General features: G+C 42.1%; 2 protein-coding genes across 2 annotated transcripts; both read left to right on the top strand.

Moving 5' to 3' along the window:
* Positions 1-20,813: 20,813 nt before the first annotated feature.
* LOC127333138 (uncharacterized) lies at positions 20,814-26,364 on the top strand. The gene is made up of 9 exons (XM_071825386.1): positions 20,814-20,820; positions 20,976-21,099; positions 22,089-22,532; positions 22,618-22,732; positions 22,852-22,990; positions 23,100-23,167; positions 23,289-23,339; positions 23,488-23,610; positions 23,725-26,364. The coding sequence occupies exons 1-5, from the start codon at positions 20,814-20,816 to the stop codon at positions 22,957-22,959; spliced, it is 798 nt and encodes a 265-aa protein (XP_071681487.1). The 3' UTR covers positions 22,960-22,990; positions 23,100-23,167; positions 23,289-23,339; positions 23,488-23,610; positions 23,725-26,364.
* Positions 26,365-27,089: 725 nt separating this feature from the next.
* On the top strand, positions 27,090-28,119 carry LOC127333135 (uncharacterized). Its single transcript, XM_051359444.2, has one exon. The coding sequence runs from the start codon at positions 27,214-27,216 to the stop codon at positions 27,880-27,882; it is 669 nt and encodes a 222-aa protein (XP_051215404.1). The 5' UTR covers positions 27,090-27,213; the 3' UTR covers positions 27,883-28,119.
* The last annotated feature ends 22,596 nt before the right edge of the window (positions 28,120-50,715 follow it).

Genomic DNA, 50,715 nt, shown 5'->3' with positions numbered 1-50,715 from the left:
TGTTGAAACTTCTGAAAAGCTTTCAGTTAGAGTCGCTTCACAGAGCGAATGATCAAGTTTGGGACTGGTTTGACGCTTGCTTTACATCTTGGTTCATAACCATCACACCTATTGGCGAATTACAGAATCTACACAAGCTTATTCTTTTCCAGCCGAGCTTAAGCCCTTTCTATTAGTTGCTCAATGGAAATAGTACAAAGTTTGCTACCAAAGCAGTCGAAGAAAGCGAGTTAATTCAGTAATAGGAAACTCGCTGTGAATGGTCCTTCTCAATCTCCCACTACGGGCAAAAACCTAGTAGCACTGGTCTACTAGATTACTGAGCCATATCAAGCTCAATCTGGAGGTGGAGAATGAAATAGACACGTCTTTACCTGAGACAATATAGCATACGCACATTCAGCGAGTCTAGCTCGTTGACGCGAGCTTTCCACTTATGCAATCATGCGAGCTACTGTATACGTGAGCTATTCGTAGTCGAGGTATGAACTAATAATTCCTGCTAATGCGAGTTACAAGCTCCCAGTTGATACGTCGTCGGCTTGGTCTTCCCGTCAATGTCATCTTGCGGTTCGGTGATTTTTCCCAAATCTGAAAAGCTGTGGAATCTGGATCCGGTAGCGCGGAGTCCTCCTCTATCGCAAAGCTACTTTGGTGAATTGCCCGGTAAATAAGCTAGAGAAGCAGGAGTCAAAAGCTAAAGACTAAGCAAAGAAACCACAAAAGAAGCATCAAACTAAAACACCTGATTCAGTATTCGTAGGCTTGACTGCCGCAGTTCCTCCGTTGCATTTCCATTACCAGCACGAGGAAAACAAGAGGACGGAAACACTGTTGTCGTTGGAACCCCGACAAAGCAGCCATATATATGTGTCCGTTCTTCCGGGGACCAGGAGGATCGACACTGATTTGTTGCTTCTCGCGACGTACGCGTTGCCGGCCGCGTACTTGGCTGCTAGTAGTAGCTCTCGTGCGGCACGCGCCAAGGAGGAAAAGAGGCTGCAATTATGCGAACCATCGTCCGTAATTTGGATTGGTACTTCGTGGGGAGTTAGTTCTGAGTTGCCTACCGTGTAGCTGTTCTTAATTGGGATTTATGCTTTTGGTGCGATCTTCCCCGATTTGGCTTTGATATACTTTGAGTAGCTATCGGTTGTCTATTGTTGCGCAAGGCCTTGTTTTGTAGCAGGTTGATGCTAACTCTCCTGTTTTCGTGTCAGCCCCCGCCGTTTCGAAGTAGAAAAGGTTTCAGATTTGGACGCTGCTTGTTTTTGGTCAACCTAGAAGTTACTTAATTCTCGATTAGAACTAATTTAATTCTTAGCCGACCTAGTACTAGCAAAAGAGTTTATATATTATTTTAACATGGACTATATACGTATCGAAATGAGCGAACAAACGCACCATAAAATATGTCTAGATACATTCGAATTTAGGAAAAGGTAGAACATCTTATAATTCGGAGCGAACTAATTGACGGCCGCAAACTAAGTCTAACTTGTTCCTTCTGCACCGTGTTGCCTCATTCTGTCTTTTCTTCTCAAAATTATCGCAAAATTACAGCATCAAGGAAATATTTCATGTACAATATACTTTTAGGCACTGTTCAAAAAATCGGCCGAGATACCAATTTATCGTGAATCGGGTGGTAACCGATAATATTTTGGGATATCGGCTAATTTATCGCTCCACCGATATTTTGGTCGGTTTTCTACCTGAAAGCCGATATTTTTTCACTCTCATGGCCGATATTTCGGCCGATTGTCAGTTAAGTTTCGATGAAATTTGGTATGGCAGCCGATATTTTTGTCTTATGGTTTTGTAGAACTATCCATTAGCTCAAATTTTTCATTTTTATTAATTCAAATGCAAGGAATCAAGGTAATACTTATATTCAATGTTCCAATAATATTTTTGTATAGCATATTATAGAAAAATTAAAGTAAAAAAAATTATGATTTGCAAATAAATAAGCCGATAAATGGCCAACCGATAAAATCGATTAATCGGACGATAAGTGATTAATCTCCATTTCAAGGCTATCCGATAAGTTAAGATTAACAATTTCTTGAACATTGCTTTTAGGTAAATCAGATTTCAGAAAACCACAATTTTTTAACAACTACATATGCTAGCAAGCTTGAAACAACACGGCGAAGAGTATTCTCGAGAATGGCCACAAATCAAGGAAATGGCTCCTTTGATAGGGAGGAATTCATATATTTTTTCGAGAATTCGAATATTTATGAATTTTTCCTGCATTGGTCATTTAATGCAGTGCCAGATAGAACCCTTAGATTTTGTTTCCTAATTATTAATGCGCACCCTATTTTGGACAATAAATTAAATACACCCACCCAAGACCTATTTGATTTGTATATAACATACTGTCCTAGTAGACGAACCAGAGCTGGAGAAAAATGATTACCTATTTAGAGCCTGTACCAAAGCAGCATGGCCACTCCGCTGATGGACACGTACCATGGCGAAAAGACTCCACTAGCCCCGCGTGCCGCCACTCCCAGAACCCCATCAGCTAAGTATTATTAACAAAAATCTTTGTGACTTTTGCTAGCTTTCCTATCTAACCAAAGGTACGCATGTGGCGATTGAATAACACAAGGGTAGTTATCCCTTTCTACAAAGTGATCGACTTTAGAAGAAGCCTTGAAAAGGCCATTAGAAACTTAGGGCGGGGGGAATCAATAATTGTATCCCTCCACGACAATTTTCTGGGTAGCTAGATACAAGAAGTTAAGTGAACGATACATGAAAATTGATGAAATGGCTTATCTGCCATTTCCTTTGAGTAAGTGCGGTCAACAAACAACTTACCTGCTATAACCGGTAAGCATAGAATTACAATTAGAGGTGAAATACTGAAAACAAATATTTGTCTTAAAAAAACGAGCTTCACTATTGTAATGATATTTGTTTCCCTCATAGCCTTATACTTATTTCAGGTCTTGCCACTTGTGATGCCCATAAGAAGACGAGGAAGACATACTACAAGCCGTTTATAAAATAAACATCACCACAATGTCAGGGCTCGGGATTTTGGGGCTCTAGATGATGATCATGGGTTGGGAAAGGTTGTTACGTGTGCCTTTCGTGCTTAGAGGGATGAGGAAGCAAAGCGGTTATACTGTGTGATACTGCTAGTAAGACACAATGTTACGTGGAAGATTGTCAATCAAAATCTAATAGACATCAAGTTTGTAGGAGATGGTGATAGAAGTGGTTAGAAGACATGCAAGAATCAGGAATAGCGATGATACACGGGCTAGGGTGGTGGCGACATCAGAAGAGCACACTGTTTGGGGAATTGGACCATGATCGATTCGACACATGTAGACGTTCGAGAGATGGGATAAGGAAACGGTTGACAATGATACATAAGAAGTTGGAGGTGAAGTGGTTAGCACGCAATAAGAGTGAAAATGGGGGAAGACGGGGACTTACATGCATGAAGTGGTGTGTCACCATCATGAAGGAACTTTAGGTCTAAATATAATTATTTGGAATTGAATTTTAGATGCAAAAAAGGAAACAATTCGTACCATACAATGCAGATACATTCGCGGATCACAAAGAACTGAAATGGTCTGCGTTCATTGATCACAAAAATATGATAACAATTAGCTAGTTCCCCTTTCCTTGTGCACAAAAAACTTATATGTACAGACTACATGTAGGACCTTAGTGGAATAACTGATTTAATTAACTAATCAAGGGTATTTGCAAGGAGCGAACAAGCTAGATGTGAATATTGAATTTCCGAAGGATGGTTGATGTCAACCGCCAGATCTCACGTTGTGATGGGACAACTTATAATTGGATCACTCCAAAAAAAAGTTTGCCCAAAATAGTTTTTTTAATAAAATAGGTAACTACACTGTGCTAGACGCATAACCGAAAAAATGATCAAGAGGAGATGGTGCAGAGAAGTGGTTAGAAGACACGCAAGAATTAGTGGCGACAACACCGCATTGGCATACAGACGGTGGCGACATCGGAAGAAGAGAATCGGGATACGTGAGAAGATTATGACTTGTGCGTTTGGATCATCATTGCGGTAATGTAGTCGCTAAAGGCATATGAGAAAAGGGTCGACAGTGAGATAGTATATGAGGTGCAGGAGAAAGAAGTGGCTAGTATGTACACACAAAGAGGGAGAGGGGAAGACGAAGACAGTTTTGTAAAGGCATGAAGTGGTGTGTCTCTTCGAATTGGTGAAGATACGGTAATCAAATCCGTTCGCCTCTTTGCGAAGACAATGATTTGTAACTTCAGAGAAAAGTATCTCCGAGCTCCGACCGAGGAGGACACCATGGCTTATGGCTGTGAATGTGGCAAGTAGCTGGTCAGGGATGCTTGGAAGTATCGACTGTATGCACTGGACGTGGAAGTATTATCCGGTGGCATGGTACAGTCAGTATGTCCATCATTGTGATCCAACCATTGTGCTTTGAAGCAGTGGCATCGAAGGATCTCTGGATTTGGCGTGCCTTTTTTGGTTTATCATGTTCTGCAAAGATCCCATCATTTGTGTAATGTAGTCACTGATGATATATGAGAAAAAGTCCGAAAATGATATATATGAGGTGGAGGCAAAAGAAGTGGCTAGTATACATGGACATGGAGAGGCGAAAAGACGGATATGTAAAGGCATAAAGTGGCGTGTCTCTGGCTCAGAGGACCTTAATGAAGGTATATTACCCGACATGATGGTACAATCAGTATATTATCCATCATTGTGATCCAACCATTGTGCTTTGAAGCAGTGGCATCGAAAGATATCTGGATTTGGCATGCCTTTTTTGGCCAGGATCTTTGAACAACATCAATGTTCTGCAAAGATCCCATCATTTGTGTAATGTAGTCACCGATCATATATGAGGAAAAGTCCGAAAATGATATATATGAGGTGGAGGCAAAAGAAGTGGCTAGTATACATGGACAGAGGCGTCGCGTCTTGGAGACCATCCTGGGTTGTGGCCCAGTCTTGCCATCTCAGTCATATTGGCCCGTGCTATTTCTTGTGCTGATGATTTTGGCTCTATCTAGTTTGGCGCTCACGCTCCACCACTGTACATGGACATGGAGAGGCGAAAAGGAGGATATGTAAAGGTATGAAGTGGCGTGTCTCTAGCTCAGAGGACCTTAATGAAGGTATGCATATAGTTGTTGGAGAAAGGAAAACATTTCAGCCGTATAACACATGAGGGTCCTGGTAATAGAAGGAATCATCAAATTAGTTAGCTGTTTTTGCTTGTTAATGTTGAATGTAGATGGGCTGCAGCCCAATAAGGCAGCCCATGTGGTCTACAATTCCTGAAATCTCAAGGCCCATCACGTTGGCAGCTTGGGACAGCCTTGGGGGACAAAGTTTAGTCCCACATTGCTAGTTGGGAGAGAGTTGGAGTGGTATATAAGGGCTGCTGTTCTAGTCATTCCAAGTGAGTGAGAATAGAAAGAGCCCTCGCGCACTCCTCCTCCTCCGCCCGTCTCGGCACGGCATGTCACGACACGTCACGCACGCACATCGCGTTTCGTGACTCGAGTTCGAGTTCGAGTTCGAGACACACTCAAGGAAGCCTAAATTTTTGCTTGGTGCACCAACTGTGTTGGGTACGTGTCGGCCTGCATGTGCATGCTCGCCGCGTGTCCCTGGCTTCCTACGCGTGTCAACGCGGGCGGGTCGGCTTCCTTCCAGGCTATACAAGGAGACCGATCAGATCTGGAAACAGTGCTCTTAGATCTCTCTCTCGTGAAGTTCCTTTTGTTGTGCTACTCTCTAGTCTTCCCCATCCCGGTGACTGCGTGCACAGCCGTCCGGGAGAGCAGACCTCCGAAACTCCGTCCGTTGAGATCCTGCACCGGGAGACGGGCGATAAGGTTTTTGGGGAGCGTCCCGGCGCGACTGCTCGCTGCTGTTCGTGTTCATCTTTGCCGGTCCGTCTGCTTCATCAACTACTACGACTACACCATAGGCAACATCAACAACTCCCATGGTGGTGGTGGTGCTACTGTTGGTGCGACCTTCCCGGTCACGATGTACGTGATTTCCCTCTCCTACCTTGCAATGCTACTTATTCCATGTTTAGATCTGATGCATGTGCTTAGTCTAATGTGTATGGTTAAGTATGCTTGTGCATCTGTAATGTTGCTTTCGGTAATTAAACTCACACGGAAATTGCCTAATAATCCAACAATCCAAAAACCTTATTTGCTTAGGCAATTTTCACCGTCTGGTTTTGTCTTTGCGCTCAAACCGAGCCCGTTTACGGGTTCTCATTTCAAGAGATGGCAGAGTAAGACCCTCTTGTGGCTCACTTCTATGGGCGTGCACCGGGTTGCGGAAGGTACTCCCAGAGGTCCGCTTACTCTTGAAGAGGATAAAGCGTTCGGGGATGCCACCGTAATCTTTGTGGGTGCCGTTCTAAGTGTGCTTGGAGACAAGTTGGTTGATGCTTATCTGCACATACGAGATGGGAAGGAACTGTGGGATGCACTGGACGCTAAGTTTGGTGCTGCCGATGCCGGAGGTGAACTGTATGCTATGGAGCAGTTCAATGACTACAGAATGGTTGAGAACCGATCTGTAGTAGAACATGCTCATGAGATACAGATCATGGCAAAGGAACTCGAGCTCCTCAAGTGCGTGCTACCGGACAAGTTTGTCGCGGGATGCATTGTCGCTAAGCTTCCTCCTTCATGGAGGAACTTTGCCGCTTCTCTCAAACATCAGAGGCATGAGTTTTCTGTTGAGAATATCATGGGCTCTCTGGATGTTGAGGAGAAGGCGAGGGCAAAAGACAAACACACTGGAGGAACCGAGGGACGTTCTGCTGCCAATATGGTGCAGAAAAATGCCCATAAGTCCAAAGGAAAGAATAAGGGAGTCTCCGAGACTACCAACTTCAAGAAGAAGGGGAAAATGGAGAAGAAAGATCCTTGCTGGGTGTGTGGCGAGACAGGCCATTGGGCTAATCGCTGTCCACAACGCAAAGGAAAGAAATGTCAGGCTGGACAGAACTCAAATTCTGTCAGTATGGTCATTGGCAACACAGAGGAAGGAACTACAGGGTATGGTAATATGTTACCTACTGTTCTTTCGGTGTTTCAGCCCACGGAATAGTGGGTTGATACAGGTGCCAATGTTCATGTGTGTGCTGACATCTCCATGTTTACCTCTTATCAGGCCCGAGGTTCCTCAGTAATGATGGGGAATGGGTTACATGCTACTGTTCGTGGTGTTGGCACGGTAGATCTGAAGTTTACTTCGGGAAAGATCGTGCAACTGAGGAACGTGCTGCATGTCCCTTCTATCAAGAAGAATCTCGTTAGCGGCTCCCGTCTTATGAAAGATGGGTTTAAGTTGGTGTTTGAGTCCAATAAAGTTGTACTGTCCAAGTATGGAACTTTTGTTCGAAAGGGATATGAATGTGAGGGAATGTTTCGCTTCTCTCTAGAAGACTTCTGTGATAATATTGTGAACCATGTAAGCACTAGTGTTAATGAAACTAATGTTTGGCATTCACGACTTTGTCATGTTAATTTCGGTTGTATGACGCGACTTGCTGATATGAGTTTAATTCCAAAATTCACCTTTGTCAAAAGCTCTAAGTGCCATACTTGTGTGCAAGCAAAGCAGCCTCGCAAGCCTCACAAGCCTGCGAAGGAAAGAAACTTGGCACCACTAGAGCTCGTGCATTCAGATCTATGTGAGATGAATGGTGAGTTGACAAAAGGTGGAAAGAAATATTTCATGACTTTGATTGATGATTCCACTAGATACTGTTATGTGTATCTACTGAAAACTAAAGATGAGGCTCTTGATTTCTTTAAAATCTATAAGGCTGAAGTTGAGAATCAACTTGAAAGAAAGATAAAAAGGGTTCGGTCCGATCGTGGTGGAGAGTACTTTTCTAATGAGTTCAATTTATTCTGTGCGGAACATGGTATAATCCATGAGAGGATGCCTCCCAATTCCCCACAATCCAATGGGATTGCGGAAAGGAAAAACCGTACTCTAACAGATTTGGTTAACGCCATGTTAGATGTTTCGGGTTTATCCAAGGAATGGTAGGGGGAGGCTATATTGACTTCGTGTCATGTCCTAAACCGTGTTCCAACCAAGAATAAAGAGATTACCCCTTATGAGGACTGGGAAAAGAAAAGACCAACACTCTCCTACCTACGAACTTGGGGCTGTTTGGCAAAAGTGAATTTGCCAATCACCAAAAAGCGAAAGCTTGGACCAAAAACCGTGGATTGTGTCTTTCTTGGCTATGCTGCCCATAGCATTGCTTATAGATTTCTTGTGGTGAAATCTGGAGTGGACGACATGAATGTTGGCACCATCTTTGAATCAAGAGATGCTACATTCTTTGAGGATATATTCCCTATGAGAGATATGCATGGCATGTCTAGTTGGGAATCTGATCCAATACATGAAACTCCTATGGAGTCTGATGAGGAATCTGATGATGAGAGTTCAGATTGTGACGAAGATGACAATGAAGCTCCCACAAGGAGTAAGAGACAAAGGACTGCAAAGTCTTTTGGTAATGATTTCATTGTATATCTTGTGGATGATACTCCCACTACCATTTCAAAAGCTCTCGCATCTCCTGATGCAGACTACTGGAAGGAAGCGGTTCAAAGCGAGATGGATTCCATCTTGGCTAATGGAACATGGGAGTTATCTGAGCGTCCTTATGGGTGCAAACCTGTAGGATGTAAATGGGTATTTAAGAAGAAGCTTAGAGCTGATGGTACTATTGAGAAGTACAAAGCTCGGCTTGTAGCCAAAGGCTATACCCAAAAGGAAGGCGAAGATTTCTTCGATACTTACTCACCTGTGGCGAGATTAACCACCATTCAGGTACTACTGTCATTGGCTGCCTCACACGGTCTTCTCGTTCATCAAATGGACGTTAAGACGGCTTTCCTAAATGGAGAGTTGGATGAGGAAATTTACATGGAACAGCCTGATGGTTTTATACTACAAGGTCAAGAAAGAAAGGTGTGTAAATTAAAGAAATCTCTGTATGGTCTTAAACAAGCACCCAAACAATGGCATGAGAAGTTTGAAAGAACTTTGACATCTGTGGGCTTTGTTGTTAATGAAGCCGACAAATGTGTGTACTACCGCCATGGTGGGGGTGAGGGAGTTGTCCTATGCTTGTATGTGGATGACATACTAATTTTTGGGACAAGTCTCAAAGTGATTGAGGAGGTAAAAACCTTCTTATCTCAATGTTTCGAGATGAAAGATCTTGGAGAAGCTGATGTTATACTGAACATCAAGCTTTTGAGAGATGAGAATAATGGGATTACACTTGTGCAATCTCATTATGTTGAGAAGGTGTTGAGCAGATTTGGCTATGCTGATTGCAAATCTTCTCTCACACCTTATGATCCTAGTGCCTTGCTTCGAAAGAATGAAAAGGCAACTAGAGATCAATTGAGATACTCTCAAATCATTGGTTCACTCATGTATTTAGCTTGCGCTACGAGGCCTGATATCTCGTTTGCTGTGTGCAAACTTAGCCGGTTTGTGGCCAACCCGGGAGATGATCATTGGCATGGTCTTGAGAGAGTGATGCGCTATCTAAAGGGAACCATGAGTTATGGAATTCATTATACCGGGTATCCAAGAGGACTTGAAGGGTATAGTGATTCCAATTGGATTTCTGATACTAAAATCAAAGCCACAAGTGGATATGTTTTCACTCTTGGTGGTGGCGCTGTTTCCTGGAAGTCTTGCAAGCAGACCATCTTAACAAGGTCAACTATGGAAGCAGAACTCACAACATTAGATACAGCTACTATCGAAGCGGAATGGCTTCGTGAGCTCTTGATGGACTTGCCTATGGTTGAAAAACCAATACCGGCCATCCTCATGAACTGTGATAATCAAACTGTGATTGTCAAAGTGAAAAGTTCTAAGGATAATATGAAAAGTTCCAAACATATCAAGAGGAGACTGAAGTCTGTCAGAAAACTGAGAAACTCCGGAGTGATAGCATTGGATTATGTCCAAAGTGCTAAAAATCTGGCAGATCCTTTCACAAAAGGACTATCAAGAAATATGATAGACCTTGCATCGAGGGAGATGGGTTTGAGACCCACCTGAGTTGCCGAGGGGGTAACCCAACCTATGTAATCGGAAATTCCGTGAAGTAGGACCTGGGAAAACAAACCGGAGCAACTGAGTTGAGAGAAAATTTAATACTCCCACTCCGCTGCAGATGCAATTCTCTCATAGCTACTGTAAGGCAGGTTGAGAATGTCTTAATGTGTTCTGAGCGGCTCTTGATGAGCGAAGACGCCGTCCTACAGGGCGATCTTTTGAAGAACACACCTATATGAGTGACACTACTGGTCATAGTGTGGGAGATTTGGGTGAATCTCTAGTAAGCTCATGAAAGGCCAAGGAGTATGACTTATAAGCTCCACCCGAGGGGAAGGCTAAGGTAGCCTAGTACCGTGCCAGCATTGAGCGAAACTTGCTGCACAAAGACTGACAATTCAAGGCATAGTCCATTGTTCAGTTGTAGTCAAGCGTAGCACCTTGCCTAAGTGGAAGTTCAACTTAACAGTCTCCACCGAAGTGCAGGTATATTAAACAGTGAATGGAACTAATGTGTCATCTGATGTGCATGTGAGATCTGGTGGGGGATTGTTGAATGTAGATGGGCTGCAGCCCAATAAGGCAACCCATGTGGTCTACAATTCCTGAAATCTCAAGGCCCATCGCGTTGGCAGCTTGGGACAGCCTTGGGGGACAAAGTTTAGTCCCACATTACTAGTTGGGAGAGAGTTGGAGTGGTATATAAGGGCTGCTGTTCTAGTCATTCCAAGTGAGTGAGAATAGAAAGAGCCCTCGCGCACTCCTCCTCCTCCGCCCGCCCGTCTCGGCTCGGCACGGCACGTCACGACACGTCACGCACGCACGTCGCGTTTCGTGACTCGAGTTCGAGTTCGAGACACACTCAAGGAAGCCTAAATTTTTGCTTGGTGCACCAACTGTGTTGGGTACGTGTCGGCCTGCATGTGCATGCTCGCCGCGTGTCCCTGGCTTCCTACGCGTGTCAACGCGGGCGGGTCGGCTTCCTTCCAGGCTATACAAGGAGACCGATCAGATCTGGAAACAATGCTCTTAGATCTCTCTCTCTCTCGTGAAGTTCCTTTTGCTGTGCTACTCTCTAGTCTTCCCCATCCCGGCGACTGCGTGCACAGCCGTCCGGGAGAGCAGGCCTCCGAAACTCCGTCCGTTGAGATCCTGCACCGGGAGACGGGCGATAAGGTTTTTGGGGAGCGTCTCGGCGCGACTGCTCGCTGCTGTTCGTGTTCATCTTTGCCGGTCCGTCTGCTTCATCAACGACTACGACTACACCATGGGCGACATTGATACGTCCAAAACGTATCTACTTTCCCGAACACTTTTGCTATTGTTTTGCCTCTAATTTGTGTATTTTGGATACAACTAACACGGACTAACGCTGTTTTCAGCAGAACTGCTCTGGTGTCTCGTTTTTGTGCAGAAATCCAACTTTCGGGAAAATCCTCGGAATTTATGCAGAAGGCCCTATTTTCCCAGAATAATGACGGAGCCAGAAGGACAATTAAGGTGGAGGCCCGAGGGCCCCACACCATAGGGCGGCGCGGCCCAGGGGGGGCCCGCGCGGCCCTGTGGTGTGGCCCCCTCGGCCGGCCTCCGACGCCCTCCTTCGGACTATTTATCGGCCTCGACCTAAAAACGCACGGGGAGAAGTCGAAGTCGCCAGAAACCCTCCAGAACGCCGCCACATCGCGAAACTCCGTCGCGGGAGCCGAAGTCTCCGTTTCGGCACTCCGCCGGACGGGGAATTGGAGGAGATCATCGCCATCATCACCGCCAACGCCTCTCCATCAACCAGCCATGTTTCCCCCATCCATGTGTGAGTAATTCCCCCGCTGTAGGCCGAAGGGGATGGTAGGGATTGGATGAGATTGGTCATGTAATAGCATAAGATTGTTAGGGCACAGTGCCTAGTGTCCGTAATTGGTACTTTGATGATATTGTTGCAACTTGTTATGCTTAATGCTTGTCACTAGGGCCCGAGTGCCATGATCTCAGATCTGAACATGTTATTGCTTCATCAAGATATTCATTGTTTATGGTCTTACCTATAAGTTGTATACACATGTCATTGTCCAGGAACCGATGGCCCCGAAGTGACAGTAAATCGGGACAACCGGAGGGAATGGTAGTGATGTGAGGATCACATGTGTTCACGGAGTGTTAATGCTTTGCTCCGGTACTTTATTAAAAGGAGTACCTTAATATCCAGTAGTTTCCCTTGAGGCCCGGCTGCCACCGGCTGGTAGGACAAAAGATGTTGTGCAAGTTTCTCATTGCGAGCACGCACGACTATATATGGAACACATGCCTATTGATTGCTTTGTACTTGGACACCGTTTTATTATTATCTGCAAATGCCCTGCTATGATTGTTACATGAGTTTCTCTCATCCATGCAACGCCCGTTATCCGTCCCCGTGCCTACAGTATTTTAATCCTGCCGTTTACTAAAATCACTACCGCTGTCTTTGTTACTCATGCTGTTATTTCACTATCGCTACTGCTATAAAACTATTACTATCGATAAACTCTTGCGAGCAAGTCTGTTTCCAGTGTGCAGCTGAATTGACAACTCCGCTGTTAAGGCTTCCAAGTGTTCTTTGTCTCCCCTTGTGTCGAATCAATAAATTGGGTTTTACTTCCCTCGAAGACTTGTTGCGATCCCCTATACTTGTGGGTCATCAAGATTATTTTCTGCGCCGTTGCCGGGGAGCATAGCTTTATTTGGAAGTTCACTTGGATTAATATTGTTCGCTGCAAATTCTCCATCATGGGTAAACCTCGCGATACTAAGATCGCCATATTACCATCCACTACAAGAAAAGGTACAATTCTGAATACCTCTGCTGCTCTTGATTCACCATCTGTGATTGATAAACTTGTTTCACCGCCGCATGCTTCACATGCGGGTACTTCTGCTGAATCTGAAAACTCTCATAATATTGATAATATTTCTGCTGTGCTTGATGATAGTGGTTCATTGGGATCTTTTCTAGATGCTACAATTGCTAGGTCTAGACAAATTGAAAATACTGAAACTCCTAATGCTACTACACCTGTTAGTTCACCTGAACTTGATTATTTTAGTGATGATCCTGATGAAGATTATGTGGAGCTTAATGATGATTTTATTGAAAAATGCAATGCTACTACTGATGCAAGAAAAATTAAAAAGTTGCTTGCAGAACATGCTGTTAGATATAAACTGTCTCCCGATCCTAAGTTTGCCACATCTCCTATAAACATTAGGGATAAAGATTATGATTTTTCTCTTGATTTATCTCATATAGCTATTGTTGAGAAAACACCCTTTTGTGGTACTGAAAAAGAAAGTGCTGTTGAACACATGACTGAGTTATCTACTCTTAGTAGCTTGTTTTCTGATGATGTCAAGATGCGTACTTACTTTGTTGCTAAAATCTTTCCATTCTCATTAAAGGATGACGCTAAAACTTGGTATAATAATTTGCCACCTAATTCTATTAAAAGTCCAAGAGAATTGCTTGATGTCTTCTTCCGCAAATACTTTCCTGCTAGTGCTCAACATATTGCTTTGCAGAGAATTTATAATTTTGACCAGGGAGATGAAGACAAATTGCCTGAGGCTTGGGCGAGATTCTGCTCTCTTATTAGAGCTCGGCCTGAGCATGATTTGGAAAAGCATGATTTGCTTGATATATTTTATAGTGGACTAACCATTGAGTCTAGGACATACCTGGATAGTTGTGCTGGTTGTGTTTTCAGAAAAGAACTCTGCGACGCTGAAGAATTATTGGCTAAAATAAGCCGAAATCATGATGATTGGACTACGCCTGAACCAACTCCAACGCCAATATTGAAGAAGAGGGGTATGATTAAATTGAATGATGAAGATATGAGGGAAGCCAAGAAGTCTCTCAAGGAGAAAGGTATTAAATCTGAAGATGTGAAGAATCTACCTCCTATAGAAGATATATGTGAGATAATTCCCCCTTCATCCATGATTGAGGTAAACTCCCTTCAACGCTTTACTAGGGAAGATATTCCGTATTTGAAACCTCCTGCACAATGCTTAGATGAGTTTGATAATTATATTGTTAAGCAAGAAAATTTTAATATGAGAGTAGAGAATCATTTAATGGAAAATTCTCGAGCTATTAGTGAATTGCATGATATTGTGGAGAGAACCTCCAATGATGTTAAGATGCTTGTTAAACATTTTCATATGATTCAAACTCAAATTGATCAACTCACTAAAGTGCAAAATGACTTGTTAGGGAATAATTCTAAAGAGAAACATGCTTATGAAGTAACAACTAGAGGTGGTGTCTCTACCCAGGATCCTCTATATCCTGAAGGGCATCCCAAAAGAATTGAACAAGATTCTCAACGCATTGAACCTAGTGCTCATTCTAGGAAGAAAAAGAAGAAGAAACATAAAAATGTTGTGGAATCCTCTGAACCTGTTAATGATCCTAATAGTATTTCTATTTCTGATGCTGAAACTGAAAGTGGTAATGAACATGATAATGATAAAGATAATGATAAGAATGATACTCCTGATAAAGAAGAGGTTGAAGAAGAACCTGAGAAGCATGCTAAAAATAAAAAGTATACTAAAGAAGACTTTATTGCTGAGAAACATGGTAATGAAAGAGAACCTTGGGTGCAAAAGCAAATGCCTTTTCCTGCTAAGAAACTAAAATCAAAGGAAGAAGAACACTATAATAAATTCTGTGATTGGATGAAACCTTTATTCTTGCAAATCCCTTTGACTGATGCTATTAAATTGCCTCCTTATTCAAAGTATATGAAAGATATTGTTACTAACAAAAGGAAAATCCCCAATGAGGAAATTTCCACTATGCTTGCCAATTACTCTTTCAATGGCAAAATTCCAAAGAAGTTGGGCGACCCAGGTATACCTACTATTCCTTGTTCTATTAAGAATAACTATGTTAAAACTGCTCTATGTGACTTGGGAGCCGGTGTTAGTGTTATGCCTTTTTCTCTTTACAAGAGACTTTACTTAGATAAGTTGATACCTACTGATATATCTTTGCAAATGGCTGATAAATCTACTGCTATTCCTATTGGTATATGTGAGAATGTTCCAGTTCAAGTTACTACTAACTGCTTGATATTAACTGATTTTGTTGTGTTGGAAATGCCGGAAGATGATAATATGTCTATTATTCTTGGGAGACCTTTTCTTAACACCGCAGGGGCTGTTATTGATTGCAATAAAGGAAAGGTTACTTTCAATATTGATGATAGGGAGCATACCGTTTATTTTCCCAAGAGGATTGAGAAAGCGTGTGGAGTTAATACTATTTCTAATGTGAGAACTATCAAAGTGGGAACTATTGATTGTCCTATATATGAGCCTAAAGAAGAATATCAAACTCTCGTGATTGGATCCATATCAATACAATTCAAGGTAACATGATTGATTTGAGGTTTATTTCTTCTTATGCTATGAAAATTTATTTGGTGCCAAGACTTGATCAACCTTGTTAACGAATACTTTTTATATGCATAGAGAGGGTAAACAACATATCTTTCTTCCTCCACTTGCTCTAGTTGCTGTAGCATTTTTAATTTGCAAAGTTCCCTAGTTATTTGAAGATTTCAAAATTTTTCCTGGCCAGTAATAAAAAAACTAAATACCCAGAAATGTGCATTTTTCAAAGTTTTCCAAAATTCACAAAAATTATACCGTTGGTCCTATTTTTCGACGAGGCACCTGGGAGCACCAGAGGATGACCTGTGGGGCACCAGAGGGCGCCAAACCACAGGCCGGCGCGGCCAAGGAGGTGGCCGCGCCACCATGTGGTGTGGGCCCCCCTTTGCCCCACTTTGTCATCTCTTTCTCCCAGCACCTTCTCTCTCCCGAAAAAACTCGTACCAAGTTCCTCTCACTCGCGTTTTTGCTCCAGAGCTCCAGATTTCTTGATCTCTTTGCTCAGCCTAGATTTCTGTCTGAAATTTGGCACATTTGCTCTTCGGTATGTGACTTCTCCACCCATCCAAGTATAATTTTGTTTGGTTGAGTATATCTTGAATATTTTGCTGCTGTAGGTAACATGTTTAGTGAGCTTGCATGCTTGTTCTAAGTGGTAGAAACTAGTTTTGATGCATGATTAGTACTCTAGCAAGTTCCTATGGTAGTTTCCCTCAATTATATGTCACCAAATCAAATTTTTATATCATTTGTTGAAAATTTCAGAGAAGCTATGAAGAAGTTCAGCTTTGGAGAGTTGTTCAAGAAAGGGACAACCAGCACCGGGAGGCCTTCTAGGGCCGCCACCCGGATTAGGCGATCATACAATGAAGACATCATCGCGCCTAGCTTCGCGCCCGAAGAGGACAACGGGCCTCCTAATGCTTCTACTTTTCCATGCTATGATTTTCTAAGGAATGCAGGGATATTGGAGGATTTCTTAACCCTTGTCAACAGGGCAGGGTTAACCACCTATATGGGAGATGAAAGGGAGCAATACTACTTGCTCACCAAAATCTTCGTCGAGAGTTTTCAGTTCAACAACAAACAATATGAGCCAACGGTTGCATTCAGGATCTATGGTAATCCTGTTACTATGCCATTGAAGGATTTTTGTCGTGCCTTGGATATTGCCCCTGTAGGTACAGCAAGTAGGATTGATGACAACCCCCGGGACTTGTTGGAGCTCTATCGAGGGATTACCGATGATGATTGTCGCACCATTCAGCGTGGCAAGATAAGGAATATTCAACTCCCCGCCATTAAGTATTTTGCATACTACATTGCTACTAGCATTCTTGGTAGGGAGAACACTAGCAACATTTCTAGTTACCATCTTGCTTTCTTGAATATTGCACTTACTGGTCAGACATCCTATCACCTTGGTGCTCTTATTGCTCGCCGCCTGACTACCAGGGGGCCTATTTTTGGAGGAACTATTGCACTGCGTGTTTTAACATATCTAAATCTTCCTATTGATCCTAATGATGTGCCATTGGCCCCTAGGAAACTTGATATTGTTGCTATGAAGAGTCATCATTTTGTTACTACTGATTCTACTTTAGATAATATGGTGTATAGAATGTTGTTTTCTGACGGGGATGAGAAAGAAATTCATCTTCCCCAACTAGGTTTGTTAAGTATTGACAGGCAATCATGGTCGTGCACTAAGGAGGAAGTGGATGAGCATTTGAAGATAAAAGACTTCCACCAGCAACATGACTCTGAGGACGCCGGGGCCTCCTACGACCATACCGTCACATATCCGGGTGCTTCCTCTAGTACATACCCGGAATACGATCCATCTTCGTCATACTACGGAGACACTACTTCATGGGATCGATGGGATTGAACTCCACTTAGGCCAAAAGCCTAAGCTTGGGGGGAGGTATACCGGCATCACTCATTCTTTGCATATTATGGTTGCCGGATACTTGTACATACTTGTTTTGTTCGTTTGAGTGGTTTTCTAATGAGAAGAAGATAATATTTGGGGAAGTGCTGCCTGAAAACAGATTCTGGAACGTTACTGTAAAAATTCTCAAAAATAGCCAGAGCGTCATTTTGAGCTGCCAATTTTTGTGCAGGTTCCCCAGGTTGTTATCTAACTTTCATTAGTTGAACACTTTTCGATCTGAGCAACGTAAGATTTTTGTAAAAATCGATTTCTGTACTGCTGTCAGGTTTTGGCAGATTTCTGCCATCTCGCTTTTCTGTGTTTCTTTTAGTTTGCTATTTCTTGTTTTTGTTTTGTTTCCTTCCCAAAACACAAAAAGACCAAAAATATTTCTGTTATTTCTCTTCACCATTTGTTTGCTTTAGTTTCTTGCATTTGTTTCATTTTATTTGCTATTGCTAGTTTGCTATAAGAAAACCCAAAAAGATTTTGCTTTGTTTGTTTGTTTCCTCTTGTTCTTGTTTCTAATTCGAAAACACCAAAAACATTTGCTGTTCTTCCTTGGTTTGTAAAGTTCTTTATGAGTTCAATGGTCTTTGGTGGCTGGAGCGTGGTTTTCATTTCATATTATCCAAGCTGCACAAGTGAAAAGGCAATAATGACGATCTACGACAATCTGATTGTGGTGAGAGGCTGGTATGAACTCTATTTGTTTTCATTTTTGTACATATACTCATCCATGTGAGCATGCTTAGTTGGTTCATGTGAGGTATATGTTATTTGAGAAAGTCTAGTAGTTCATGATCTCTCATGTTTAGCTCCAATTTATTAATATGAGTAGCATGTCATGGATGTTTGCTTGCATTGTTTTATTCATAAGTAAGTATGGCATTGTGGTATCCTCCTCTGAATAATTCATTTATATCGACTTGGCACATGCTCACGCATGCATATGACTGAACAAAAAGTCAATTAAGCCTCGATGATCTATATTGTTTCAGAGTTCTTGTATCACTTTTATGCCTCCGTTAATTTATTTTGCCGCAAGCATGATTATGACAGTTACTGCTCTCTTGATTTGTCGCTCCCTAGTCTATTGCTAGCCTTCACTTGTACTGAGCGGGAACGCTGCTCGTGCTTCCAAACACCTGAAAACCAAGTTATTCCAGAGTGTCCACCATAAATACCTATGCATGGCATTTCAAACCATTCCAAGTAAATTCTCGTGCGCTACCTTTAAAACCTTCAAAATGCTTCTCAATTTGTGTTTATGTTTCATAGCTCATGAGGAAGTATGTGGTGTTTAGCTTTCAACCTTGTCATTTACTTTTGACGGACTCTCATATGGACTAGTGGCACATCCGCTTATCCAATAATTTTGCAAAAAGAGCTGGCAATGGGATTCCCAGTCCCGAATTAATTAACTTAAATAGACACTCCTCCATGGTTTGTGATTGTTGGACGGCACCCGAAGGATTCGGTTAGCCATGGCTTGTGTAAGCAAAGGTTGGGGGGAGTGTCATCATCATAATAAAACTAAAATAAAAAGGCACTCCTTCATGGTATGAGATTGTTGGCAGGCACCCGAGGATTCGGTTAGCCATGGTTTGTGTAAGAAAGGTTGGAAGGAGTGCCAAATAAATATGCAATAATTCATGGGAGCCGCTCTTGGAAGTCCGGTTGGCGAGGTAGTTAGTGTACCCATTACCATTCGTTGACAACAACAAACACCTCTCAAAATAATTTTACTCCTGATTTCAAAAATGAAAAGCTCTAGCGCATGTTAATCCCTGCTTCCCTCTGCGAAGGGTCAATCTTTTACTTTTATGTTGTGTCTCCATTATTTCTTTGAGCACTATCTTGAGAGCACAACTGTCATTCTTAGTATAATATGCTTGTCTCAAAATATGATTGATTGTGGTATAACTTTGATGCATTTATCTTTTGACAATCACTACTTCTAGTTTTTCTATGAACTCCAGAGGTGCCCGGGCATTTATGTTTTGCCAATCAAATACAGGCAAGCGAGATACCACTTTATCATACTCTCTTATGAACATTGCAATCTTGCTTATATACATGATTCATGATGCTTCTTATTAATTGTTGGTACCTCTCCATGATTGACATAGCTGTTAGATGATCTTATTTGCATGTATCTCATTATGAACTGCTTGAGTATTAGCCATTGCATGAGAATATATACATCATATGAGCAAATGTGTTCGTGAAAGTTCTTTTATCGCTCAGTTGTTAACTGAATTGCTTGAGGACAAGCAATAAGCTAAGCTTGGGGGGAGTTGATACGTCCAAAACGTATCTACTTTCCCGAACACTTTTGCTATTGTTTTGCCTCTAATTTGTGTATTTTGGATACAACTAACACGGACTAACGCTGTTTTCAGCAGAATCGCTCAGTGTCTCGTTTTTGTGCGTAAATCCAACTTTCGGGAAAATCCTCGGAATTTATGCAGAAGGCCCTATTTTCCCAGAATAATGACGGAGCCAGAAGGACAATTAAGGTGGAGGCCCGAGGGCCCCACACCATAGGGCGGCGCGGCCCAGGGGGGGCCCGCGCGGCCCTGTGGTGTGGCCCCCTCGGCCGGCCTCCGACGCCCTCCTTCGGACTATTTATCGGCCTTGACCTAAAAACGCACGGGGAGAAGTCGAAGTCGCCAGAAACCCTCCAGAACGCCGCCACATCGCGAAACTCCGTCGCGGGAGCCAGAAGTCTCCGTTCTGGCACTCCGCCGGGACGGGGAATTGGAGGAGATCATCGCCATCATCACCGCCAACGCCTCTCCATCAACCAGCCATGTTTCCCCCATCCATGTGTGAGTAATTCCCCCGCTGTAGGCCGAAGGGGATGGTAGGGATTGGATGAGATTGGTCATGTAATAGCATAAGATTGTTAGGGCACAGTGCCTAGTGTCCGTAATTGGTACTTTGATGATATTGTTGCAACTTGTTATGCTTAATGCTTGTCACTAGGGCCCGAGTGCCATGATCTCAGATCTGAACATGTTATTGCTTCATCAAGATATTCATTGTTTATGGTCTTACCTATAAGTTGTATACACATGTCGCTGTCCGGAACCGATGGCCCCGAAGTGACAGAAATCGGGACAACCGGAGGGAATGGTAGTGATGTGAGGATCACATGTGTTCACGGAGTGTTAATGCTTTGCTCCGGTACTCTATTAAAAGGAGTACCTTAATATCCAGTAGTTTCCCTTGAGGCCCGGCTGCCACCGGCTGGTAGGGACACGGATCCGGTGCCCCCATGAAGGCAGGGCACGGATGAACAGTACCGTGCCCTGCAGTTTCGGCCGTTGGATCAAAAATAGAGAGCCAAGATTAATCACTGTAGCTTGGTACTGTACACTACCCTGTAGCAGATGCACTGTAGATAAATACTGTAGCGAATGTCCTGTAGCTAGCGCACTGTTTGTTGTCCTGTAGCAGATGCACTGTTCATAGTCATCTGTCCATTCATTTTTGATCCGACGGCTAAAAAAGGGGGGAGGGCACCGTACTGTTCATCGGTGCCCTGCCTTAGTCAGGGCACCGGATCTCAGCTCGGCTGGTAGGACAAAAGATGTTGTGCAAGTTTCTCATTGCGAGCACGCACGACTATATATGGAACACATGCCTATTGATTGCTTTGTACTTGGACACCGTTTTATTATTATCTGCAAATGCCCTGCTATGATTGTTACATGAGTTTCTCTCATCCATGCAACGCCCGTTATCCGTCTCCGTGCCTACAGTATTTTAATCCTGCTGTTTACTAAAATCACTACTGCTGTCTTTGTTACTCTGCTGCTGTTATTTCACTACTGCTACTGCTATAAAACTGTTACTACTGATAAACTCTTGCGAGCAAGTCTGTTTCCAGGTGCAGCTGAATTGACAACTCCGCTGTTAAGGCTTCCAAGTGTTCTTTGTCTCCCCTTGTGTCGAATCAATAAATTGGGTTTTACTTCCCTCGAAGACTGTTGCGATCCCCTATACTTGTGGGTCATCAGACATCAACAACTCCCATGGTGGTGGTGCTACTGCTGGTGCGACCTTCCCGGTTGTGATGTACGTGATTTCCCTCTCCTACCTTGCACTGCTACTTATTCCATGTTCAGATCTGATGCATGTGCTTAGTCTGATGTGTATGGTTAAGTATGCTTGTGCATCTGTAATGTTACTTTCGGTAATTAAACTCACACGAAAATTGCCTAATAATCCAACAGTTAAAGTATAATGGACATTTAGTTGGTTCAATTTAAATCAATACAGTAGTACAATAGTTTGCCGAACATAATCCAAACATCACCCTGTTCCGACCTTCACAAACTAATTCACGCACACTGCACGTTACACATAGGTGACAGAACCAAGTATAATAAACTAATCATTTCTTGAGGGTAACAAATAAACTACTCTAATTGAGAACAAGCAAGTGCGTGCCCCTTTGCCCTATCTGAGAGCTCTCCACGATAGCCACCAGGTACTCACGGGCTGGGCGCTAGCCCCCCGTCATCTTCAGCGATAGGAAAACGTGGCATAACGTGACTGGCTAAGCTACGAGAGGAAAAAAAAGAGGATCAGAACGAGGTGGAAAAAGGTCCCGACCCAGCGAAACCCTATCCACATTGCTTCTTGCGTAGGACAGCTGCCGCCGCCGGCCCTGGCTTTCCCTCAACTCTGTGCCGACGGACTCCTCGGTCGTACACCTACTCACATCCCCGCCGCCACCACGCGCGCTTCTCCTCCCCAACGCGGCTGCCGGTTTCTGCTCCGTCTCCTCCTCTGCGCCGGTGGCGGGCGTTATTTTCTTCCCCGTCGTGGCCGCCTCAGCCGCAGCCATGGCCGCAGCTGCTTCTGCAGGAGATCGGTGCGGGGCGACGGCGGATGGACGAGCAGGGCCGCGCCTAGAGGTATACGATTCGCCGGCGCCGACATCGCTGGTGCGGCAGAGATCTTGCTGCCGATCCAGGATGTGCCACGCACTTCCACCACCTCCCAGTGAGTTTCTCCTCCCCAACCTGCCTATTCTTTTGCACTATACTGCTGGCGGAAGCTCATGCGTGTTCGTTATCCGTTCTCAAAGGTACGCGCTGGATGTGAATGTGGAGAGGGTGGAGGACATGGTGACGCACCAGCGGCTGCTCGAGGAGGCCCGATACCTGCAGCACCGGCTTTCCTTGGAGGTGGGCGTCGTTCAGGTAATGTGGTTTTCCATAGAGCACATCTCGGCAAGTTGCACTCAACATGTTCCCCTACTTTGCATAGTAAGCAGCTGGATAAATTGAGCATAATGTTACTGCCCTACTTCTTTTTATAGATTGCAGAGATACTATCCAAGCTACAAATAAAGGAGGGGGCCAAGAGAGATTGTGATGTAGGATGGTTGCAAAATAAGAAGGTTTACAATGTGTTGCAGCAACAATAGGTGGAACTATTTAGCTGCTGCCATTAGTGAGGTAATCATCATTATGCTCTTATCTCCCCCCAACCCTACGGATGAATACTGGATAGAATTTACTTTGTCTTATGTTGTAACACAAGTTTGTTAAAGAGGTCCTCTTCCAGCTCTAGACAAATATCTTTGGCATGATGCAAGGATGGCCTCTACGCCTCACGACCTATCGCTTTCTTGGGTGAGTTCTTCCTTTTTTTGTCTGTTTGGTAAATTAGATTTCATACATATATGTGATGTCATGGCCATTGTTGACGTCCCTATTTCTCTCATGTTGTTCTCTCTTCTGCTTATGAATGAAGGGAAAATGGACTGAGCTTGAGAAAGGAAACTAAGAACTCGTCTCAAGAAAGGTATGGATTTGGGTGTAGTTTATGGACGCTTTAGAAATTTGTAGGCTGCTAGCCATTTGACTGGTGTTTGGTTGATAAATTGTTAACTAATTGTATAGATACGCACTATTTTAGTTTGGTGAAATTGATTTATATTTAATTTTTACAGGGTTCTCTCTCATATTCTTAATTAATCTGGTGGTGGATAATGGCCTACTGGTATTTTGGTTTTATGCCTGTGGGATATGGCAAGAGATGATGGTCTCATGGAGCATTGATTTTACTTGATGAGGTATTCCTTGCCTGCATGCATTTGTAGCGAAGAAACATTTTTTCTGGTTATGATAATTATACATACCATGCATTCAGTTTTACTCCATGTTATCGTTCAATTTTGATTCTGCAGAAGATTTCAGTAGAACATTGCTCTGCCATGCCTGCAACATCCTAATGGACATGTGGCTAGAACAGGGCAGCGCATATCGTCTCCCGGATTAGAACAGGCATGTGAGAATTCTGGTGCCTCTATTGTTTATTTCTCAATGTTGTTGTCATACTATGACAGCCATGCAGTTTACTGATACCTTTGAAGAATTATTGAGGTCTTATTGCTATGTACGAGTAGTGAAAGATAATGATCCATTATTTCTCTCATTTTGTGCCCCCCCGCGCTCTTGGAAGGGGTTCACAAGTATGGCGGGATGTGCTTGGGGCAGCGGAGGGAGGCGGGCCACTAAGGGGGCTGACAGCGGCAGCCATGCCGGAGTGGCAATGGCAGAGTAGCCAAGATGCAGCAGTCGAGGTAATAAATTTCAGGCTTCTGTATCATCCTCCCTGGCTTCCTCCTGAATAACCACCCGACCGATTTGGTTGTTCATTTCCATGACTGCACACCCTGTTTGCGATCCACATTGGCATCTGTCAAAAAGTTTAAGCTCTTGAGCAATGTATGTGGTTTTGAATATACACTTGGTAGTCCACACATATTTAAATCATCTGGGAATGATGGGTTATACTTCCTCATTAAGCTTGCATAATGTTAGGATAGGCATCCACAAGAAAGCACCATGAGCTCTAACTAAAATCAACACTAAAATAGGTAGGTATTCCGAGAACTGATTTACATTACTTATTTTTCCCTTTGTTGGAGATCTGCTCTTATTATTTTATGTATATTCTATTGATAATTCTGTCTACTAAAAAGGTGGGTACTCGTTAAGCATGTCGTGGCGGAGTGTGTTCGTCCTAAATTATGAATAACCATATAAAATGTGTGACCCCGTCAGTTATCATCATGACACATGCCTTGATCCTTCAAGATTTCCCATTTCTCTTTCCATGAGAATGCATTATAGAAATGGCACATTGATTGATTCATTTTCTAATGCAGTACCACATTTATACACAAGGAGAAGTCCTTAATTTGACACACAAGAAGGTTAAGAAGACCTGCAAATTACGATTGCAGTACAGTTTTATATCCCAGTTAGTTGACCATGCTCTTTTCTGTTTTATTTGCTGATGTTTAGTCAAGATATCTATGATCTCCTAGATTGCCGATGTGAGTTTGCTATTCAGAAATTTATATTTTTTGATACTAACAAAGAATCCAGTTGATGTGTCCATAGTTTTGTTTCTCTTAGCTAGGATCTAGATAATGTAAAAATACAAATCATTTACTTTTGAGCTTCCAGGTTCATAGACTATCTTTTCTACTGAGCATCTTGCTACATTTTTTGTATTCAAGGCTTCGGTTATTCAAGGCTTCGGTTATACCTGGTTTCTTTCTGCACTAACATCACATAGAAATTTATTTACTAGCACATTCAGTGTACCTATCTGGGTTGGTTAACTGTTCCACATGCACAGTTTTTTCTTTTTCACTTGACAGCTTTGTGATTCGGTACCGATGTTCTGCTTACTGTCCGTTTATGTTTCACTTATAGAGAAACACACTGCTAGCATTTCCAGATGTGTACTGATCTGTTTTGCTTAGCTTTTGTAAACTGGGTTGCTTTGCCTCGTGATATTCTGTGATGTGTTAATCATCATTTACCTTTTTGTTGCCCATTAGTGAAAATGATTGCTAGCATCTTTAGAAGATACAATATGTTCAGGTTAGATTAGCTATGTTAGGTTAAGAAATCTCTCCATTATGCCGGCTTATCTCCCTGCAACCTTAACACTTCATATCCTTTTTATTTTTTTCACTTTAGCCAGTGATTCATGGATCATAAACATTCAGATTCAGGTACGGTTTCTTCTTTCCAGTTGTTCTGTTTCACATTGTATCTTTCATGTACAATAGTTGGGCAGATTTTTTTTTTTGGATCAAGGGTGGTGGTTTAGTATGACAAAAAAAGATGATCTATGGCATTCTAGACTAGGATACATAGATTTCCAGTTAGCATTGCCACTCAACTGCGCTTATATTGACAAAATTATGTGGCCCATTCTTTCATGGTAAACATAAAAAGAAAAGAGCTATCTTCACCTGTCAAATATGAAAGCTTGCACTGTTACTTCATCAGATGTTATTTCATCAGATGGTCAGTGCAGCAACTCTGAAGTATTCATGATTGGTTGGGTTGTTCAGTTTCTCAAAGGATTTTAAAATTATCACAAAACCTTCAGATTTCCTATAAAATCTAGCTAGCTACCCAATCATTTTGAGGTACAACCTTAAAAGGAGACATCAACGATTGATCAAGTTGTCCACTTCATTATTTGACAGTGATCATGCTCTCCCTTCTATCACTCTTTTCTCAGTTGCAAGGTGCAAGTAATCCATTTTAACGCAGGCATTACATCCTTGGATGCCGAGGGAGCAGATGACCACCAGAGGAAGTAAAAAGGAAAAATGGGAGTGTAGCTGGCAAGTTACATCCTTGCTTTTTTTTTGTATGTATCGATGATGTATTGTGTCAAGTCTTAACGTGTCTGATACCAAGTTTTTTATTATACAATATATTGGTCACAACTTGTCAACTTGCACATGAGCAGTGTGTATTTTTTTATTACATTTTATACATTTTTACTCTGAATTATCTGTCATCTACCTCACATCTGGCTAGCCTCCTGTGGTACCAAAATAATGAGGTTTGTTCCTACATACGACGTACTCCTGCCATCCCAAATTAATTGACTCAACTTTATCTAAGATATAACGGAGTCAATTAATTTGGGACAAAGGGAACATGTCTTTCTGATGCTCCTAGATACTGGATATGGATAAGAAAATGCATTGGCCTGATATATTTTAGCATGAAACTAGATTTGATGGACATCAACTGTCAGGCTCAGGATTTCAAACTTGCAACTGGATGGTATAAAATCTGCTAGGAGCGAGATTAGTCCATGATTGGAGTGCCACTGTACGGTGAGGAGGCGCCCCATGGGGCGCCCCAGCCTCTAGTAACTTAAACGCTAAACGAGTAACGACCAGCGGCGACGGGAGTGCGCACATAGGCCGAACGTGTAGGGCCCGACGGAGAGTCGGAGACCATCCACAAAAGCTCGACCGAAACCGAGTCGGGCTCGCAAACGCGGCCAACTCGTAAACAAACCGAGCCGGGCCCGCAACAAAGTTCCAAACCGAACCGCCTCGCGCACGCACGCACGCTTCTCGCGCCTCGCCTTCCTTCGTCTCCCTCGTGTTGTTTATTATACTCCGAGTCTCCCACTACAACAACCCCTGGCCCACCCTCACACTCACGCGCGTATAAGTAGCCCTACCGCAGGCACGGGCACACTTCAACTTCGAGACGAACACGGCAGCCTAGCGCCGGAACCGACTCCAGTTGAGACACCTGCGAAGAAGATAATAAATAGACACGCGAAAAGCCTCAGCGGCTTTCCAGATCAAGACGTACACGATCCACACGCATCAGCAGCCATGAAGTTCGCGTGCTTCGGAGGGGCAGCGGCCGTGGCCGACGAGACGGTGGCAGCTGCTGCCCATCACCGACGCACGGGGAAGAAGTTCCTCTTCGGCAGCAAGGGCGACAAGCACTCACCGTCCAAGGCTTCTTCACCCGACTCCAAGACTAAGAGGAGGATCACGTCGCGGGGCCGCCGCCGGGAGATGACGGACTTCGACATCTACATGGCCGCCGCGAGAAAGCTTTCCTCCTCCGCGCCGTCCACATCGTCGGCGCTCAGCACTGCGGCGTCGCTGGACTCCGCCTGCTCGTCCTCCTCATCATCCTCGTCCTGCTCCCGCTCATCGTCCTCGTCCTCGCTGTCGTCGCTGGTGGACGCGACGCCTCCTCAGCAGGCCAGGAGGCGGCCGCAGCAGCAGGGCGAGCGGAAGCGGTCGCCCGCGCTGGGCCCGGCGGCGGTGCTCGTGTGCCTCGTCATGATGGTCTTCGGCGGCCGGCTCGTGGCCACGCTGCTCACCGCGGCGGTGCTCGCCTTCTTCCCGCGCCAGTGCCCTGCCCACATGCTGCACACGGCGTCGTCGCTGGAGCCTGCCGCGGCGTCGAGGAGAGAGGCGATGTCGATCGACGCGAGGGCGGTTACGGGTCGGCTCCGGCTCACGAACCGAAATGATACTACTCCGTAGTAATATGTTCGTTTATAATTACCCCTTGTAAAGAAACCAAGACTTCTTTTTGTCCGAAAGTTTGTAAAGAAACCAAGACTTCTTTTTGTCCGTAGATTAGAACTTGAACCAAAAATATGTTTGCAGGATCACCTACATACTTCAAAATGCACTCAATTTGTAGTTGATGTTGCAGATGGTAGAGTGTGAGAGGGACGCGTAAGAGCATCTCCAACACACGCCTGAAACAGCGGCCACGTTTAAACGAGTTTACCACATATGTTTTGCTAGTTTTACGTGTCTATATAACGAAATATTTATTTAGTGGGAGGCGACGTTTCCGTCGAAAGCAAGACGTTTATGGTGACTTCGTCAATTTTAAGATCCAGTCCGCTGGCTCAGTCTTCCGGAGGTGCTTATAGGGGTAAGGTGTGCGTGTGTGTTCATAGGGGTGAGTGTATGCACGTGTATGTGAGCGTCTGCGTTTGTACTGCGTTTCTCAATAAAAAAAGAATCATTTTAACATCACCTCAATAAACACCAAATAACAACAAATATAGAACAATGAAGATCAAGCAGAACCAAAAAAGACATCAATAATATAGTTCAATTATTATTACAATACAAACAAATAATTTATTATCAATACATCATATAGTTCGTCAACAATAGAACAAATAGATTACGAACAGTTTAACAGGTAGTTTTTAAACAGTACAACAAACATTCATATGAGATAAAACATACTATTATTGGCCATTCCACGTCCACCACTACTCGATGAGATCTTTTTGAAGCTGATCATGCATAGCGTTCTCTCGAATAGCTTTGTATGAGGCAATGAAGCGGGCTACCCTCTCTTCTCCTCTACGCATTTGCACGGGGTGTCCCATCAACTCATAGTGTGAGTAGTCATTATCTTGCCCTCGCTCATTCTCAATGATTATGTTACGCATGATGACACAAACGTCCATAATGTACCAAAGAATCCAAAATCTAGCCAGTACTCTCACGGTAGCAAATTGGGCTAGCAAAATCCTAAATATTCTCTCCATTTATTCTCTAGCCGCTGCTTGTGCATTTTGAAACTGAAGTTTTTTCTTACCGGGTGGTTTGTAAACTGGCTTCACAAATATCTGCCACATTGGGTAGATGCCGCCGGCTAGAAAATAGTCGTAGTTGTAGGTGCATCCATATGCTTCAAACTCCACATGTGGTGTTTCACCAAATGTAATTTTGTTCATTAGTGGTGACCGTTGAAGAACGTTGATGTCATTGAATGAACCGGGCATTTCGAAGGATGCATGCCAAATTCAAGTCTCGTAACAAGCCACAACTTCAAGGATTATAGTTGAATCCTTTTCCATGGCCTTTAAACTGTACATGCCATGTTGTACGGAAGTTCTTTCAACTCCAATGCATGCAATCAATTGAACCAAGCATCCCTGAAAATCCTCAATTTTTGTTGAACTCCAGAAGCATGGATGTGTCTTGAACATTGGGAGCTCTCAAGTATACCTCGCCAAACACTTATACAATTCCTCTACAGCAAATCATTTGACACACTTGGTAGCTTGAATCTCACCAATTGCCAAATGGTTATCAATTTGATACGCTGGAATCCTATATGCCAACATACGCAAAGCGGTGGTGACCTTTTGGTAGGTGATATGCCCAAGTTCTCCAGCGGCATTTCTCCTTTGGTAAAAAAACTTGTCATAATTCGCCAGATCCTCCACGGTATGCTTGGACAAGTTGATGATTATTCGAAAACAGCGACGAAAATAGCTTTCCGGAAATGTTGGATTCTCCACAGAATTGGGCGTAGGCACGACGTCAGCGGCGGCGATTCGACGTCAACACAGCATGGGCGGCAGTATTCGCGCGGTGGGTCGCCGAAGGGGAGGGGGCAGATGAATCAGCGCCGACGGGAGCGCCCGGGCATAAGGGCTCTGCTAGCTCTATTGATCGGCGTGACCTCGAGACAACCGGGAAAGAACAGCCCTCAGCGCAGGCCGCGCTTGTTTGTTGAAGCTAGCGGGCGATGCTGAGTTTACCTACGGAGGGAGTTGAGTGGAGAGTGCAAGATTTTGCGGGACCGTCGAATGTGAGCGCCGGCGGTGGCTTTGGAGTAAGCGGCGGTTCGACCCTATGTTCGTAAGGGTATGCCCCTATTCAACCTTATTTTTTGTGGGCCAAACCTATAACCTAATGGTAGCAAGACATAGGTGCGGGACGAAGGGCAAACGGGCCAACCCGGACCATTTGCAACTTGAATTTTTCCCAAATCTGAAAAGCTGTTGAATCCTGTAATATCCCAGGTTTAGAGGCAATAAAATGAGAGAACACCAAAGTGTGCATTGCATTCATGCATAGAAAATCCGGGGGATTTTCGCGCTTTCAAATAAAACTTACCACAGTAATTAAAGTTTCACTTGATTTGCTGGAATTGAAGTAGATCATCAAGTCAAGCGCTATAAACTTCACTGTTATCTTTGTTAAAACCTTGTTTTGGGAAGAGATGATTTGATCTATGGATTAGATCAAATGGAATTAGTTTTACAACAACACATTCTTTAAGAATCAAACCCTAACTTATTAAACACTTAAAAGTTAGCAACTACCTTTCTGTGTAAATTAATTCACTTCTAAACTTATTACCAAATAAGGTAAACCACAGGGTCTAAAGTGCATAAAAGCCACACATTCTTATTTAAATCATAACTTATTAAGTATATGGAATATCATAAAACTAAATCCATTTACATTATGATTTATAGTTCAAACTATTTGAATCAAACTGACTATGAGTATTTTGAAACTCATATGATCATGCCTTGGTGAAATCAAACACCAACTATCCAAATTTGAGGAATAACCTTCAACCTTGATCTTTTGATCAATATTATAATATAAATCCAATCCAATATGATATAGTGACTCATCCACAATAATAAAACCATCCACAAGATATTTAGTAACAAATGCCACTTGGCTATCCAAAAATAAATCATATGAGAGGATAATGATCTTGCCACATAGGATGAAAATATCTACATGACTTGCTTTCCAAGCTATGCCACCTCATGCTCAAAGGATTGCTATGGATGAGGGCATGACAACCAAGCACCTTACTCATCTAACCAACACAAGAGTCACCACCTATGTGTCATGATACTAGAGCTTGCCCAAGCCTATAAATAGAGCCACACCCTTCATCCATTTGCTCATCAAGTACCATGATACATGGGAACAAACACATAGAGCCACTCCATGTGAATTAGCTAGGGTCAAGATGAAGAAGCTAGGAGGTGGAGGCATACCACAAGATGCAGGTTTATCAGATTTCCTGAAGAACAAGCTACAGAATATTGCAAGGTAGAATCCCTAGGCAAACCATATATTTAGAGGATCATATCATAATATCTTGAGTAGGACCTTAGGCTATTACAAGACATTTAGAAGTGAGAGAGTTTATAGATGCTAACCATAGTCATGTCTATCCTAGAGAATTTTAGAGTAGTATTACATCTTACTTGTTTAAACCAACCTTTAATCTTGTAGATGAGAGCCATGTTCCCTTAGTGAAACATAACCAAAGCTTATGCTCATATTCTAATCCTAGTTGTGTATCACATTGGCGATCACTACTTAAACCTTAAACTACATTTGAATACCAACCCATGGATTAACTTGGATTATAATTAGAACCCTGCCATACCTCATGCCTATTTATACTTAAATTTAGTGAAGAGTATGCAAAACCTACACCTTTTCATGTAGGATCCACCCCACATAAAATATTATGTCCCCACTTGTGTATCATGGATCACAAATATAAACCAAGCCATCTATACTTAGGACTAAATGCCTTTGGTGAGTAGAATGAAACCAATACCCTATTTTACTTTGCTATCCAAATACCTTGTTGAGTGAACCAAATAAAATAGTATTCAGATAAGTAGTTGAGTTAACCATGATGAGCATAGGATCTATCTCAGATAATTTAAGCTAGAAGTTGCTAAGCAAGATTGGTAATTATAGAGTTTGTTCAACCATTTTCTTAAACCCTAGAAATAATAACTCACATTAAATTATGAACCAACCCATTCACATTACCCTTCATTTTAAACTCTAACCTTAATTAAAATATATGTGAACCTCACTATTGTTAAGTAATAACAAAACTTAAGGACCTGTTTACTATGCACTGGTTATAAACTTCAAATCATTCAAAATAGGTTTGATTCCCAAATTTAAAGAGTTAAGATAAATACCTAAACCATTTCTATTTAATTCAAGTCTCACAAGATCTCAATTAAATCCTAACCAAACTATTTGTTTAAAATAATAAAACCATGCAGTAAGCATGATTATCAAGTTATCTTGATACTCAAGTATTTTAGAACCTGTAAAACAAAACAGAATTCAAATGTGAATTCAAATACCAAATTCAAACCAGAAAATAAAAGCAGAAAATTTAAAAAGGAAAAGAGAGGGAAGCCTTACCTGGTGGACCTCAGCACCGCAGCAGCCCATCACCACCACGTCAACCAAGCCTAGCATCAGCCCAGCCCAAAGCCACTTACCGTTTTGATTGCTTTAAAAATCGTGCGAGAGGAAAAATGAGACCGTCGTCTTCTCCACGCTCGACAGCAAGCCGGCGAGCTCCTGCCACCTCCCCGCTGTGGATAGGGATGGCTCTGGGCCTTGCAGAGGATTCCAGAATGTTCCCCTATATCCCTCGCGTCTGTCCTATCCATTAGCGCCAAGATTCGCGCCCCAGAGACCTCCATCGTCGGTGAGGCATCCCGGCCATTGCCGCCGGTGAAATGCCGATACGGACCTCGCCCAGAGCTATAAATAGGAGCTAAAGAACCGCCGTGATCTCCTTGTTCTTCGCCGCCCATCAATTCTCTATCTAGCTCTCTCTATATCTCACTGGAACCCCCGCCATGGCCGGCCAGTTCTCCGGTTAGCCGTCGATAGAAACCACCCTGGAACTCAAGAGGTGGTCGAGGAGGTGCACCTCAACGTCGTCGTTCTACAGGCCAAGCCGAGCATCCAGGGGAAGTTCAGGTGCGGCCAATTTCAAGATCTTCCTCCGCAGTACATCGCCGGAATCGGCGAAGTGAGCTCGATTCCTTCTCCAATCGACATCGGTGACTATCTGGGAGGCACCAGGGTGAGCTTGCGCATCTCTGGACTCCTCTATTGCTTCCTGGCATCAACCGTAGCCGTAGTTCGTGTGCTCGCCGGAGTAAACCGCCGCGGGACATGGTCGCCGGCATAGCTCCGGTGATCCCCTCGCCAAGCCACCACCACCATCGTGTTCCTTGTCTTCTTCTCGTTCGTTTAGTACCAACCACGCATCCAGGGAGGCCTTGTAGCGGCGGCGCCACCGTGCTCTGGCCGCCGGCGTTTAAACGTCGGCAAGGTCAAAGCTCACGGTCAATCTTGACCAGTCCTTGCTCACGTGGCATCCAACGTGGCAGTAGCCCCACCAGTCAGTGTCTCGGGTTAGACAGTGAACCGGTACATCTAGTTTTTAGGTTTATTTCAAAATCCAGTAAATAATTGAAACTTTGTAAAATCATACAAAATTCATTTCAACTCAGAAAAATATAAATAATATATCAAAATGCTCACAAAAATAAACTCTATTCAAATAAAATATAAAACAAAAATGTGTGTCAAAATAAAAATTCACTTATTTTTAATTTTGTTAATTAGGCCTTTTCAATTATTTAAAATACAAATTGAATTCAATAATTAGTGAAGTTTAAAAATTAAATTTTAACTATTTAGTAACTAAGTAAAATGTTAAGATTAATTTTATTTATCATATTTGCATTAACTTAATTATTAGTGGTAATTCATAAACTCTAATTTGCAAATTACCATTTACCATTTTCTTTAAATAGTAATAACTCAACAAAATATTAAAAGCCAATATTATTTTGGTAGCCCAACAATTGTTTACTTAAACATTTTAAGTCAACAAGTTAAATACTTTAAACCTAATAAGAATTATTAAACCCTGATTCTTAATTAAACTTAAATAAGAATTACTCTAATTATTAAATTTTGTAAAAATTAATAAAATGTTAAACCATTACTAATTGTGATTCAAAGTAATTAGTAACCACAACTCTATTACCACTCATCATTTTAGGAGTTGTACCATAATTTAGAACCCTAGTTTTAATTTAAGTAAGACATTGATCTCATTATTTCATGTGTTCATCCATAGTAGTTGCAAACCTAAAACCCTAGGGATTTAATCCATGTGATCATTACACTTTAGAAGCAACTCTAAAACCCTAATTTTGTGTCACATGTGATCATGTGAAATTCACTTAACATATAGAACCCTAATAAGCAACAATTGAATGCATGCTTATGATCCACTAGCATAAAAACCAAGTCACCTGAGATTATCATTCCATGTCCCTATTCTTAATTAAAACCTATATGATCCACTAGTGCCACATAGATATAAACCCTAGCTTGATACCACATGTTAGCACCATTGATCACCACTCCTATATACCACACCATTAAGATCAACTTCAATCATCAAACCCTAGTAGAACCATAATGATAAACCCTAGTACCAATCTTGTGTAGTAATACACATCACATGCTCCTATTCCCCTGAACCCTATTCAGGAAGTGATAAACCATCTAGTTTAGAAGCCATTAATCATTACTTAGTAAAGCAAATGTGAAACCATAGTAAGCCCTAATAGCTAATTTATAGAACCATCTTGATAACCATCCTTTGATATGATGCTTAGAATAAACCATAGCAATAAACCTACCAATACTTGCTATATAGAAACCCCAATCCAAATTAAGAACCAACTAGTTCCTATTAGTGAAACTAAAGGAATCCAATAGTAAACCCTAGAAAGCCATAGCATCCATATATAGTAGTTCATATTCTTATTTTAACCTGTTCTTCAAAAGTTATTCTTTTGAAGTACAAATGTCAATCAAACCTTAGGAACCCTAACCCTTCTTTGAAATACTCAATATTTCTTAAACAACATGTTCTTCAAAAGTTATTATTTTGAAGTATAGTATAAGTAATTGATACGTCTCCAACGTATCGATAATTTCTTATGTTCCATGCCACATTATTGATGATATCTACATGTTTTATGCATACTTTATGTCATAATTATGCATTTTCTGGAACTAACCTATTAACAAGATGCCGAAGAGCGATTCTTGTTTTCTCATTGTTTTGGTTTCAGAAATCCTAGTAAGGAAATATTCTCGGAATTGGACGAAATCAACGCCCAGGGGCCTATTTTGCCACGAAGCTTCCAGAAGACCGGAGAGTCCACGAAGTGGGGCCACGAGGTGGCCAGGGGGTAGGGCGGCGCGGCCCCACCCTTGGCCGCGCCGACCTGTCTCTTGGGCCCCTCGCGACGCCCCCTGACCTACCCTTCCGCCTACAAATAGCCTTCGTCGCGAAACCCCCAGTACCGAGAGCCACGATACGGAAAACCTTCCAGAGACGCCGCCGCCGCCAATCCCATCTCGGGGGATTCAGGAGATCGCCTCCGGCACCCTGCCGGAGAGGGGATTCATCTCCCGGAGGACTCTACACCGCCATGGTCGCCTCCGGAGTGATGAGTGAGTAGTCTACCCCTGGACTATGGGTCCATAGCAGTAGCTAGATGGTTGTCTTCTCCTCATTGTGCTTAATTGTCGGGTCTTGTGAGCTGCCGAACATGATCAAGATCATCTATCTATAATTCTATATGTTGTGTTTGTTGGGATCCGATGAATAGAGAATACCATGTTATGTTGATTATCAATTTATATCTATGTGTTGTTTATGATCTTGCATGCTCTCCGTTACTAGTAGATGCTCTGGCCAAGTTGATGCTTGTAACTCCAAGAGGGGGTATTTATGCTCGATAGTGGGTTCATGTCTCCGTGAATCTGGAGGAGTGACAAGAACCTCTAAGGTTATGGATGTGCTGTTGCTACTAGGGATAAAACATTGATGCTATGTCCGAGGATGTAGTTATTGATTACATTACGTGCAATACTTAATGCAATTGTCTGTTGTTAGCAACTTAATACTGGAAGGGGTTCGGATGATAACCTGAAGGTGGACTTTTTAGGCATAGATGCATGCTGGATAGCGGTCTATGTACTTTGTCGTAATGCCCAATTGAATCTCACTATACTCATCATAATATTTATGTGCATGGTCATGCCCTCTCTATTTGTCAATTGCCCAACTGTAATTTGTTCACCCAACATGCTGTTTATCTTATGGGAGAGACACCTCTAGTGAACTGTGGACCCCGGTCCAATTCTCTATACTGAAATACAATCTACTGCAATACTGTTCTATTGTTTTCTGCAAACAATCATCTTCCACACTATACATCTAATCCTTTGTTACAGCAAGCCGGTGAGATTGACAACCTCGCTGTTTCGTTGGGGCAAAGTACTTGGTTTGTGTTGTGCAGGTTCCACGTTGGCGTCGGAATCCCTGGTGTTGCGCCGCACTACATCTCGCCGCCATCAACCTTCAACGTGCTTCTTGACTCCTACTGGTTCGATAAACCTTGGTTTCTTACTGAGGGAAACTTGCCGCTGTGCGCATCACACCTTCCTCTTGGGGTTCCCAACGGACGCGTGTAGAACGGAAAGACAATACGTCAACCACGCGCATCAAGCTCTTTTTCTGGCGCCGTTGCCGGGGACCTGAAGAAAAGTTACACCACAGAGATCTCTAACTCCCACGTCAACTTTGCGCCAGCAGCTCTTTTTCTGGCGCCGTTGCCGGGGAGATCATGACACGCTGCAAGGGGAGTCTCCACATCGCAATCTCTTTACTTTGTTTTTGTCTTGCTTTATTTTATTTACTACTTTGTTTGCTGCATTATATCAAAACACAAAAAAATTAGTTGCTAGCTTTACTTTATTTACTGTCTTGTTTGCAATCTCCATATTAAAAACACAAAAAATTTAGTTACTTGTTTTACTTTACTTAATTCCATGCATGTTTTTATTTCACTAGTTAGGCTTAATAGAAAATAACAAAAATATTAGAGATCTTTATAGTATTTATCTTGAGTTAGGACATGAGGTGTTTGAAGAGAAAATTAAAAAACCCATGGAACTTTGTTTGCAAAATAGTTGTAGCAATGTTAGTAGCATGAACTCTTTGAACTATTATTGCTAATGCTATGGAAGAATTTAAGCTTGGGGAAGCTGGTTTTGATGAGCATGATATTTTTAGTCCCCCAAGCATGGAGGAGAAAAATTACTTTGACGATACTTTGCCTCCCATTTATGATGATAGTAGTATTCTGGTGCCACCTACTATGGAGGATAAAGTTTATTATGATTATACTATGCCTCCTATATTTGATGATAGCTACTTTGTTGAATTTGCTCCCACTACAATTAATAAGAATGACTATGCTTATGTTGGGAGTAATAATAATTTATGCATGAGACTCATGATAAGAATGCTTTATGTGATAATTATATTGTTGAGTTTTTTCATGATGCTACTGGAAATTATTATGAGAGAGGAAAATATGGTTGTAGAAATTTGTAAGGTACTAAAACACCTCTCTATATGCTTAAAATTTTGAAGTTACTCGTGTTTTATCTTCCTATGCTTGTCACTTTGTTCTTCATGAATTTATTTGTGTACAAGATTCCTATGTATAGGAAGTGGGTTAGATTTAAATGTGTTTTGAATTTGCCTCTTGATGCTCTCTTTTGTTTAAATACTATTTCTTGCACGTGCATCATTGAAATTGCTGAGCCCATCTTAATGGCTATAAAGAAAGAACTTCTTGGGAGATAACCCATGTGTTTTTACTACAGTACCTTTGTTTTTATTTTGTGTCTTGGAAGTTGTTTACTACTGTAGCAACCTCTCCTTATATTAGTTTAGTGTTTTGTTGTGCCAAGTAAAGTCGTTGATAGTAAGGTTCATACTAGATTTGGATTACTGCGCAGAAACAGATTTCTTTGCTGTCACGAATCTGGGCCAAATTCTCTGTAGATAATTCAGAAAATTATGCCAATTTACGTGAGTGATCCTCAGATATGTACGCAACTTTCATTCAATTTGAGAATTTTCATTTGAGCAAGTCTGGTGCCTCAATAAAATTCATCTTTACGAACTGTTCTGTTTTTACAGATTCTGCCTTTTATTTCGCATTGCCTGTTTTGATATGCTCGATGGATTTTTCGATTCCATTGACTTTCAGTAGCTTTGTGCAATGTCCAGAAGTGTTAAGAATGATTATGTCACCTCTGAACATGTATATTTTGATTGTGCACTAACCCTCTAATGAGTTGTTTTGAGTTTGGTGTGGAGGAAGTTTTCAAGGATCAAGAGAGGGAGATGATACAACATGATCAAGGAGAGTGAAAGCTCTAAGCTTGGGGATGCCCTGGTGGTTCACCCCTGCATATATCAATAAGACTCAAGCGTCTAAGCTTGGGGATGCCCAAGGCATCCCCTTCTTCATCGACAACATTATCAGGTTCCTCCCCTGAAGCTATATTTTTATTCCATCACATCTTATGTGCTTTGCTTGGAGCGTCGGTTTGTTTTTGTTTTTGTTTTGTTTGAATAAAATGGATCCTAGCATTCATTGTGTGGGAGAGAGACACGCTCCGCTGTTGCATATGGACAAATATGTCCTTAGGCTTTACTCATAGTATTCATGGCGAAGTTTCTTCTTCGTTAAATTGTTATATGGTTGGAATTGGAAAATGCTACATGTAGTAATTGCTATAATGTCTTGGGTAATGTGATACGTGGCAATTGTTGTGCTCATGTGTAAGCTCTTGCATCATATACTTTGCACCTATTAATGAAGAAATACATAGAGCATGCTAAAATTTGGTTTGCATAATTGGTCTCTCTAAGGTCTAGATAATTTCTAGTATTGAGTTTGAACAACAAGGAAGACGGTGTAGAGTCTTATAATGTTTAAAATATGTTTTTTATGTGAGTTTTGCTGCACCGTTTCATCCTTGTGTTTGTTTCAAATAGCCTTGCTAGCCTAAACCTTGTATCGAGAGGGAATACTTCTCATGCATCCAAAATACTTGAGCCAACCACTATGCCCTTTGTGTCCACCATACCTACCTACTACATGGTATTTCTACGCCATTCCAAAGTAAATTGCTTGAGTGCTACCTTTAAATTTCTATTCTTCACCTTTACAATATATAGCTCATGGGACAAATAGCCTAAAAACTATTGTGGTATTGAATATGTACTTATGCACTTTATCTCTTATTAAGTTGCTTGTTGTGCGATAACCATGTTCCTGGGGACGCCATCAACTACTCCTTGTTGAATATCATGTGAGTTGCTATGCATGTTCGTCTTGTCTGAAGTAAGGGAGATTTACCACCTAATGGTTAGAGCATGCATGTTGTTAGAGAAGAACATTGGGCAGCTAACTAAAGCCATGATCCATGGTGGAAGTTTCAGTTTTGGACATATATCCTCAATCTCATATGAGAAAATTAATTGTTGCTACATGCTTATGCATAAAGAGGAGTCCATTATCTGTTGTCTATGTTGTCCCGGTATGGATGTCTAAGTTGAGAATAATCAATAGCGAGAAATCCAATGCGAGCTTTCTCCTTAGACCTTTGTACAGGCGGCATAGAGGTACCCCTTTCTGACACTTGGTTAAAACATGTGCATTGCGATAATCCCGGTAATCCAAGCTAATTAGCACAAGGTGCGGGCACTATTAGTATACTATGCATGAGGCTTGCAACTTGTAAGATATAATTTACATAACACATATGCTTTATTACTACCGTTGACAAAATTGTTTCTTGTTTTCAAAATCAAAGCTCTAGCACAAATATAGCAATCGATGCTTTCCTCTTTGAAGGACCATTTTTTTACTTTTATTGTTGAGTCAGTTCACCTATCTCTCTCCACCTCAAGAAGCAAACACTTGTGTGAACTGTGCATTGATTCCTACATACTTGCATATTGCACTTGTTATATTACTTTACATTGACAACTATCCATGAGATATACATGTTATAAGTTGAAAGCAACCGCTGAAACTTCATCTTCCTTTGTGTTGCTTCAATACATCTACTTTGAATTATTGCTTTATGAGTTAACTCTTATGCAAGACTTATTGATGCTTGTCTTGAAGTACTATTCATGAAAAGTCTTTGCTATATGATTCACTTGTTTACTCATGTCATATACATTGTTTTGATCGCTGCATTCATTACATATGCTTACAATAGTATGATCAAGGTTATGATGGCATGTCACTCCAGAAATTATCTTTGTTTATCGTTTACCTGCTCGGGACGAGTAGAAACTAAGCTTGGGGATGCTGATACGTGATACGTCTCCGACGTATCGATAATTTCTTATGTTCCATGCCACATTATTGATGTTATCTACATGTTTTATGCACACTTTATGTCTTATTCGTGCATTTTCTGGAACTAACCTATTAACAAGATGCCGAAGTGCCGATTCTTGTTTTCTGTTTTTGGTTTCAGAAATCCTAGTAAGGAAATATTCTCGGAATTGGACGAAATCAAAGCCCAGGGGCCTATTTTCTCACGAAGCTTCCAGAAGTCCGAAGGAGAGACGAAGAGGGGCCACGGAGGGGCCACACCATAGGGCGGCGCGGCCCCCCCCCCCTTGGCCGTGCCGGCCTGTGGTGTGGGGCCCCCGTGCCGCCTCTTGACCTGCCCTTCCGTCTATAAAAAGTCTTCGTGACGAAACCCCCAGTACCGAGAACCACGATACGAAAAACCTTCCAGAGACGCCGCCGCCGCCGATCCCATCTCGGGGGATCCAGGAGATCGCCTCCGGCACCCTGCCGGAGAGGGGAATCATCTCCCGGAGGACTCTACGCCGCCATGGTCGCCTCCGGTGTGATGTGTGAGTAGTCTACCCCTGGACTATGGGTCCATAGCAGTAGGTAGATGGTTGTCTTCTCCCCATTGTGCTATCATTGTCGGATCTTGTGAGCTGCCTAACATGATCAAGATCATCTATCTGTAATTCTATATGTTGCGTTTGTTGGGATCCGATGAATAGAGAATACTTGTTATGTTGATTATCAAAGTTATGCTTATGTGTTGTTTATGATCTTGCATGCTCTCCGTTACTAGTAGATGCTCTGGCCAAGTAGATGCTTGTAACTCCAAGAGGGAGTACTTATGCTCGATAGTGGGTTCATGCCCGCATTGACACCGGGACGGATGTGAGAAAGTTCTAAGGTTGTGTTGTGCTGTTGCCACTAGGGATAAAACATTAGTTCTATGTTCAAGGATGTAGTCACTAGTTACATTACGCACCATACTTAATGCAATTGTCTGTTGCTTTGCAACTTAATACTGGAAGGGGTTCGGAGGATAACACGAAGGTGGACTTTTTAGGCATAGATGCGGTTGGATGACGGTCTATGTACTTTGTCGTAATGCCCAATTAAATCTCACTATACTCATCATGATATGTATGTGCATGGTCATGCTCTCTTTATTTGTCAATTGCCCAACTGTAATTTGTTCACCCAACATGCTGTTTATCTTATGGGAGAGACACCTCTAGTGAACTGTGGACCCCGGTCCAATTCTCTTTCTTGAAATACAATCATCTTGCAATCTTGTTCTCTTGTTTTCTGCAAACAATCATCTTCCACACAATACGGTTAACTCTTTGTTACAGCAAGCCGGTGAGATTGACAACCTCACTGTTTCGTTGGGGCAAAGTATTTTGGTTGTGTTGTGCAGGTTCCACGTTGGCGCCGGAATCACTGGTGTTGCGCCGCACTACATCTCGCCGCCATCAACCTTCAACGTGCTTCTTGACTCCTACTGGTCCGATTAAACCTTGGTTTCTTACTGAGGAAACTTGCCGCTGTGCGCATCACACCTTCCTCTTGGGGTTCCCAACGGACGTGCCAACCACACGCATCAAGCAAATTTACGGCGCCGTTGTCGGGAGATCAAGACCAGCTGCAAGGGGAGTCTCCACTTCTCAATCTCTTTACTTTGTTTTTGTCTTGCTTAGTTTTATTTACTACTTTGTTTGCTGCACTAAATCAAAATACAAAAAAATTAGTTGCTAGTTTTACTTTATTTGCTATCTTGTTTGCTATATCAAAAACACAAAAAAATTAGTTTACTTGCATTTACTTTATCTAGTTTGCTTTATTTACTTGTTGCTAAAATGGCCAACGCTGAAAATACTAAGTTGTGTGACTTCACAACCACAAATAATAATGATTTCTTATGCACACCTATTGCTCCACCTGCTACTACAGCAGAATTCTTTGAAATTAAACCTGCTTTCTTGAATCTTGTTATGCGAGAGCAATTTTCTCGTGTTAGTTCGATGATGCTGCTGCCCATCTTAATAATTTTGTTGAATTATGTGAAATGCAAAAATATAAAGATGTAGATGGTGATATTATTAAACTAAAATTGTTCCCTTTCTCATTAAGAGGAAGAGCTAAAGATTGGTTGCTATCTCTGCCTAAGAATAGTATTGATTCATGGACTAAATGCAAGGATGCTTTTATTGGTAGATATTATCCCCCTGCTAAAATTATATCTTTGAGGAGTAGCATAATGAATTTTAAACAATTAGATACTGAACATGTTGCTCAAGCTTGGGAAAGAATGAAATCTTTGGTTAAAAATTGCCCAACCCATGGACTGACTACTTGGATGATCATCCAAACCTTCTATGCAGGACTAAATTTTTCTTCACGGAATTTATTGGATTCAGCTGCTGGAGGTACCTTTATGTCCATCACTCTTGGTGAAGCAACAAAGCTTCTTGATAATATGATGATCAACTACTCTGAATGGCACACGGAAAGAGCTCCACAAGGTAAGAAGGTAAATTCTGTCGAAGAAACCTCTTCCTTGAGTGATAAGATTGATGCTATTATGTCTATGCTTGTGAATGATAGGACTAATATTGATCCTAATAATGTTCCATTAGCTTCATTGGTTGCACAAGAAGAACATGTTGATGTAAACTTCATTAAAAATAATAATTTCAACAACAATGCTTACCGGAATAACTCTAGTAACAACTATAGGCCATATCCTTACAATAATGGCAACGGCTATGGTAATTCTTATGGGAATTCTTACAACAATAATAGGAGTTCACCCCCTGGACTTGAAGCCATGCTTAAAGAATTTATTAGTACACAAACTGCTTTTAACAAATCTGTTGAAGAAAAGCTTGGGAAAATTGATATACTTGCTTCTAAAGTCGATAGTCTTGCTGCTGATGTTGATCTTTTGAAATCAAAATTTTGCCTAATGAGAATCATCATAATAAAATTACTACTACAGCAAATGCCATTCAAGTTAGAATTAATGAGAATATAAGATTAATGGCTGAACTGCGTGCTAGGTGGGATAGAGAAGAAAATGAAAAACTAGCTAAAGAAAAGAATATAGCTAAAGTTTGGACTATTACCACCACTCATAATGCTAATGCTACACATGTTGCTGCACCTCCTACTCATACTAATAAAAGAATTGGTGTTAGCAATGTTTCCACTTCGAATGCAAAGCGCGAAAAACTGCCTGAAACTGCTAAAACTGCTGAAACTGCCTGTGATAAAGCTGCTGAAATTTTTTCCAACATTGGGGATGATGATCCCATTGCTTTAGATTATAATGGTTTGAATTTTGATGATTGCCACATCTCTGAAGTTATAAAGTTCTTGCAAAAACTTGCTAAAAGTCCTAATGCTAGTGCTATAAATTTGGCTTTCACGCATCATATTACAAATGCTCTCATAAAAGCTAGAGAAGAGAAACTAGAGCGTGAAGCCTCTATTCCTAAAAAGTTAGAGGATGGTTGGGAGCCCATCATTAAGATGAAGGTTAAAGATTTTGATTGTAATGCTTTATGTGATCTTGGTGCAAGTATTTCTGTTATGCCTAAGAAAATTTATAATATGCTTGACTTGCCACCGCTGAAAAATTGTTATTTGGATGTTAATCTTGCTGATCATTCTACAAAGAAACCTTTGGGTAAGGTTGATAATGTTCGCATTACCGTTAACAATAACCTTGTTCCCGTTGATTTTGTTGTCTTGGATATTGAATACAATGCATCTTGTCCCATTATATTGGGAAGACCTTTTCTTCGAACTGTTGGTGCTATTATTGATATGAAGGAAGGTAATATAAAATATCAATTTCCTCTCAAGAAAGGTATGGAACACTTCCCTAGAAAGAGAATGAAGTTACCTTTTGATTCTATTATGAGAACAAATTATGATGTTGACACTTCGTCTCTTGATAATACTTGATACACACTTTCTGCGCCTAGCTGAAAGGCGTTAAAGAAAAGCGCTTATGGGAGACAACCCATGTTTTTACCTACAGTACTTTGTTTTTATTTTGTGTCTTGGAAGTTGTTTACTACTGTAGCAACCTCTCCTTATCTTAGTTTTGTGTTTTGTTGTGCCAAGTTAAGCCGTTGATAGAAAAGTAAGTACTAGATTTGGATTACTGCACAGTTCCAGATTTCTTTGCTGTCACGAATCTGGGTCCACCTCCCTGTAGGTAGCTCAGAAAATTAAGCCAATTTACGTGCATGATCCTCAGATATGTACGCAACTTTCATTCAATTTGAGCATTTTCATCTGAGCAAGTCTGGTGCCATTTTAAAATTCGTCAATACGAACTGTTCTGTTTTGACAGATTCTGCCTTTTATTTCGCATTGCCTCTTTCGCTATGTTGGATGAATTTCTTTGATCCATTAATGTCCAGTAGCATTATGCAATATCCAGAAGTGTTAAGAATGATTGTGTCACCTCTGAATATGTCAATTTATAATGTGCACTAACCCTCTAATGAGTTGTTTCGAGTTTGGTGTGGAGGAAGTTTTCAAGGGTCAAGAGAGGAGTATGATGCAACATGATCAAGGAGAGTGAAAGCTCTAAGCTTGGGGATGCCCCGGTGGTTCACCCCTGCATATATCAAGAAGACTCAAGCGTCTAAGCTTGGGGATGCCCAAGGCATCCCCTTCTTCATCGACAACATTATCAGGTTCCTCCCCTGAAACTATATTTTTATTCCATCACATCTTATGTGCTTTTTCTTGGAGCATCGGTTTGTTTTTGTTTTTGTTTTGTTTGAATAAAATGGATCCTAGCATTCACTTTATGGGAGAGAGACACGCTCCGCTGTAGCATATGGACAAGTATGTCCTTGGTTTCTACTCATAGTATTCATGGCGAAGTTTCTCCTTCGTTAAATTGTTATATGGTTGGAATTGGAAAATGATACATGTAGTAATTGCTATAAATGTCTTGGGTAATGTGATACTTGGCAATTGTTGTGCTCATGATTAAGCTCTTGCATCATATGCTTTGCACCCATTAATGAAGAAATACATAGAGCATGCTAAAATTTGGTTTGCATATTTGGTTTCTCTAAGGTCTAGATAATTTCTAGTATTGAGTTTGAACGACAAGGAAGACGGTGTAGAGTCTTATAATGTTTTCAATATGTCTTTTATGTGAGTTTTGCTGCACCGGTTCATCCTTGTGTTTGTTTCAAATAAGCCTTGCTAGCCTAAACCTTGTATCGAGAGGGAATACTTCTCATGCATCCAAAATACTTGAGCCAACCACTATGCCATTTGTGTCCACCATACCTACCTATACTACGTGGTATTTTCCGCCATTCCAAAGTAAATTGCTTGAGTGCTACCTTTAAAATTCCATCATTCACCTTTGCAATATATAGCTCATGGGACAAATAGCTTAAAAACTATTGTGGTATTGAATATGTCATTATGCACTTTATCTCTTATTAAGTTGCTTGTTGTGCGATAACCATGTTCTTGGGGACGCCATCAACTATTCATTGTTGAATTTCATGTGAGTTGCTATGCATGTTCGTCTTGTCTGAAGTAAGAGAGATCTACCACCATAGGGTTAAGCATGCATATGTTAGAGAAGAACATTGGGCCGCTAACTAAAGCCATGCTCCATGGTGGAAGTTTCAGTTTTGGACAATAATCCTCAAATCTCAAATGAGAAAATTATTAATTGTTGTTATATGCTTATGCATAAAAGAGGAGTCCATTATCTGTTGTCTATGTTGTCCCGGTATGGATGTCTAAGTCGAAGAATAATCAATAGCGAGAAATCCAATGCGAGCTTTCTCCTTAGACCTTTGTACAGGCGGCATAGAGGTACCTATTTGTGACACTTGGTAAAAACAATGCATTGTGATGATCCGGTAGTCCAAGCTAATTAGGACAAGGTGCGGGCACTATTAGTACGCTATGCATGAGGCTTGCAACTTATAAGATATAATTTACATGATGCATATGCTTTATTACTACCGTTGACAAAATTGTTTCATGTTTTCAAAATCAAAGCTCTAGCACAAATATAGCAATCGATGCTTTTCCTCTATGAGGACCATTCTTTTACTTTCAATGTTGAGTCAGTTCACCTATCTCTCTCCACCTCAAGAAGCAAACACTTGTGTGAACTGTGCATTGATTCCTACATACTTGCTTATTGCACTTATTATATTACTCTATGTTGACAATATCCATGAGATATACATGTTACAAGTTGAAAGCAACCGCTGAAACTTAATCTTCCTTTGTGTTGCTTCAATATCTTTACTTTGAATTATTGCTTTATGAGTTAACTCTTATGCAAGACTTATTGATGCTTGTCTTGAAGTGCTATTCATGAAAAGTCTTTGCTATATGATTCACTTGTTTACTCATGTCATATACATTGTTTTGATCGCTGCATTCACTACATATGCTTTACAAATAGTATGATCAAGATTATGATGGCATGTCACTCCAGAAATTATCTGTGTTATCGTTTTACCTGCTCGGGACGAGCAGAACTAAGCTTGGGGATGCTGATACGTCTCCGACGTATCGATAATTTCTTATGTTCCATGCCACATTATTGATGTTATATACATGTTTTATGCACACTTTATGTCATATTCGTGCATTTTCTGGAACTAACCTATTAACAAGATGCCGAAGTGCCAGTTGCTGTTTTCTGCTGTTTTTGGTTTCAGAAATCCTAGTAAGGAAATATTCTCGGAATTGGACGAAATCAAAGCCCAGGGGCCTATTTTCTCACGAAGCTTCTAGAAGTCCGAAGGAGAGACGAAGAGGGGCCACGGAGGGGCCACACCATAGGGTGGCGCGGCCCCCCCTTGGCCGCGCCGGCCTGTGGTGTGGGGCCCCCGTGCCACCTCTTGACCTGCCCTTCCGCCTATAAAAAGTCTCCGTGACGAAACCCCCAGTACCGAGAACCACGATACGGAAAACCTTCCAGAGACGCCGCCGCCGCCGATCCCATCTCGGGGGATCCAGGAGATCGCCTCCGGCACCCTGCCGGAGAGGGGAATCATCTCCCGGAGGACTCTACGCCGCCATGGTCGCCTCCGGTGTGATGTGTGAGTAGTCTACCCCTGGACTATGGGTCCATAGCAGTAGCTAGATGGTTGTCTTCTCCCCATTGTGCTATCATTGTCGGATCTTGTGAGCTGCCTAACATGATCAAGATCATCTATCTGTAATTCTATATGTTGCGTTTGTTGGGATCCGATGAATAGAGAATACTTGTTATGTTGATTATCAAAGTTATGCTTATGTGTTGTTTATGATCTTGCATGCTCTCCGTTACTAGTAGATGCTCTGGCCAAGTAGATGCTTGTAACTCCAAGAGGGAGTACTTATGCTCGATAGTGGGTTCATGCCTGCATTGACACAGGACGGTGTGAGAAAGTTCTAAGGTTGTGTTGTGCTGTTGCCACTAGGGATAAAACATTAGTGCTATGTTCAAGGATGTAGTCACTAGTTACATTACGCACCATACTTAATGCAATTGTCTGTTGCTTTGCAACTTAATACTGGAAGGGGTTCGGATGATAACCTGAAGGTGGACTTTTTAGGCATAGATGCAGTTGGATGACGGTCTATGTACTTTGTCGTAATGCCCAATTAAATCTCACTATACTCATCATGATATGTATGTGCATGGTCATGCTCTCTTTATTTGTCAATTGCCCAACTGTAATTTGTTCACCCAACATGCTGTTTATCTTATGGGAGAGACACCTCTAGTGAACTGTGGACCCCGGTCCAATTCTCTTTACTGAAATACAATCTCTTAATACTGTTCTACTGTTTTCTGCAAACAATCATCTTCCACACAATACGGTTAACTCTTTGTTACAGCAAGCCGGTGAGATTGACAACCTCACTGTTTCGTTGGGGCAAAGTATTTTGGTTGTGTTGTGCAGGTTCCACGTTGGTGCCGGAATCACTGGTGTTGCGCCACACTACATCTCGCCGCCATCAACCTTCAACGTGCTTCTTGACTCCTACTGGTCCGATTAAACCTTGGTTTCTTACTGAGGGAAACTTGCCGCTGTGTGCATCACACCTTCCTCTTGGGGTTCCCAACGGACGTGCCAACCACACGCATCAATACGTCTCCGACGTATCGATAATTTCTTATGCTCCATGCCACATTATTGATGATATCTACATGTTTTATGCATACTTTATGTCATAATTATGCATTTTCTGGAACTAACCTATTAACAAGATGCCGAAGAGCCGATTCTTTGTATTCTGCTGTTTTTGGTTTCAGAAATCCTAGTAAGGAAATATTCTCGGAATTGGACGAAATCAACGCCCAGGGGCCTATTTTGCCACGAAGCTTCCAGAAGACCGGAGAGTCAACGAAGTGGGGCCACGAGGTGGCCAGGGGGTAGGGCGGCGTGGCCCCACCCTTGGCTGCGCCGACCTGTCTCCTGGGCCCCTCGCGACGCCCCCTGACCTACCCTTCCGCCTACAAATAGCCTTCGTCGCGAAACCCCCAGTACCGAGAGCCACGATACGGAAAACCTTCCAGAGACGCCGCCGCCGCCAATCCCATCTCGGGATTCGGAGATCGCCTCCGGCACCCTGCCGGAGAGGGGATTCATCTCCCGGAGGACTCTACACCGCCATGGTCGCCTCCGGAGTGATGAGTGAGTAGTCTACCCCTGGACTATGGGTCCATAGCAGTAGCTAGATGGTTGTCTTCTCCTCATTGTGCTTAATTGTCGGGTCTTGTGAGCTGCCGAACATGATCAAGATCATCTATCTATAATTCTATATGTTGTGTTTGTTGGGATCTGATGAATAGAGAATACCATGTTATGTTGATTATCAATTTATATCTATGTGTTGTTTATGATCTTGCATGCTCTCTGTTACTAGTAGATGCTCTGGCCAAGTTGATGCTTGTAACTCCAAGAGGGGGTATTTATGCTCGATAGTGGGTTCATGTCTCCGTGAATCTGGAGGAGTGACAAGAACCTCTAAGGTTATGGATGTGCTATTGCCACTAGGGATAAAACATTGATGCTATGTCCGAGGATGTAGTTATTGATTACATTACGCGCAATACTTAATGCAATTGTCTGTTGTTAGCAACTTAATACTGGAAGGGGTTCGGATGATAACCTGAAGGTGGACTTTTTAGGCATAGATGCATGCTGGATAGCGGTCTATGTACTTTGTCATAATGCCCAATTAAATCTCACTATACTCATCATAATATGTATGTGCATGGTCATGCCCTCTCTATTTGTCAATTGCCCAACTGTAATTTGTTCACCCAACATGCTGTTTATCTTATGGGAGAGACACCTCTAGTGAACTGTGGACCCCGGTCCAATTCTCTATACTGAAATACAATCTCTTGCCAATACTTGTTCTACTGTTTTCTGCAAACAATCATCTTCCACACTATACATCTAATCCTTTGTTACAGCAAGCCGGTGAGATTGACAACCTCGCTGTTTCGTTGGGGCAAAGTACTTGGTTTGTGTTGTGCAGGTTCCACGTTGGCGTCGGAATCCCTGGTGTTGCGCCGCACTACATCTCGCCGCCATCAACCTTCAACGTGCTTCTTGACTCCTACTGGTTCGATAAACCTTGGTTTCTTACTGAGGGAAACTTGCCGCTGTGCGCATCACACCTTCCTCTTGGGGTTCCCAACGGACGCGTGCAGAACGGAAAGACAATACGTCAACCACGCGCATCAGTAATCATCAACCATGATCTGTAGAACCTAAAATTGACAACTGTTCTTTACATACTATTCCATCACTATTCTTATGTGTATGAATGTTATGATGCCTTATATCACTTGGTTATGATGCTAATATAACCAAACCCTAATAAGAACCTTGGTTGAGAACCATTCTAAAATGCAACCAACCCTAAAGAAATCTTTACAACTCATACATCCTAAATCATCGAGGTTAGGTTACGCTCGGGACGATTGCATCTCATACTATGCATTATAGCATCTTTGCCAGCTCTTTAAACATTGTCCTTACCGGACGATGATGGTATTTCAGCATTTGGAGTTCTCACGTATCGAAGTTTTTGCCTGCATAATCTTGCAGTCAAGAAAGGCAAGTTCATCGCTTGCTCATGTCATTTGATTATTTGTATCAAACTATATGCAAAGAAATATACTTATCGCTCATGCATTGAAAAGCAAAGTATTATTTTACAATTATGAATATGACTATGTGGTGGGCAATGGAACCATGGTATGTGTTGATATGGTGGAGGTTCCATTGCATGGGTACTACTCATCTAGGACTAAGTACCAATGCCGTCCAGTGATTCTAGCGCCGTACATATCGCGTTATCCATGAGATCTATAATGGCTCTGGGGAAGTCAGCTGTATCTTTTCCCTTCTGCACGCCAACGGATCGGAGAGCCGGTGGGGTGCTGGAGGCACTGCCG

This window comes from Lolium perenne, chromosome 2 (genome assembly GCF_019359855.2).
Source record: "Lolium perenne isolate Kyuss_39 chromosome 2, Kyuss_2.0, whole genome shotgun sequence".
Classification (NCBI taxonomy): Eukaryota; Viridiplantae; Streptophyta; class Magnoliopsida; order Poales; family Poaceae; genus Lolium; species Lolium perenne.
The sequence above is the reverse complement of the archived record's forward strand: the minus strand, read 5'-3'. Positions and strand labels throughout refer to the sequence as shown.

What these genes read in the sequence shown, in the direction of transcription:
- LOC127333138 (XM_071825386.1), top strand. An exon ending in CGCACTTCCACCACCTCCCA is followed by an intron (nt 22,533 to 22,617) that starts GTGAGTTTCTCC and finishes CCGTTCTCAAAG; the next exon opens with GTACGCGCTGGATGTGAATG. An exon ending in TGGAGGTGGGCGTCGTTCAG is followed by an intron (nt 22,733 to 22,851) that starts GTAATGTGGTTT and finishes TTCTTTTTATAG; the next exon opens with ATTGCAGAGATACTATCCAA.
- LOC127333135 (XM_051359444.2), top strand. Translation starts at nt 27,214, where the DNA reads ATGAAGTTCGCGTGCTTCGGAGGGGCAGCGGCCGTGGCCGACGAGACG.